Here is a 72089-nt window from a genome sequence, read left to right as displayed (position 1 = left end):
GAGTTGTAACATCCCAAATTTCAGAAATATGATATAAAGACTTAAAGTGTACATTGAGGAAGCTACTCGACGAGTAGGTGCGAGTACTCGTCGAGTCGGAGCGGCATTTGGTCGCGAATTAAGTGACCAACTCGCCGAGTCGTAAGCTGGACTCGACGAGTTGGTGCTGGGAAGAGAAAACCCTAATCTTAGGGCTTACACCCTATTTAAAGGACTTTATGTCCTCCTCTCAGCCTCCTTATTGCCCTTGAGAACCAGAAAACCCTAAGCTCGTGTGTGTGAGACCTTTGGAGGGAGATTGAAGCTTTGGAAGTTGTTGCTAGTGGAAGAAGCTTGAAGATCAAAAGGGCTTGCATCAAGAGAGTGGTGTAGATCCAGAATCTACTGCAGTTTGGGCACATCTTGGAGGTAATAAGCTGTTACCTTGCCTTGTTACTTCTAGATCTATTCTTGAATGAGATTTGGGGGCATTTTTGGTATGATTGAGATCTATTTCGGGTTTGAAGTTTAGATCTGAGGTTGCTACTTCAGATCTAGACTTGTGTTGGTCCAGAAAGTCATAAAGCATCAGTCATTGAGTTGTTGGTGAAGCCCCCTTTGTCTTAAACCTTAGCCCTAGAGTGATTTGGGCTTATAACACCTTGTATTCATGTAAAGTTTGCAACTTTATGTGAGAGTCATGCCCTAGAAGAGTGGATCTACAGTTTGGAGCCCCTATATGACTCGAAAAGTCTCTGCATGAATAAAGGACTGAAGAGACTCAGCGAGTCTGTTCTTGGACTTGGCGAGTCTGTTGAAGATAGGCATGAACTCGACGAGTTGGAGGAACAACTCGGCGAGTCTGTTGAAGATTGTCGTGGACTCGGCGAGTCTGTTCTTGGACTCGGCGAGTCAGAACGCAAAACCCCAACCTCTTCTGGTTAAGACTCAGATCAGTGAGTTGAGTGGTGACTCAGTGAGTTGGACATGATAGGACTCAGAGATCGTTAAACTCGGCGAGTCATGGAGTGACTCGGCGAGTCGAGTTGTGATATAAGAGTTTTCTGAAGTTGGGAACTCGGCGAGTCGACGGTTTGACTCGGCGAATAGAGTCAATCAGGAAGGTTGACGTTGGCTAGGACTTTGACTTTGACATGTTTTACCTTCAGGGGTGTTATGATATTCTGGATATTTATGTCATGGTTCATTGATGGCATCAGGTGTTGGAGTTTGGAGCAGTGCTTCGGGCCAGTGTTTTCGTGTTTCGGTTCGACAGTTGCGAGGTGAGTTATCCTCACTATATCAACAGGGTCTACGGCACCAAGGCCGACCCTTTATCGGATTTGTATTCGGGTATTCGCATGATATACTTATTGGTTTGTTAGATCTGTATCCTGGTAGTTAGGACGGTGTTATGTTAGTGACCTGGTTAGGTCGGTATCCTGGTTATAGGATGTTGCTATGATTGATGATCTGTTAGATCGGTATGACTGTTATATATATGCCAGTATATGTTATTTATGTGCACATGGTTATTGTTGATGGGTGGGTTGAGGCGGGGTCCTGCTTCGTGCGGTTGAGGCCAACATACCCGACGAGCGATCCGGATAGATTGTGAACCTGCATGACTGTCCAGTCATACCAAAGGCTCGAGATAGATCCATGTAGACTGTAGGCCTTGCAAGGCGGTCCAGTCAAGCTGAGGGTTCAGTATGCATGTTGTTCTGTATTCGTTGATATGATATGATTATGGTTATATGAGGTTGGTATTTTGGGGGCAACTCACTAAGCTTTCGGGCTTACAGTTTCAGTTTATTGTTTCAGGTTCAGCTGATGGCCACGGGGAGGCGAAGGTGTGACCGTACACTTCCTCGATTGATGATTATGATTTCTGGGAACTCTGATGTATAAACTATTTTGAAAACAAATTGTAATAATTGAATAGTTTCAAATGATTTAAAAAGTATTTAAATTGGCTCGAATTTTATGGGTGTGACAAGTTGGTATCAGAGCCTTGGTTTGAGTGAATTGGAGGAACACTCGTGTGAATTCAGTCTCAAATCAAGGAAATGATTTTTAAATGATTTTTAAAATGGTTTTCAAAATAAGTAAAGGAGGATGTAAAGTGTTCGATCAGCCGGAGCCAGTAAGTAGACCCCAAAATACTATACAGTTATTGGATATTGTGATATGTTAGAACAGCATGCTAGTACTAGGCAAGGGATCTTTAGGAATTGCATGATAGAATTGCCTGATTACATGATCCCTGCTAGCCTAGGGTTTCCCTTATGTGAAATTGACATCATTACTATAGTTGTCTTGTGTATGCATCACAACTGTATATAATTAAGATCTTATAGCCTGAGAATGTTTGATCTGGCCTTATGTTCTGTTCTTATTGATTAGGGTATAGGGTAGGATTGGATATTCGAAAGTCTATAGGGTCCAGCGTTATGTATGGCTAGCATACACTAGTGCTGCAGGGGTTGGTGGAAGTTTCATGGATGGATGGGTTGTGTGAGGCCAGGAGGCCAGTTATGAGATATTTAGCATTCCTTTAGGGGTAAGGATTGAGTGCTCGCTATCTGTATTAGTAGGGTGTTGTGGTGATACTTGAGACAAATATGGGTAGGTGTGGAAGGTAGTATGGGCCCGTACTACTGAAAGCACATGACCCATACGCGTAGCAAGGAAGTCACAACCCCTAGGGTTGGGTAAGGAGTTGGTCCCCTGTTATATTATACATTATCAGAGATCTTTCTGGTGTCTTACCAGAATGGTGGTTACTAGACGTCTTGAGACCGGATCCAGGTTAGGGTCGGGAGTTGGCAGCTAGGATAGGCCTGCATTGTTAGAGGATCGTGTCCGTGAGATCATCCGGGAGGAGGTGATTGAGATTGTTCGGGGACAGTTGGCGGAGATGTTTGGGTCTATCAAGACCGTTATGGTCGAGTATTTCGACGAGCGCTATGCAGCTAGAGCCGAGACGATTGTTGTGGCAGCTTTAGCAGCTGTAACAACGGCAGGGGGAGGAGCCAGTTAGGCTTTCTAGTATCGGGACTTCGATGATGCGAAGCCCCGACCTTTGATAGGGTTCGGGACCCAGTCATAGCCATGAGGTACCATATGACGTGAAGGGATGTTGCTTCACATATTCATGTTCTACTGACCAGAAGGTCAGGCTCGCTCGGAACCTGCTAGGGTCCGGGGCGAAGAATTGGTGGGGACTTGTTATTGGGACGTATTCTGAGGAGCAGAGAGCTGCAGCTACTTGGGATCAGTGAGGTGTTCTGTACTTGTTACAGTCTGCGGGTTAAGCGGGAGAGTCTAGAACATGCGATTCTAGATTGAGGCTTTGAGGGTTTTGTTCGAGGCCGGAATGTGAGTCGCGGGGACTCCGAAAAGGAGTAATGATTATGTTCAGCTGGAGTTATGCAACTGGAATTAAAATGGTTTATTTTCTAGGGCAAAGATTGTGCCCTTTCAGTTTACGAGCTCGAAGAATTAAGCAGGCTTGTGACCCCAAGATCATGTTGTATTCTAACTCGGGGTTAGTTGGTCGCCGGGATTGGCGACAATGGTTTAGCGCTGGTAAGCGCAGGTGGGTCGATGTAGCATAAGTATTTTTGGAGGTCCATTTCGCCTTGGATCTCTTGTATCAGACGCTAAGGATTTTTGGTGCAATCTATAGCACTTTCGGGATTGTAGACTACGTCTTGGAAGTGATTGTAGCCTGGTTTAGGGCAAAGGTTGTTTCAGCTACTGCAGTTCAGCGGTGGATGATTGAGATGGTGAGTGAGTCAGGGTGCGAGGCCCTGAATGATGAGTTCAAGAGTCGAAAGCGGGAGGATTGTTGGAATGCTTTGGGAAGAAGGGTATTATGTGGGAGGTCTGTGGACAGGGTCCCACAAGATGGTTATTCATCATTGTCAGGATTCAGTGGTTTTAGTAAGCATTATTGATTGGCGGAGGAAAGCGACAAGGGAAGTGGTTCGTGGCTGGGGTATTATTTGCAGAATTTATCTTTTGGTCTCCAGGACATGAGGGTGGGGCCATCCAAGCATTAGTGACTGTCGGTTGCACTGGGATGTAGTAAGTGTCCATCTGGTTATTAGAAGTGTGTGATAAATTGGGAAAGAGTTGGTCGTCATCGGATCAATTATGGGAAAGTGAGAAGGGTTGGGATTTTCCTCAATGTCCATGTATTGTGAAGACTTAGTCGAATCTAAGTGGGGGGGGGAATCGTCCCGGGATACAGAAGCAAGAGCGGTGTTGAAAATGGGATAAGTCTCGCATCGTTGGCAGGTAGGAAGACAAACCAAGTGGTTGTTTGGTTGGAGGATTGTGTGAGTTGGGAGTCTGGTAAAACTCCCCAGCATGTGTATCACGTCTTCTCGGTGATAGATAACAGAATTCGTGGAAATCAGGTTGGAGTTTTGATCATGGTTTGAGTTCAGTTCGAGTATACGGTCGAGGGTGTACTCGACTCTGAGGGTTTTTGGATTGATAGATTGAGGGTTTTGTTAGCTGCCAGGGGTCGACAATACACTCAACACAGGAGTGCGAGTTATTTAGCGTGTGTAGTAGACACGCGGGTCAGGGAACAGACCACGGATTTCCGAGAGGGTGGACAATCGACATGAGGCCTAGGGTTGGGCTGGGGATATAGTCCACAGAGTAGATCAGAAGTTCGAAGCCCCAAGTGGGTGAGAACAGGATGCATGAGAGAGAGCATCAAGAGGGGTGGTCCAGGGAGATGCTCAATAGTTTAGAGCGGTCCAAATAGGCTGAAGGCCAGTGGAGCGTACCAGTCAGACCGAAGGCTCGGAGAACGGTCCAGACATGCTGAAGGCCTAGAGAGGCGGTCCAGACATGCTGAAGGTTCTGAGAGTGGTCCAGATAGACTGAAGGCCTGGTAGGGTGGTCCAGTCATGCTGAAGACTCTGTATATGTTAGTAGATCTATGTTCGGGTATTGAGTAGGCTGCTATGCTATAGCAATCAATGGGTTTGTTCCAATTTTGAACCTGCGGTTGGAGTAGGCTGAGGACTCCGGTGTATTTTGGTTGATCGAAAGTGTTATTAGTGAGCAGACGGAGTTTAAAGGATCTTGGTGATCTCATCAGTTCGGAGTGTCTCCGAGGTTTCATCATCTTGGATCGGGTGATACTCCAGTTGGAGACAGAGAGTAGATCTGAATGGGTATTCGTCAGTTTTGGGAAGGTTTGGGATTAGAATATCCTGTCATTCCGGTTCTGGGAACCGGGTTAGATCTTTCTCATGATCGTCTATGGCATTTGGATAGGGTTGAGGCGGTCCTGCTCTACGCAGTAGGCCAAGATACCCGGTGCGGGCCGACTGTAAGTCGTAGGCACGGAGGCTCGAAGGGAGCAGTAGGGTTGAGGCGGTAGGCCAGCAAACCCTGAGAGTTTTCGACTCGATAGTTGGATTGATTAGGCATGTTGGTATGCTAACCCGAAGGAAGCGGTATGGGTTAGGTATGAGGGTCGTGCTGGTTGGCCGGTAGTGGTAGGTATGTTGTTGTTGATTTGAGCCATTGTGATTCGTGTGTGGTAGTAATTTTCGCATCGTATGTTGTGCGTTGATGAGAGGAGCGTCGTTTAGGCCCTTCGAGTGGCGTAGGAAAGTGGATATCTGTAGGGTCGAAGTGTTGGGAAACGAAAGTGACGACAGTAGTGTCGATCGGTCATCGGGAGCATTCCAGTCATGAGCTGAGGACCGGGTAGGGCATACCAGACTCATGATGTGGGATCAGAAGCAATCCAGACTTATGTTGAGAACCGCGTAAGGGTATTCCAGTCATAGGTCGTGGGCATAGAGATCGTAATAGTTATATTCCCTGCTGTAGCGGGTTTGAGGTAAGCGTATTGTTGAGATTTGGGTAAGTTGTACTCGGTTGTGTCGAGTCAGAGTAGTTAGAGGGAGCTGCAAGGTTGGATCCTTGGGCTTCAAGTATGGTTGTAGGCATGGGTTATGTGAGTAGTGGTGTTCCAATCTAGGGTATTCCATCATGAGGATGACCGGACCCTATGATTGATTGGACCCGGTGCGTTTGGTATTCCAACCCGAGGGTTGATTGGACCAAACATGTGTGGGAATGAATGGGTATCCCACCCTAGGGATGACTGGACCCGTTATAGGTGTGCCTGGTATTCCAGCCCGAGGCTGATTGGGTCAGGTGCGAGTGGTTGAGAGATATAGCTGGTTAATTCATGGGAATTTCTAGAAGCTGAAGGATGCAGTATCCTATCAGCACGAGAGAGAATGGATCCAAGAAGAGGATGGTTTGGGTCCCAACATTGCGAGTTACTCGGACTATCTGTAGTTTGGAAAGGGGAGGGTAGTTTGACAATGTGGGAGGACCCAGTGGGTCATGGTGGTACCTAGTAGTTGCAAGTCATGAAAGTGTGTTCCTGACAGGAAGGAATAGTATCATCGGGTGGTACTTGGCTATTATGTGTTGTCCGCAAGAAGAAAAGGCCGATGGTCGGCTTGGAGTGTTGGCAAGGGTGCCTCGCGAGTAGGAGATATGTTAAAGGGGGTGTAGTGGTCGGGTCTGGGAGGACCTGAGATAATTGGGAAATCGGAGTCTGCAGTGCGAGTAAGTTGTTCGGAAGCGTATACTGCAGTAGGCTTCGAGGACAAAGCCTAATTTAAGTGGGGGAGAGTTGTAACATCCCAAATTTCAGAAATATGATATAAAGACTTAAAGTGTACATTGAGGAAGCTACTCGACGAGTAGGTGCGAGTACTCGTCGAGTCGGAGCGGGATTTGGTCGCGAATTAAGTGACCAACTCGCCGAGTCGTAAGTTGGACTCGACGAGTTGGTGCTGGGAAGAGAAAACCCTAATATTAGGGCTTCCACCCTATTTAAAGGACTTTATGTCCTCCTCTCAGCCTCCTTATTGCCCTTGAGAACCAGAAAACCCTAAGCTCGTGTGTGTGAGACCTTTGGAGGGAGATTGAAGCTTTGGAAGTTGTTGCTAGTGGAAGAAGCTTGAAGATCAAAAGGGCTTGCATCAAGAGAGTGGTGTAGATCCAGAATCTACTGCAGTTTGGGCACATCTTGGAGGTAATAAGCTGTTACCTTGCCTTGTTACTTCTAGATCTATTCTTGAATGAGATTTGGGGGCATTTTTGGTATGATTGAGATCTATTTCGGGTTTGAAGTTTAGATCTGAGGTTGCTACTTCAGATCTAGACTTGTGTTGGTCCAGAAAGTCATAAAGCATCAGTCATTGAGTTGTTGGTGAAGCCCCCTTTGTCTTAAACCTTAGCCCTAGAGTGATTTGGGCTTATAACACCTTGTATTCACGTAAAGTTTGCAACTTTATGTGAGAGTCATGCCCTAGAAGAGTGGATCTACAGTTTGGAGCCCCTGCATGACTCGAAAAGTCTCTGCATGAATAAAGGACTGAAGAGACTCGGCGAGTCTGTTCTTGGACTTGGCGAGTCTGTTGAAGATAGGCATGAACTCGACGAGTTGGAGGAACAACTCGGCGAGTCTGTTGAAGATTGTCGTGGACTCGGTGAGTCTGTTCTTGGACTCGGCGAGTCAGAACGCAAAACCCCAACCTCTTCTGGTTAAGACTCAGATCAGTGAGTTGAGTGGTGACTCAGTGAGTTGGACATGATAGGACTCAGAGATCGTTAAACTCGACGAGTCATGGAGTGACTCGGCGAGTCGAGTTGTGATATAAGAGTTTTCTGAAGTTGGGAACTCGGCGAGTCGACGGGTTGACTCGGCGAGTAGAGTCAATCAGGAAGGTTGACTTTGGCTAGGACTTTGACTTTGACCTGTTTGACCTTCAGGGGTGTTATGGTATTGTGGATATTTATGTCATGGTTCATTGATGGCATCAGGTGTTGGAGTTTGGAGCAGTGCTTAGGGCCAGTGTTTTCGTGTTTCGGTTCGGCAGTTGCAAGGTGAGTTATCCTCACTATATCAACAGGGTCTACGGCACCAAGGCCGACCCTTTATCGGATTTGTATTCGGGTATTCGCATGATATACTTATTGGTTTGTTAGATCTGTGTCCTGGTAGTTAGGACGGTGTTATGTTAGTGACCTGGTTAGGTCGGTATCCTGGTTATAGGATGTTGCTATGATTGATGATTTGTTAGATTGGTATGACTGTTATATATATGCCAGTATATGTTATTTATGTGCACATGGTTATTGTTGATGGGTGGGTTGAGGCGGGGTCCTGCTTCGTGCGGTTGAGGCCAACATACCCGACGAGCGGTCAGGATAGATTGTGAACCTGCATGACGGTCCAGTCATACCAAAGGCTCGAGATAGATCCAGGTAGACTGTAGGCCTTGCAAGGCGGTCCAGTCAAGCTGAGGGTTCAGTATGCATGTTGTTCTGTATTCGTTGATATGATATGATTATGGTTATATGAGGTTGGTATTTTGGGGGCAACTCACTAAGCTTTCGGGCTTACAGTTTCAGTTTATTGTTTCAGGTTCAGCGGATGGCCGCGGGGAGGCGAAGGCGTGACCTTACACTTCCTCGATTGATGATTATGATTTCTGGGAACTCTGATGTATAAACTATTTTGAAAACAAATTGTAATAATTGAATGGTTTCAAATGATTTAAAAAGTATTTAAATTGGCTCGAATTTTATGGGTGTGACAGATCTATACACAAACTCACGCTCTTCCTCTAGGAGACTCTGGTTATAAAACATGACATAGCAAGAATATTGTTATGCCATGAAGTAGTATCTCACATTTTTGTTATCTTGCTCTTGTTATAGCATGTATGTTCCTTCTTGTTCTTGTGATAGTATGTATGTATTATATAGCAATAGTATGTATGAACTGACTCATGTATGTTTCACTGTTCTAGAAATAGTAAGTAGTGATCCTCTAAACTATACCTATTATAGTTTACTAGTATGTCTGTTTGAACTGTTACTGATTTGTAGAAAAGACTCAATTACTCACCATAAGCAACTAAGTTAAGTATGTTCCTTGAAAATGGGTTTAATATTCATATATGTAATTAATAAGTATAACTATGATTTAGCCGACAGTCGGACTAGTGATCCTACCCTAAGCCCACAACCAAACAAGGAACAGGATTCAAGGTATCTAGCAATAGTCCTAAGTCCGTTAAAGCATACTTATATGTAAATAAATAGACGAATATGATTTGATATAAAAGAAGTTTAAAATAGTTTAAAAGAGTTTTAACAAGTTTTTGAGTATAAGAAATCCTTTTGTTTGTTATTTTCACATGTAAATGGTTAAGACATTTTTATTGTGTTCTACTTATATTCTCCTCCTAAAAGCATTTAGAAGCATTTAAAAGTGTAATTGTAGGGGTATGAACTCAGCTGGTGTAAGTGAATTGGATGAAAGGTCGATATAGGATGCTTGGCATCACTAGTGAAGTCCCGAGCACAAACGGATCCTATTTAGCACATATTAACATATATAGGTATACAATTAGTGTTTATAACAACTAAAGTGTAAAGGAAACAGCCTTAGGAAGTAGGGAACACTTACAATGAAGTGTTAGAACTGAAAATGGGAGGCTGAAAGATGATCACGGCCAAGAGTGAAGGGTTCACGACCCTTGAATTGATCACGGCCTAAGAGCACTTGATGTGTTCACGGCTAGAAGATGAAGAAATGTTGAGAAAATGAGCCAAACTCTTATATATAGCATGGAGTTCACGGCCAAAGATGGGTTCATGGCCGTGAACCTAGTTTGCGATCGTGAACCACTCTTGAAGGGGTTCCTGGCTTGGATGTAGTCCACTGATCTCAAGCTATTACTTCCTAACACCCAACCCTTAAGTGTACAAGGCTTAGAAACTCATAAAATAAACCTTAACACAATAAAATGTAACAGTAACAAGCCTGACTTTTGATTGATTTGATTGACTTTTCAAGATAGGAATTTCGGGTTGTCACATCATCCCCCTGTTAAAGGGAATTTCGTCCTGAAATTAAGACTTAAGAAATACACATAGACTAAAGGAAAAGATGAGGATACTTAAGTTTCATTTGATCCTCTCGCTCCCAAGTGAATTCAGGTCCCCGCTTTGCATTCTAGCGAACCTTCACTATAGGAATATGGCTCTGTTTCGTTTGCTTGACTTCCCTATCCATAACTTCTACGGGTTCTTCCACGAAGTGCAGGTTCTCATTTAGTTCGATCTCGTCGAGAGGTATAACAAGTGTCTCATCGGACAGACACTTCTTTAGGTTCGATACATGGAAAGTAGGGTGTACGTTACTAAGTTCTTGAGGTAGTTTGAGTTTGTAAACTACAGTGCCGATTCTAGTGAGAATCTCAAAAGGCCCAATGTACCTTGGATTTAGCTTACCATGCTTTCTGAAGCGTATCAAGCCCTTCCAGGGTGAGACCTTCAATAGAACAAGGTCACCAACCTGAAATTCCAAAGGTTTCCGTCTCTTGTCAGCGTAGCTTTTCTGTTAGTCTCTATAGGCTTTCAATCATTCACGAATATGAACAATCTTCTCTGTCGTTTCCCGAATGATTTCTGGACCCGTGAGAGTGTTGTCAGGAACTCGTCCTTTAGCTAGTTGCATGTCACCCACCTCAGCCTAGCACAGAGGGGATCTACACTTCCGGCCATAAAGGGCTTCAAATGGAGCAACCTTGATACTAGTATGGTAGTTATTGTTGTATGAAAACTCGACTAACGGTAAATGGGTATCCCATGCTTTACCGATGATCACACAAGCTCGCAGCATGTCTTCCAACATTTGTATGGTCCTCTCACTCTGTCCATCAGTTTGTGGGTGGTAGGCTGTACTCATGTCCAGCCTAGTTCCCAAGGACTTTTGTACCGACTGCCAGAATCTTGAAGTGAATCTACTGTCTCTATCAGTTTCTCCATCTTGTCGGTCTCTTTGATCGACAGGAAGTGTTCGGACTTAGTTAACTTGTCTACGATCACCCAAATGGTATCGAGACCACCCATTGTCTTGGGCAACTTGGTTATGAAGTCCATTGTAATCCGCTCCCACTTCCACTCAGGTATCTCCGCTTGTTGTAGTAAACATGAGGATTTTTGGTATTCGACCTTAACTTTGGCGCAAGTAAGACACTTGCTCACGAAGGTAGCAATCTCTGCTTTCATGTTAGGCCACCAATATAACTTTTTTAGATCCAGATACATCTTATCTGAAACTGGATGAATGGAATATCGAGTATTGTGCGCTTCATTCATGACAACGTCTGTGAAACCACCTAGTTTCGGTGTCCAGATCCGATCCATGAGGTATAAGGTTCTATCACCCTTGGCTTCTAAGTTCTTATCCATCCCTCTAAGGGATTCACCTGCCACATTTTCAGGTTTCAAGGCTTCCAGCTGAGCCTCCTTAATTTTTACGTACAGATGTGAATGGATTGTCATAGTCAATGCCTTGACCCTACGACCTGAGTATTCTTTCCGAATTAGGGCGTCAGTTACTACGTCGGCTTTATCGGGATGATAACGAATTTCGCATTCGTAGTTATTGAGTAGCTCGAACCACCGTCGTTGTCTCATGTTGAGCACCTTCTGGTCGAATATATGTTGAAGGCTTTTGTGGTCTGTAAAGATAGTGCTTTTCGTACCGTACATGTAGTGTCTCCAGATCTTCAGAGCAAATATCACTGCTCCTAACTTAATATCGTGTGTAGTGTAGTTTACTTCGTGCGTCTTAAGCTGTCTTGAGGCATAGGAGATGACCTTTCCTCATTGCATAAGAACACAGCCAAGCCCTTGGTTGGATGCATCGCAGTATACTAAGAAATCTTCTGTCCCTTCTGGGAGGGTCAGCGTCGGTGCGCTGCATAAGGCTTGCTTCAACATTTGGAACGCCTTCTCTTGTTTCTCTTCCCAGTCAAAGGTCGCACCTTTCTGGGTCAATGTGGTAAGTGGTTTCGCAATCTTTGAAAAGTTCTGAATAAACCTGCGATGGTAGCTAGCGAGACCTAGAAATTAACGAAATTTTGTAGGCGTCTTTGGTGCTGACCAGTTCTCAATAGCCTTAATTTTGGAAGGATCCACGTGAATTCCCTCTTCGCTAACCACGTGACCCAAGAATTCGACTCTTCGAATCCAAAATTCGCATTTAGAGAACTTCGCATAGAGCTTCTCTGCTCGTAGTGTTTCTAAGATCTGTCGTTGATGTTAACTATGCTCCTCCTTACTACGAGAGTAGATAAGTATGTCATCGATGAACACAATAACGAACTGATCTAAGTAAGGACGGCACACCCGGTTCATTAAGTCCATGAAAACTGCGGGCGTATTGGTTAATCTGAAAGGCATCACTACAAACTCGTAGTGTCCATAACCAGTTCGGAAGGCTGTTTTGCGAACATCTTCTTCTAAGACTCGTAAGTGGTGATACCCGGATCTCAGGTCAATCTTTGAAAAGTAGCTTGCCCCTTGTAGTTGGTCGAACAATTCGTCAATACGTGGTAGAGGGTATCGGTTCTTAACGGTCAGTTTGTTTAGTTCTCGGTAGTCGATGCACATACGGAACGATCCGTCTTTCTTCTTTATGAACAAGACCGGTGCTCCCCAGGGTGAGAAGCTTGGTCTGATAAATCCTTTGCTAAGCAGTTCGTTCAGTTGACCGGATAGCTCCTGCATCTCAGCTGGTGCTAGTCGATAAGGCGATTTGGCTACTGGGGTAGCTCCTGGAACTAAGTCGATTCCGAACTCGACTTGACGTTGTGGTGGTAATCCTGGTAGTTCTAAGGGAAAGATGTCGGGAAAGTCACGTACTCCTTGGATGTTCTTTATGTCTTTCACCTCTTGACTCATATCAACCACATGAGCAAGGAATGCATGATATTCCTTTCGTAAGTACTTCTGGGCTTGTATACTTGAGATGATCCGAAGGTTCGTGCCTGGTTTGTCGCCATAGATAACTAGGGTTTCGCTATTTGGTAGATTGATACGGACGACTTTCTCAAAACACATGATATCAGCACGATGAAGACTCAACCAATCCACACCGATAATGACATCGAAACTTTTAATTGAGACATGAATGAGGTCGATTGGAAATGAATGGCTATCTAGAGATATGGTACATCCTATGTATAAATTGCTAGTGCTCTCAGTCTTTCTGTTAGCCATTTCTACGGTGAACGGTTCTTTTAGTGCTCGTGGTTGTTGTTTAAGTAAGTGTGCAAATTTTTGGTTCACGAAACTCCTCTCCGCTCCACTATCAAATAGTATGCATGCATAAGAGTTATCGAGGAGAAACGTACCAGTGACCACTGTAGGGTCTGCCACAGCTTCCCCATGGCCTATCGCCAAAACCCTTCCCACTCCGCCAGCGTTCCCTGCTTTTAGGCAGTTCCTCTTGTAGTGACCAACCTCACCACACCCGTAGCATGCCTGGCCCACTCCAAATCCAGGGACCTGGGTAATTGGTCTAGCCGGAGCTTTGCAGAAACGAGCGGTATGCCCTTTCCTGTTGCAGTTTACACACTGCATTTCCCAGCAGGGTCCATTGTGGTGGAAGTTGCACTTGTTGCACTTTGGCAAACTCCCAGCGTACTGTTTCGCCGTCACAGTGGCAGTAGGTGTTGTGGCGGCATGAACAGCCATGATCTGCTGCTTCTTTGCAGAGTTCTGCACCGTATTGTTCTTCTTCTTATCCCAAAACTTCCGCTTGTTGTCGGCTGTTTTGGCTGGTTCTGGGACAGCAGGCGTTGTTGTTGGTGTGCGGACTCCATGATCAATGAGTCGTTGTGACAGTCGTTTGGCCATGTCGAAGGTAGTGGGGTTAGAAGCCAATACATTCCCCTGAAATGGAGGTACCAGCCCCTAAATGTACCTCTCGATCTTCTTCCCCTCCGTGGGGACCATCCCCGGACGTAGAGCCACCAGATCACTGAACCTGGCAGTGTAGGCTACTATGTCGGAGCCCTTCATGGTTAGGCTCCAATGTTCCTGTTCAAGTTTCTGAACTTCGCCCCTCAGGCAGTACTCCTCTATCATGAGGTCCTTCAATGCTTCCCAGCCCATCACATTAGCCACTACGAGTGTAAGTGACTTGACATGGCTGTTCCACCATGTGAGGGCTCTGTCTGAGAAAGTGTAGGCAGCAAATTTTACTTTGCTTCCTTCCAGGCAGGATCAGATCTCAAAGATCGACTCAGTCTTCTCGAACCATTGCGATAGAGCAATGATTCCTCCGCTGCCATTAAAGGCTCTGGGTTTGCAGTTGGTGAAGTCTTTGTACGAACACTCCATATGGTGTCCATGACTGTCACCTTCGGTCCAGTTAACACCCATCCCACCTCTGCTAGTACCGCTAGTGTTTATTTGAGTTAGGGCTGTCGTTACAGCCGCAGTCACCGCAGCTTGGAAGACTGAAGGATCATATTGAGGAGGATGTGGTGGCTGAGTTGGAGTTATCGGAGGATTGCGTCTTGTTGATCTACGTGGAGGCATCTTTCAACTATAAGTTTACAAAGATGTAAATAATAGTAAGAGTTCAAATAGTGAGAATAATGAGAGTGATCCATGAACTAAATCGCCATTGTTCAACAAATAAATGAGAATGTGCTTGCAGTAGAGATCTAACAATAGAAAGATGAAAGCATTTGGACAAAGATTTCCCCAGGGGATTAGATGTCTGTCAATATCATTGGTATTATAGATGTATAAAGTTCGGGAAAAATTGACCTTGGAGTAGGTCTTACATCATACCAGAAATGAGAAAATTTTGACAGTACAAAGACCTAACAGAATGAAAGTTCAAGGTCTTAACCTAAGCAGGAAATTAATACTAGAGTCTATACATAGACCTAATCTATATCCAAAAGAGAGAGTGGAGCAGGCTCTACTCGCGAGGAGGGTTGTTCTGGTTGGTACTTGATTCAGCCCTGGATTCAGCCAACTGTTGTTCTGTTTCCCACACACGCCTTTGCAGTGCCACCTGGTTCTGATGAAGATCCTTAACTTCGGATTGGCAGGCATTCAGTTCTACCTGTAGGGCATCAGTGTGAGTCCTTTCTAAGTCCTGGTAATCGGTCAGATGATGGAGACGAACTGTGTTGACTCCTGAGTTTGCACGGATTTCCATGACTTGGTCGAAGTTTGCTCTTCCCTGCTCAACATTGCGAGCAACACGACGAACCACGATAGGAAGGACTCTATCTGTTGAGCCTCCCTCATTCAGGTTGTAGAAGCTTTGGTCCCCATTGTAAGGAGGTGGTTGTCCTTGTTCGTGGCTCCACCTTCCCAATTTCACTGCCCATAGAGGCGTCGGGCCTTGGAAATCAGGACGAGGGTTAGGACTTTGAGCAACTTGGGGGTGGGTTATAGACCTCGGGTTCTGAGTCAAAGTCTTCTTAGATTTCCTCCTCGTTCTCTTCATCAGAACTCTCCTCGGGGTCTTCTTCTGATGGTACCACCGGGTTCTCATCCTCGGGTTCAGCTCCAAGCCATCCACCGATCCCTTGATCGGGAAAGTAGATGGAATCCAGCCATGTTATCTGAGCGAGAAAAGGGGTGTAAGAAACATATAATAGACGTACTACTAAAGATAAGTATAAGATGATCCTCACCAGTTACTTCTATACTTACGCAGTGCATACCAGCTATACACAACTTAATATAGAATAGACCTTTGAATAAGTGACCCAACTCTAAGTCCACAACCAAACAAGGAACAGGAAGTAAAGTGAAGATCACAGATTTTAAGTCTATAACATCTTAGTCATATATAACCTAAGCGTATCCACTCAGTAACTATAGACCTACTAGTAAAGACCTTTTTAGTTTTCACATAATTAATTATAGTACCACAAAATACTCTTATAGTATTTTAAGTTTATGTTATGTTCTAGAGTTCCATTGTAGTAGAGTTGGTAAGTTTTTAGACTTGTTGCAACACCACAACCATTCCTAGGCACATGCTAATCACTTCTCGGGTAGATATAGTTGATCAGGCTATATCCATCCCAGAACTGATTATATGTCCCCAAGCCTACTAATGTTGTTCAACAACCGCAATACTTTTGTTCTGTTCTAGTATGACACTGATCTTAGTATGAATGCATGTATGTATACTTTTAGTAAAATATTTTATTATTTTAAAAGTATAAACTCTTGGTCAGAGTGTTTTAATCCTGATGTGTTTATAGTTGTATATCTTTTATGGGTTGATATACTCAGTTCACTATAAACAATGCTCTGATACCAGTCTGTCACACCCCCAAACTAGAACGGCGGAAACGTTCGGGGGCGGAGGACGTCATGTACAGTATCATAACAATGCACAATAGTAAAACAAGCAACAACATCCATTGCATTAATAATATAGTTTATACATGTGTATTTTGTGTATAGTTTGTAAGACACCAAAAGTATAACAAAATAAAAGACTAGTCTTGAATAAGCTCCGTCTTCTCAAAACCTGGTCCAGTGTACCTGTCTACTGGTGACCTGAGAATACAAGTTATTTTGAAAGAGAGTATCAACATTTAAGTTGGTGAGTTCATAAGTATTTTAGTGTCAAAAGTTTGCATCTATTTCATGAAAATGTTTGTAAGTGTTTTGATGTAAATGTTTGTATACTTCATAAAAAAATCCTATATTTTCTACTAAAATGAAAAGTAGTCTTCTACCAAGACTCAACTGTTTTGTAAGTTCTGTTCTCTTGAACAAAGTGAAAAATGTGTGTTTGTACTTGAAATAGTATATAAATGTAATGTTTTCCATATTTGTAAAACTATATGTATTCTAAAAATAGTATGCAGTTCTCGTGTGAGAATATCATTGTATGAATGTAATGGAAAATGAAGATTTGCAGTAGTAGTGCATAAAACACACTACTGAATGTATTAACTACCTTATAAACCGAACTGGTTAAATTAGGTTAAAATGTGATAAGGTTATAACCATACTTGACAGACTAGTATAAAACACGACGTTCTTCAGGCGTCGAAAATGGTATGACATTTGTCACCCGTAGACCTGCAGGTCCCACTGTAGCTAGAAGCACGGTGTAGGATGGTCAATCCCATATAGATCTATACACAAACTCACGCTTTTCCTCCAGGAGACTCTGGTTATAAAACATGACATAGCAAGAATATTGCTATGCCATGAAGTAGTATCTCACATTTTTGTTATCTTGTTCTTGTTATAGTATGTACGTATCTTCTTGTTCTTGTGATAGTATGTATGTATTGTATAGCAATAGTATGTATGAACTGACTCATGTATGTTTCACTGTTCTAGAAATAGTAAGTAGTGATCCTCTAAACTATACCTATTATAGTTTACTAGTATGTTTGTTTGAATTGTTACTGATTTGTAGAAAATACTCAATTACTCACCATAAGCAACTAAGTTAAGTATGTTCCTTAAAAATGGGTTTAATATTCATATATGTATTTAATAAGTATAACTATGATTTAGCCGACAGTCGGACTAGTGATCCTACCCTAAGCCCACAACCAAACAAGGAATAGGAGTCAAGGTATCTAGCAATAGTCCTAAGTCCGTTAAAGCATACTTATACGTAAATAAATAGACGAATATGATTTGATATAAAATAAGTTTAAAATAGTTTAAAAGAGTTTTAACAAGTTTTTGAGTATAAGAAATCCTTTTGTTTGCTGTTTTCACATGTAAATAGATAACACATTTGTATTGTGTTCTACTTGTATTCCCCCCCTAAAAGCGTTTAGAAGCATTTAAAAGTGTAATTGTAGGGGTATGAACTCACCTGATGTGAGTGAATTGGATGAAAGGTCGATATAGGATGTTTGGTATCACTAGTGAAGTCCCGAGCACAAACGGATCCTATTTAGCACATATTAACATATAAAGGTATACAATTAGTGTTTATAACAACTAAAGTGTAAAGGAAACAGCCTTCGGAAGTAGGGAACACTTACAATGAAGTGATAGAACCGAAAATGGGAGGCTGAAAGATGATCACGACCAAGAGTGAAGGGTTCGCGGCCCTTGAGTTGATCACGGCCTAAGAACACTTGATGTGTTCACGGCTAGAAGATGAAGAAATGATGAGAAAATGAGCCAAACTCTTATATATAGCATGGAGTTCACAGCCAAGGATGGGTTCACGGCCGTGAACCTAGTTTGCGGTCGTGAACCACTCCTGAAGGGGTTCCTGGCTCGGATGTAGTCCACTGATCTCAAGTTATTACTTCCTAACACCCAACCCTTAAGTGTACAAGGCTTAGAAACTCATAAAATAACCCTTAACACGGTAAAAGGTAACAGAAACAAGCCTGAATTTTGATTGATTTGATTGACTTTTCAAGATAGGAATTTCGGGTTGTAATAGTGCAGGGCGTTCTAGCTGACGGCATAGGAGGCACGAGTAGCTCCTAACGTGGTGACAGGTATGTATCTTCTCCTTATCTCTTTATTTATATTGAATTGTTGCTTATGTTTATGTGTTTTATTTTAGGATCGTTTCTCATGAACGGTATCTATGCCTTGGTATTATTCGATTTAGGGGCTACCTGATCTTTTATATCTCTTGCGCATAGCAAGAGATTTGCTGGAGTTTCAGGGGAGCTAGATAGTCCTCTTGATGTGGAGATTACTGATGATAGGTCTATTCAGGATGCGAGGGTTCATCGAGGGTGTACCCTTCAGTTATTCAGCGAGTAGTATCCAATGGATTTGGTTCCCATTCCATTACGTGAGAACAAGGTTATCGTGGGCATGGATTGGCTGAGCCCTAATGGGGCAGTGATCGACTGTGAGACTGCAACGTAGGCCGGTTATGTGTTCTGTAGCGAGGGCCAGACGCTACCTTCATCATGGTTATTCAAGTTTCGTCGCTTATGTCATGGATACCCGGGATAGGGGTAAGGCGACCGTGGACAATGTACCGATTGTGCGTGAGTATCCGGATGTATTCCCGGAGGATTTTCCTGGGGTACCTTCGGAAAGGCAAGTGGAGTTCAGGATCGATTTGATTTCAGGTGCGACTCCAATAGCCAAAGCACCGTATCGGTTGGATCCTCCTGAAATGCAGGAGTTTCTACACAGCTGTAGGAGCTTTTAGACAAGGGATTCATTAGACCGATTAGTTCGCCTTGGGGGTCCCCAATTCTGTTTGTAAAGAAGAAGGAAGGATCCCATTGGATGTGTATCGACTACCGGGAGTTGAACAAGGTAATGGTGAAGAACCGTTATCCCCTCACGGGGATTGATGATCTTTTCGACCAGCTTCAGGGTGCATCTTGGTTCTCCAAGATTGATATGTGATCGGGTTATCATCAGATACGGGTCTGCGATGAGAATGTGCAGAATACGGCTTTTCGGACTTGCTATGGCGATTATGAGTTCGTGGTGATGTTATTTGGCCTCACCAATGCTCCTACTGCGTTCATAGATCTTATGAACCGTGTGTACAGACCAATGTTGGATCGGTCCGTGATAGTCTTCATTGATGATATATTGGTCTATTCCAAGATGCAGGAGCAGCATGAGGAGCACTTGAGGTAGCTGATTGAGACGTTGAGGAGGGAGATAATTTTTGCAAAGTTCTCGAAATGCGAGTTCTAGTTGCGTAAGGTGCAGTTCCTGGGGGATCTTGTCAATCAGAAGGGTATTCTGGTCGATCCGGACAAGGTCGAGGCCATGATGCAGTGGGAGGTTCTGAGGTCTCCATCTGAGATTCAGAGTTTTCTTGGCCTGGCTGGTTATTATCGGAGATTCATTTAGGATTTCTCCAAGATTGATGTTCCGTTGACCCGACTGACCAAGAAGTCGGTGACATTTTGCTGGGGTCCTGAGCAGCAGGCAGCTTTCAAGACTCTTAGACAGCGGCTGTGTGAGGCTCCGATTCTGACCTTGCCAGAGGGTGTCGATGGTTGTGTGGTCTATTGTGACGCATCGATCACAGGTTTGGGTGCAGTTTTGATGAAGCAGGGTCGCGTGATCTCTTTCGCTTCGAGGCATCTGAAGCCTCGTGAGGCAAATTATCCGACGCATGATTTGGAGCTGGGGGCTGTGGTTTTCACCCTCAAGATTTGGCGGTATTACCTCTATGGAGTTCGTTGTACTATTTACACGAACCGCAAAAGCCTGAGGTATTTGATGGATTAGCCGAACCTAATATGAGGCAGCGTCGTTGGTTGGATGTGGTGAAGGATTATGATTGTGAGATCCTGTACCACCCGGGGAAGGCCAATGTAGTGGCCGATGCTCTCAGCCGCAAGGCGTCTGCGGGTCCGATTCGTGATATATGCTTAAGGATGACAGTGATTACTCCGTTGTTGGAACGGATTTGGGAGGCGTAGGTTAAGGCTATGAAGGAAGAGCGCCGAAAGTGTGAGCGGATAGTAGGGCAGGTGGCATCCTTCGATTATCATAGTCGGGGATTGTTGACCCTGCATTGGAGGATATGGGTTCCTTATTGGGGCGGTGTGCGCCAAGTCCTGATGGAGGAGGCTCACAAGTCGAGATTCTCCATTCATCCTGGGGAGACGAAGATGTAGAGGGATCTTTGCCCTGATTACTAGTAGCCATGCATGAAGCGGGATATAGCATGGTTTGTGAAGCGGTGCTTGACTAGCAGGAAAGTCAAGGCCGAGCATCAGTGACCTCACGACAAGATGCAGTTGTTGGAGATTCCCGTGTGGAAATGGGAAGACATCGCGATGGATTTTATCACAAAGCTTCCCAGGACTGCGGTCAGAGCAGATTCTATTTGGTTTATCATGGATCGATTGACCAAGAGCACACATTTCATTCTGATCCAGGACAGTATTTGCAGAGAAGCTAGCCGAGATTTATGTTCGGGAGGTGGTGGCACGTCATGGGGTACCGGTATCAGTAGTTTCAGACTGGGATGTTCGCTTTACTTCCAGATTTTGGAAGCGGTTTCATGACAAGATGGGTACTCATCTCCATTTCAGTACGGCCTTTCATCCGAAGACCGATGGACAGTGTGAGCGGATGATTCAGACTCTTGAGGATATGTTGCGTGCGTACGTATTGGATTTTGGTAGGAGTTGGGATACGTATCTTCCATTAGCGGAATTTTTTTATAACAACAGTTATCACGCTAGAATTGATCGACCTCCTTTTGAGATGCTTTACAGGAGGAAATGTAAGACCCCGATTTGTTGGGGCGAGGTCGGTCAGCGAGTCATGGGGAGTACCAAGGTGGTACTCAAGACTACTGAGATGATTCAGCAGGTTCGGAGCAGGCTTCAGACAGCTCAGATTCGGCAGAAGAGCTATGCTGACAAGCGTCCGTCAGATCTGGAGTTCTAGGTGGGAGATATGGTTCTCCTGAAGGTGTCACCTTGGAAATGTATTATCCGGTTCAGAAAGCGGGGTAAGCTAGGCCCCAGGTATATTGGTCCCTTCAGGGTTTTGGATCGGGTGGGTCGGGTTGCGTATAGTCTAGATCTTCCATCTGAACTCAGTCAGATTCATAGCATATTTCATGTCTCGTAGTTGCGCAAGTGTTTGGTGTATTATTTTGTAGTTGTACCCTTGGAGGATATTCAGGTGGATGGCCGTCTGAATTATGTTGAGAGACCAGTGGCGATATTAGATCGGAAGACGAAAACCTTGAGGAACAAGGTGGTGGAGATTATGAAGCTGCAGTGGCTACACTGCAAGGGGTCGGAATGGACTTGGGAGCCCGAGGATGAAATGAGGGAGCATTATCCAGGATTGTTCGAGACGGCGGACTTCGAGGACGAAATCTGATTCAAGGGGGGAGAATTGTAACGCCTAGTTCCTGGTATGAATTTATTGTTATACTTTCCTTGGAGATCTTGACGAGTTGGAAGCATCCACTCGTAGAGTAGAAGTTTTCTTGACCGCGAGGTTTTATGAGGCAACTCGGCGAGTTGGCTGCTCGGGAGGAAACCCCAATTTTAGGGTTTTGCACCCTATTTAAACACCTTAAGTCGCAGGTGTTGGCCTCATTCCCAACCTCCATAGTCCCAAACCCTAATCTCGAAACCCTAAAGCCCTTTTTGAGTGTTGTGAGCTCTTTGTGAGTGTGTTTTGGTGTGTTTGAATCCCTTGGAAGAAAAAGAAGCTTGGTGCAAGGTGGTGATTCAAGTAAGAGCCTTCGAGATCTTGATTCTTTGCACCATTTCCAGCACATTTTGGGTATAAAGTTCTAACCTTGCTCTATTTGATTAGATCTCTTTTTGGGTTAGTTTTGATGCTTTTAGCCATGTTTGGGTGGTTGGTGGGGTTGAAGGTGTTGGGTTTTGAGCACTATAACACTCCTATGGTGCACATGCAACCTTAAATGCTTTGGATCTATGTTTTCTCTAATTATACATGCATTTGGTTTTCCAAAGCATTCTCCCTATCTAGCATACAATTGAAGCTATATAATACAAAACTTTAGTTTGGATGCTTACCTCTTGAGTAGGGTAGAGTTCTTGACCTTTGAAAGCTTTAGCACCTCAATTGTGATGCCTCTATTGGTTCACAAACACCAAAATACAAAAGGAGGCTTGAGAGAATAAGTTGGTTATCTCCAAGATATGTTGTAGCCGATTTTGGCTCTAGGGGGTTCTATTTATAGTGTTGCACATGCTAGGGTTACACTTTGCAAACCCTAATAACCCATGACTTTCAACATTCTCATGCTTCATGGGTTTAACCTCCATGGACTATCCATGGATTAGTTTAGCCCACCAACATGATCAGGGATCATTGGCCCACACTACAAGAATGATTGATTTACATAATCAATCCCCTTATATTTAATTAGTCTCTTTTGATCACAAAATTAATTCCAAATTAATTCTTGATCAATACTAATTAAATAATAATATGGTTTCATATTAATATATTATTCTTGTAATATATTAATAAACCATATACAACCTTATTCTCAAAATCCATCCTATCAAATTGCACTGGTGAAGGCAACCCAAAAATGACCATGCTACAATCAGGTCAAGTACATCCCAGTTATAGTTATGGGCTTAAACACCAAATCCAACAAAAGGGCGTCCCAAGTGCTATTCTTCCAGATCTATGGTCCTCTTGAGTTCTTTTGGCATAAAGGTGCCAACTTTATGGTCTTAAGGACTCCATGCACTCATTGAGTCCATCTTATAGCTTCTTTTAAGCATTTGAGCTTCTTCTATGTATATTTGAAGGTAATGTTGGAAATTTTATGTGGTATTTTAGCTCTTAGGACAAGATCTACAGTTTGAGATTATGCCTTTGGTGATTTAGTGCTTATTGATTAAGTCCTTACCCTTTTAAGCCTAGGGTTTGGGTCTTGAACCTATTTTGATGGTTCTTAGGGGTAAAGTTGGAAACTTTACCCTTCTTGAGGCTATTTTAGTTAAGATCTAAGTCATGAAGCTCTTAGTTTCGTTAAGGAAGGCTTAATGGATTAAGAGGTTGAATTTCTGGTGAACTCGACGAGTTTATGGAGGAACTCGATGAGTTGGATCGATTTCTCCCGACTTTGCAGTCTGATAGATAAACTCGACGAGTTCATGGATGAACTCGGCGAGTTGAGTCAACTCGGATTGTTGACTTTGACTTCGACTTTAGTCTTTGACCAAGTTTGACCTATAAGGGGACTTCTGGGCATTTTGTGCTAATCTTGAGGAAATCTTTTATGTTTAGAGGTTGAGTTTAGTCGATATTCAAAACTGGGATCCGTTCGGCCACCTTTCTGTATTCGAAGTGAGTTTCCTTACCGGGTTTAGCGGGTCGAAGGCACAAATGCCAGCCCATGTTAATGTAACATTGTTAGTATGCTAGCTTTCTTTGCGACTCTTGCATGTGCATGTGTTTATCTGTTTTCAAGGCTAAGGCCCGATGCAGGGCAGGGCCTGATGGATATTTGTATGATATGTGATTATTGCATGTATATGTGGTTATCTGATATATGCTATTGTATGTGGGCAGGGCCCATTTACCGAGCTCAACATGAAGCCGGGCGGGGCCCAATGACAGGGAGGGGCCCACTATGGGTTTACTGTATGTTTATTGTATGGTTGTTATGTGGTATTTTGGGAGACTCACTAAGCTTTGTGCTTACCGTTTTTAATTCATGTTTCAGGTACTTCCGGTTGTAAACGGAAGAGCTCGGGATGACTGCATCGCACACACCATTGAGATTCCGCTTATGATGTTTACTTTGATTTGATGACAATTTGATACATTGGGTTTTATTTAAATGTTTGGATGTTATTGGAAAATACCATTTTATCTATTATTAAAATGAAATTTTTGGGACCATATTTTAGGATGTTTCACACAACATCCTCCCCACATGATTTCCACACTTGATGTATTTGTACTCTGATGTTTTGGAATACTGTAATGAATGATTGCTTTTGATACAATCAATGAATGAAAATTAATAATTTTTTTTAAATGAAAACTTTTAGTATTGTTTTTGGGTCGTTACATTTCAATTATAACTATATATGAAGACTGATCACACTAGCGCCATGATCGTCTCCCCGCAACTGATTCCGTAAAGGATATCCTCAGTTATCCCTACCTTTAACATATTTCAATCTACCGAAGAGGGTATCCATGGAAAATATTAAACATAAACAAGAAAAGCTAACATAATAAAATATTTAGTGTAACTCACTTGAGCATTTACCTGAACAAATAATTGCAGCTCAACCGATGAGTAGGCACGTTAAGCACATATTAAGCTATACTACTATTTCTGATTTATAATTATGGAGTCTAGTAACTAATAACTATATCATTCATTAATCCCATTTATGCTTTCATAACAGAGACAATGGGTATACTCTATATTCGGTTTTACTTAGGCGAAAGTATAACCTACTCGATTGCCAAATGACTTAGAAAATGACGAGCATAACTTTAGCGCTTAATCCTTTTCTTTTTGGTTCCTGCCAACGTTTCATTGCTTCATTATTGATACTCGAGAATGATAAATCAAATCATGAGAGATTGAGATCTCGCAGGAGAGAGAGATTTTTCAAAGCAAGACGTTTGAGGATTAAATGATTTGAGGTTGCTATTTATAAGGACCAAACTGCCAGATACGCCGCGCCCAAGCATGGGACGCTCCACATCTCATGGAGAATTCGATGATGCATATCAATCACTTAATGACACATATCCTTGAGTATGACACACCCTCAAATCTATAGCAGAGTGACGCACCACATCCACGTGAAAATTTTTGATATTATTTTCATTTGGCCGTAACTTTGTCATACGAACTCCATTTTGACATTCTTTATATCCACAAAATTGTCATGAGTGAAATGTAAGATCAAGCCTTATAGTCTGATGAGTCAATCCTTCCTTCACGCTGGTTTCTCAAGTATGCTTAAATGTCAGCTATTAACCATCATTTTTGTTAATATTATGAAAGTATAACTTGTGCACTATGGTTCTTAGATCCACAATATTGGTGATTAGGATCTTATTTATGTATAGTTTGTTTTGAGTCCCTAATACATTGAGATTTCCATATATATTTTTTTCTTCTTAATATATAAAGTTGTTTTACGGTTCATTGTAAAAACGGCGACATTGTGCCTCTCTCTCTCTCTCTCTCTCTCTCTCTCTCTCTCTCTCTCTCTCTCTCTCTCTCTCTCTCTCTCTCTCTCTCTCTCTCTCTCTCTCTCTCTCTCTCTCTCTGAGAGAAAAAGTTCTTAGTGGAAACCTTAACTGAAATCTGTTTTCAATTAGGAATTTGTGAATTCTTTTGTTCTCCATTACCATATTGCTTGTTGTTAATGCTAATGATCCAACAACTAGTATCAAAGTGGGTTCTCTGATTACTTCAAGCAATGTGTATCTCCACTAGTTCTTCAAAACCAATCTCTTGATCTACATCCTTAAACAAGACCCCACTTTTCGATAAGAAAACTTTCTAATGTGGAAGAGGAAGGTTATGGTTGTCCTCGAAACCATGGATTACCATATTTTGGATATCACTGAAAATGGTCCTTATGTTCTAACCTTTGTCGAGGTTAAATACAGAGTTTCTGGTGAACCAAAAAGAACTCCCACACATACACATTTATCAACAAAAGAGATGGTGGATACGTTGTCTGTTGCTTATGAAGGCACTGCTGAGGTCAGGGCCACTCGGGAAAAGAACCACGATAAAATTTATGAACATTTCTTTACATAAAGGAATGAAGCTCTTACTTAAACATTTAATCTCTTTAATTGTATTATTAATGATATTCGAAGATTTAACATCTTAAAGCGTGAAACCTTTTTTGTGCTAAATTTTTTGGATTCCTTAGATGAAAAGTGGGAACATAAGAACAGTGAAAAATCAAGACTACGGACTTACAGAGCCTTTTTGGAAATCTACGTAATCATAAAGAAACCAAGATTTTGTGCAAGGGGATCATGAAGGACAACTTCAAGGATAAATCCTCCACCCTAATCTCAAAGAATTCAATCGATGCTCCTAACACTGATAGTGACAACTCTAGTCATGTTAATTATGAGGATAAATATTATGTTGAACTCGCTTCAAGTGCTGCTATAATTGTGAAGCATTTTTGAAAGTTTGAATAAGGAAGGAAGTTTAATGGATCAATAAAATCTAAATTGGTTCATCAGTGTCAAAAAAGTTTGACGTTGGTAGTTTGAGGAAGGTTGTCACTAAGAAGAAAGAAGACGAAAATGTTTCTATTGTGGAGGTGTTGATCATTTTGAAAGAGATTTTGAATAGGAGTTTACGGTACATAGTTTATTGATTTATTTATCGAAACAGAAACTTCATACAATAAGCAGATTTTTTTTCATCACACGTTTTGTAGTACGATATTGTTTACTACATATACCAAAATTAATTTTTATGTTGACAAGATGGTTGGGTGGATAACAATGATATGTTTGCTCTGTCAAATGAATGATGGACTGAATCTGATAGAAACTCCATTTACCAAGTTTACTCCTTAATTCGTAGGTCCTTCTGCTTTGTACATTCTTTTGGTTCTTCATGTGAAATTAAAATTCTACAAAAAGAAAACGGGATCAGTTACTCTTTTGTCATCATCAAATTAAAGTCATTATGAGCTAGCTAATTCTTAAAGTCAAATCTCAAACATATAAATGAAGAATAACACATAGTACTATTAAAATTTTAGAAAAATCAATAGAGAAGTTAGTCAATGCAAGTAACTCAAGTATTCAATCACTTCCTTCGGATCATACTGCCCATGTATCAGTGATTCTATTTTAAACATATTTTCCCATCACTATGAACCGCACCTAAAAAAGAAATAATTATAACGGCTAGCAAGCATTTTGAATTTCGTTGATATGGTAATTTGGTATGATATGTAGCTTTTTGAAAGTAAAACGCCTTAATATGAAAAGAAAAAGGTAAGGCGTATGTGTAATGTTGGAGTAGAAAGAAATAAAAGTAGAATGTTATAATACATACAAAAATGTGGAAGTTTATTCCTATTTCTTGCATTTATCCCATTAATTCACTATGTTAGACGTTTAAAGAAGCCACAAAACCATACCTACGACTCTGTTAGATTCCAATTCTTTAGTTCTAACATTCAAATAGGAGTTACCAAAACACCCTTCAAAGATTTGTAATTTATCTGCACCACCATAAGTGAAAATATGTGACATCAATTGAGCATTTGGAAAAAAAAAAAAAAAAAAAGAGAAGTAATTTAATAAAAAAGGCTACCACTATCGTTTTTTATAATGTTTTTATGGCCTATGAAAACATCATTTCAATCCACCATGGAAATCCAAGATAGCCCGCATCATCATTGAGGTCTTCTCTTTTTTTAACAAATAAAAAAAGAAAGAATGTGTGATTTAGTTACCATCTCGCTTATTATGTCTCATGCGTGTATGGTGTACCTGATGAGGTTCAATTTTAGCCACCGTGTCTTGTTGTTGACTTTGTTTACCAGAAAAGGTTGCCATATGAACCTGGTTGTTTGTTGTCACCTCAACCAAGCCAATCCCCCGAAGTTGTTATGCTAATGAATCTTGATTAATAGAGCTCGGAATAACCCATTTCATCCACTCATTTCACCTCCTCATCTTGTCACCCTGCACATTTGTATATAATTGTGGAAAATTATAAACTTAAACTTTTATAAACAAACTGAAAAAATTAAAACATTATTAGAATAAGTTTTATAAAGAATGATAGATAGCCCTAACATTTTACAACTTACCACTTGTTTATTTTTCCCTCAATTTCTCCAACTATGAAATCTTTTCATTTCAAAAAATTTCTAAACACATTATTCAATTTATTCTATCATAGGATTGCTAGTAGCGGAATTTGCCTTTCAAATACTTAATAAGGAAAAAATTATTGGGAAAGCTTAAAAAAATCATGGATATAGGAAGAGCTTCATCAAGAACGGAACTAAATCATAATAACATATAAGGTTTGTAGGCGTTTGAGTATGTGATTTTTCTTGGTATTGCTATAAGTGGTATGGAACAGTAATTTTTTTTTCTTTTTATTTTTTTTCTATACACATGAAATATATGATGAAATTCGAATCTGACTTCCTTATATTCACATTTACTACTATTTACTAAGGGGAGAGCGATGTTTACCTTGAAGCATGGAAAACCAAATCATGTAGAAACACATGTACTGCTAGGTGACCTTCGTTCTTTCAGCTGTTTATTTTCACACCTAATTATAAAAAGTTTTAAACAAAAACATAATTGGGAAACATGAAAGTAAATTAAGATGGTAAAAAAAAGAGCACTCTGTGCCTAAACAAAAAATAACCAAACCGCCCCTACAAAAAAATGACCCTTCTGTCATTGGACTGTTAACGTATAGTTATTGTTCTAACTATCTTCCATTTATTTTCAGGAATGTTCATTCAAAGTACAATGGTTGAATAAGAAAAAAAAAATTCGGTTTTTCTGAAAGTTCAATGTTATTTTCTGCATATGAACAAAGTTTGTTATCCATTTTCTGGCTTTCTAAAAATAATTTGGAGCACAACACAATGGAAATGTACATTAAGCATATTTTTTCTATTGAGAAATAAAAGATAGACAGATTGTATTTAACAAAACACATGAAATGATTAATCTAAGTAAAAAAGAAAACTCACCGGTGACAGATTAGGCCACCAGATTGTCGCAGCTTCAAAAGAGTACATATAGATTAGTCTGATTTTCATCTTCATAGTCTACTGCCTGAAGAAAAATGTAAACCCACAAAAGTAAATCAGTCAAGTATATCAAATAAAGAACCATCGGATACAATTATACAGAAAAAACTTACAATAAAACTCAGTAAAATGATGTTGAACATGTAATTAAGCAAATGGATTAAGCCAAGTTATGTGTTTTTTTTATTACAGAACATAAGCATCCTAGTGTTGTCGTTTCGGTACATGAGTGACCTCCTTTCCAATCTTTCTTTGGTATGGAGCCTACTAATTAATACACATATAGTAAAAAAATGATGAAGACCAAAAACTATAAAAAGTGTTGATTATAACTTACCCCAACTATAACTTGTGTGGTTTCTTTGATGATATTTGTGGTTACGGAACTGAAGAAAAATATAATGTGGTAGAAATAGAACTTCTTGTATCTTCAACTGCTTTACATGGGATTTTTCTTGCAGATTCATCAAGATGGATATCCTTCTCTGCTAATTTACTTGGCCTAGATGGCTTCTCTGTACAACAATCGATCGAGCAGCTCACGCTGAACAATAAAAAAAAAAAAAAATAATGTTTTTATGATTCTATAAGCTTTAGATACTTATGAAAATACTAAGTAATGGTTTACCTAAATATAGTAATTTGTCCCTCCTCCAACAATGACTGGCAAGTGATTCCTGGATGCTATGTCATTGATAAGCTAAAAGTAGCAAATTTCTTATGATCAAAAAGACATTAAAATGGAAAATATGGAACCAAAAGCAGCAAAACAACCATAAAACATGAATGAATGAGATGGCTTAATAAGATCCATTCCCCCTATACTACAAAACATATAATTGAAGATTACACAATTCTATTCGACCAATTTCAAACTGGAACAAACCTTTTTGCATAAAGTTGTTGTAATTTCATGTTCCACAAAGTACAATGGGATTTTAAAGCAAGACACAAAACCAGAAAAGGAAATTGAAGCAGATAGAGTCTCATTCATGTTATATTTATAATGTATGGAATCAGAAACTGAATAAAAAAAGTAGAAAAGAAAATCGGCGTTTCTCACATTCTCGAAATCCAATTAGATCCTCCAAATTCCATCCCTTTCTAATGAAAACAATGAAAAACGGAAAAACATATGAATTGTATGGATTAAACGTCGAGGAAAGTGTACCTGGTAGACCTCGGATGTCGGTGTTATCAACAATCTGATCCACAACCAAACGAAAACGGAGAAACGAAGAGTTTTTTATTTTTGCTTCTACGATTCCACATAGCATCGCTGCATTCAGTTTTGTGGAATTCATAACTCCACCTGAAATCAAAATTCAGCGATCAACAGACACACATTCCACTCCTTCAATACTTCAATTCCACAAAAATAGCAAAATTTCACCTATAATTGTATCTTAGAGTAACCATTACACATAGAGAAGAAAGATGAAAACAGAAATTACTTCTTAATAAAAACAAATCCACATAGACCAAGCGTTTACTTGACAAACGAACTTTACTCCCCATCTTCAAGGACCGGCGCAACAGAGAACATCACATAAACCCTAGAAGAAGAATACGTGCAAACTGCAGTGAAGTCTTTCCCTGTTGGCTACCAATTTCTCTGTGCCTCTCTTCCTGGCTCACGGTCGCGCACACACACAATGGGTTGTATGTGTGTTTCCCCTTGGTGCTGAATCCCTAGGCTGGATACAAAACCTTTTTTTCTTTTAATCGTTCATCTGGGTAGAAGTTGAAAGATTGAGAACGGGATTGACAATGAAGAGGGTCTGATTTGTTGTCGGCGACGGAATATCGAGTCTTTTTAGAACACACATATTAGAAAACTTAGAAGGTGGAGATGGAGCGAAAGCTACAAACGAATCCGGAGAATGCCCTCCATCATACGGAGCGGTGAGAATAAGAAAGAGATGTGGTGGTTTTTGGTGAATCAAGAATGCGTCGAATAGAAGATAGGGAAGGAATAAAGTTGGATTTGAAGTGTTGTAAGGTAATTAGATGGGGGGATGCGATGAAAAGATGAGGATGCATAGAAGAGGAACACGTATCTTGCATCCTGATGAGTCGCGTTCCTTTAACAGTTGACTTTTGACCAGAGATATTGACCACACTTTTATCAGATGATTAAAAGTGATAAAATTCACAAACATAATCCAGGGGAGAAAACAAAAAACAATACCAAAATGGTCAATAGAGAAAATAAATCCAGGGGAGAAAACAAAAAACAATACCAAAATGGTCAATAGAGAAAATAAGTGGACCAATTTTGCCAAATTGTTAGGAACTTCACTGTTGCTAAGATAGGACTTCTTTAATAATAAAATATATATATATATATATATATATATATATATATATATATATATATTAATTAATAATAATAAATTATGAATATATCGTCCAGGGACTATATTGTAATTTTCATAAAATCAATTTTGATAAAGGAAACTGTCTTTTGGGTTAAAACCGGCATCATGTCAAACTTAAGGGACCAAGAGTGACAATTTTCGGAAGTTTTGTGTTTTCTTCCCCTGCATCTCGTCGCAACAGCGGGAGAGAGTTTTCCATTTCTAGACCTGCTTATTTCGAGAATCGAGAATCATACAAAGCTAATGTCCCCCAACCTCTTATACATAAATTTCGGACCTCATGAGGCCTTCTCCATTTCTTTTTAGCCTCGAACCCGAGAGAAAGATACAGAGTGTGTGTGTTTCACTGTGAACCATGGTGTCTCCGGTGATGCTCCAACTGTTGTTTGAAGACGATTTTTGATGAGCACGACATAGATGAAGCTTGTGTGAATTTAGAGAGAGGACCGATAACTCATTTGTTTTCTAATCAGTGACGAGGAGGGAAAGATAAAAGGATCCGGTGAGCCTTACACCTCCGGAGTTGGTTTCGAGTTCCAGGTGTGAGATCGATCGATGGTGAGATGGGTTTTAAAGGATCATCGAGAGGGTGTTCCAGATTTGGTCCCGGCGAGCATAGGAGATCCCAAATCAGATTAGAAGTTACATTCGTTGAGGTGTTGTATAAGATGCCGCAGCCGTACCAAAAAGGAAGTGGTGAATGGTGTAGCATGATGTGCGATTTTCTTTTCCGGTGAATGAATACTGAGAACAGGTGGGATTTCTAACGTTGATTGTTTCAACAAAACATTGAGGCTTTCAAGAGGATCACGTGTTGTGATGGGGCTTTTTGGAGGTATATGGTTTTGATCATTTTGCTTGTTAATACATTTAATTTATACACTAGTATCCATTTCAATATGGGCTGTTGAGTTTTAAGATGATTGGATGCTGATGGGCTTACATATATATTGATAAATTTAATATTGGGGTTTTTGAACTTAAATGGATATTGTGAGCTAATATTACGCGATCAAATAAAAATAGATGTTGGGCTAGTAAAAATGTTAAATTGGCTTCATATTATGAGTTATTAACTAAACAAAATAAAATAAAAAGTATATTATGATGTGTTAATAAGTATTTCTTGAATTAAGAGCTAAGTACGGATTATTATTATGCTTATAGGTGTTCATAGATCTGAAAACCCCTCTTAGCCACTTTAGTGGTTTTATTCTGTGATTGTTGTTTCAGGTGAGTTTTCTCACTATATTTTATACTACAGTATATGTCATTGTGTGTAGGATGTTGTTATGTTGTAATGATATATTAGACCGGTAGATCTGCTATGATTACATGTGCTTGCTTGTTATTGTTCTGTGCATATGTTGACATAGTGTGGTTGAGTTGAGATGGTACTACTTTGTGTAGGCCAACATACCCGGGAGTGGTCCAACTATATATTGCATGCTCGGCGTGGTCCACCTTTATGTTGTAGGCTTAGGATAGTATGGTTGAGTTGAGGCGATATTGCTTTGTGCTATAGGCTAACATACCCGAGAGTGGTTCAACTATAGAATCTTAGTTATGTACAACTATGATGCACACACCAAACAACTATAGTAATGATGTCAATTTATCTAATATATCAGAAGTCCTCCTAGGCTATCAGTCATCATACATCAGACAATTCTAGCATGTAATTCTTGAATATCCCTAGCCTATCACTAGCATACAGTTCTATCATAATCATCAATAACAAATAACAGTGTAGTAACTTGGGGTATACTTTCTTGCTCCGGATGATCGTACACATATCGTCCTTGCTTATTTTTGAAGACAATTTTGAAAAACATTTTGAAAACTTTTCCAAATCCTTAGTTTGAGTCTAGATTCACATGAATGTTCATCCAGTTCTCTCAAAGCAGGGCTTTGATACCAACTTGTTACATCCCAAAAATCTAGGTAAAATTTTTTTCATTTTTAAATCAAGTTAAATCATTGTTTTCAAACAAAATCCCAAATCAAGCCAATCGTTTACAAAACATTGTTCTCAAACATAGAAATAAAATATCAGAGTGTCCCAAATCAATATCATCAAAACCAATAGGATGTGCTTGATCACGCATTCGCTTTCCCACGATCATCTGAAGTAACTGAAGCATAAAAATAAAACTGTAAGACAAAGCTTAGTGAGTTCCCCTAAAGTACCACTACACAACATATAACAACATGCATATTAGGTCCACAACTAACAGACTGGATTACCCCTGAGTGCATAACATGAGTCTGGCTTGCCTTCCAGCCTACAACTCATGTCTAGCTTACTCCCGAGCCTATAACATAAGTCTGGCTTGTCCCTTGGGCCCACAACTTATGTATGGCTTGCTCCCAGGTTTGTTGGCTTCCTCACAAAGCAGTAACGCCTCAACCCAACCATACTATGTCTACATATATATAACAAAGAACATATAACAGTAACAAATAATCATATAACTAGTCAACAGACTAATAGGCAGATCTACAAATCACTATCGAATAACAACATCCTATATACCAGGACTCGGTACTAACAAATCAATACAACATAGGACCATCCTCTAAACCAGGATACATAACCTAGTGGACCAACATTGGTGCCTTCGACCCACAAGTACAGTTAGGAAAACTCAGCTCTCAGTCTGAAAAGATTGTCGAACAGGACACTTCTCCGAATATCAGCTCAACCGGTCACCTATTCAGTGGAACATGACCAAACTTAGCTTATATTAAAAATACCCAAAATACCCCTAGGTCGAACTTGGTCAAAATAGGTGAATGCCAAAAAGTCAATCCGAGTTAACTCAGCTGAGTACGCCCATCGTACTCAGCTGGTACGCTTGGTGTACTCGAGCTTGACCAGAAATGGGGTCTTTGACCTCATACGCGTAGCGTACTCGGCTACTTCCTTTCCTTATATTAAGAGCTTAATTCTTGCATAAAGTTTCCAACTTTATGGTCTTGCATGGCTATTAAGTGCTCAATACCGAAAACCCTAACTTCTTAACTCATTAAGACATCCTTGTTCATGCATGGAAGGAAAATAATGACCAAGTACATTTTTATGCTTCTAAACACTCCAAAATGTCTGAAAGGACAACTCATACGAATTAGAGTAACCCATACTCATAATACCAAGCTTATGGGACCAAAAAACACAAATCCATGGATAAACAAGATCTAATCAATACTTCATCATGTTCAGAGCTTTTTACCTTCAAATGGTGTCAAATGATGATGTGATTCTGGATCCAAAGTGTTCCACTCTTCTAAGATGGACTCGTCTTCTTCCTTCGTTCTTCAAGATCACCAAAACACACATAAATGGATCAAAGATGCTCTCTAATGGATTAGGGTTTTCAAAGGAGTCAAAATGGGGCTGGAGGCTGATTAAAGAAAGAAGCCTTGAGAGTTAAGGATTTTTAAATATGGTCCAAACCCTAAAAAATAGGGTTTACGATTCTGCCACGTACGCCCAACGTACGGAATGTATGCCCAACGTACGCATGCTTCGCCCAAAGTTTACGAAAATGACATTATGGGCCAATTTGCAAACAATTCTCACATAAGGGTTCGAAATGTAATTTACCTGAATTTTGAATGTTACGATGGTCGACTTTCGCTAGGAATAAGGCGACAATGCAATGGGTGGTTCTGGGGTCTCTACATGAGATTTAGAGTTTCCTCGAGTTTGGTTAATTATTATCCAAGTGTCTAACGTATTCTGTGTTACGTACAATGCAAATCAAGGTTTTTATGTATCTTGTTGAGTTGCTATGAGGATTTGTCGTTTGCAGATGTCAGTTGGAGGTAGTTTGAACCGTAAGTGTGGGAGAACTGGGTACTTTGCTTGGAGGATTATCGACCTATATGCTTTTTGTAGGTTTAGTGTAATGAGTAAAGGGGATTTATGGTTCAAGTGTGCGAGGTTTTTGGTTCAGGGTTATTGTTCTATAGGAGAAGGATGGTAGGCTACCATCGAAGTGCTCGTAATTAGGAAGTCTTCTCATTGCAATTCTCAAGGATCCGTTGGAATACTTTCTGGTCGGGAAGAATTCAAGGATTGGTCAGATCAAGTGTAATGTCGTGATTTTCACCATAATATTTTTTTATTTTAAAACACTTTTTAACAAAATTCGTTAGCGGAAGACTTAGTTATTTCAAAACAATTTCAAATCACCAAGTTACCTCAAAATCCGTTCATAATATCAGACCATTTAAAACATAACAAAAGTAAATGTTTAGTTTGATAAAACATCCAACGTTTCCAAAATGGTATCATCTAAATAAGCATAACTGCCCAACAACTAACCCCTCTCACCAAGGCCAAACTCCTAAGTTGCATGCACCAATCATAAGGCACGAAAGAGAAAAGACACAAGTGTCAGCCCCTACTAAGTGAGCTCATAAAGGTTGCATAAAAACATACAAAACCCAAATCATTCATTTTACAATGAAGAAAAAATATGAGAAACAAATACTAGTTAGAAAACAACCGCATATCATAATCATTCAATCACATTTCATATAAATAACATTTCATTATTTATTCAACCTTTATTTAAATAACCAACATTTTGTTATACATCCAACCTTTTATTTTACATCCAACATTTTGACAAACCTTTTCATTATATATTCAACCTTTTATTATATAACCAACCAAATAGAAAACAACATTCATCCATATATATCATAATTCATTTCAACCATTTACAATACAACATTTTGTTGGGTTTTCTATGCAACAAATACACTCTAAAACTAGGCAGCGAAAAAATCGAAACAACGATATACCTAAGTGTACATACATCCTATGGATCTATGGCTTCATGCTAATTACATCAACCCTAGAAAACTAAAACATAAGTAAGAAAACATACCTCTTATGTAGCCCTTGATCTCCATGCTTGAGATCTTGAACCTCCATGAAGTTGCTTGGATGAAAGGACCCAAACCAGAATTCCTCTAATGGTATCACACCCAATGACACCAAAGAGTGGAATAAAAATAACTAGGAGAAGGATCAATTTCACAAACCCAAAGGGGTTAGAAATCGTCCCTATGAGGGGGAGGAAGAAGGGTTGGCGAATACTTCAGGCCAAGGTGCAAGGAGGAATGAAATCTCTAAGGCCCTATTTATAGCTTTGGATCCCTCCTAGGGCTTTGTACTCCTTCCCATGTGGGATGGAGGCATAACCACGAAATTTCACTCCTTTCCCATGTGGAATGGAGTGATTTTCATCCAACCCTAATCCCATAAGGGTTCTGGAACAATCCTGATAACCAACTACCGATTAATGAACATTCAACCCTTTAATTAATTAAACTGTTAATTAATTCCCATAATATATTTCCAAAATATATTTCCAATTAGTTTCTAATTAATTATTAATCATAATAATTAATAAACCAATTTCTCCTTTATTTATTCTACTTAATTTGGGTCTTGAGGGCAACCCAAAAGGACCCTGCTATTATTAGAAATATGACCAATAGTTAATGACCTTGGACACTATTCCAACACATTTTACCATATAATTTTAATTTCAATTCAACCAAATATAGTTATCAACTTAATTCAATCAGATATTACATATAATTCAATTCACCATTTATTATACATAATTCATTTCAACCGATTATCATATACAGGTTCAATTCAACTGGTTATTGTATATAATCACCTTTCAAGCAATTATCTACTTTGGGGTTTCTTAGTGATAACATACCCAACAACTTAACCCCATTCACTACTCGTGTGCTCAACCAGTTTAGTGATCTAAGTGGCTCATGACTTCCACCCGAGTTCACCAACCCCCAAGACTTCCAATTTCTCTACTCTGACATGCAAAGTACAAGTACTTCACGGTGTCGTTCAGGATTGGTAAAAATGATGCCAATTCTACCAATACACCTCTTGATTCCCACGTGATGCTTGATCAGACCACATCATAAAGCGATCACCACTCCAGTTCTCGTACATTGAGGTGCACTCAAACCACACGTGTCACACGACCATCTAGAAATACCATGCGACTCACAACCAATATGACTTAAGCTCTTTTAACCGATTAAACTTGCTAGGTTCTACCCATACCACCACTATACCCTGCAAAAACAACCATACATCAAAATAGACATGTTACTCATACAACCTTAACGAACAATAAAACATGTAATAAAATTCATCATATTATCAACAAATTATAACATATGACTACCAATTCTTTAAACATAAATGTTGGTTCTGATTCTACTAGTGGGGTTGGTTCTCTAGCAACCCTACCTCTGGTTCATGGTCTGGTCCTCGTTTGTGGTGTAGTCGCTGGTTTGGTTCCTGAATTTGCTGATGTGACTATAGATCTACGAGGCATGATTGAATCCTAATATAGCTGATTAGGGAGAGTATAAGTCGTATGAATCATTGAATGAGTCATTATATTTTAAGTACTGATGGCGAAGCTATTATAGCAGATCTTGTGAACTTCTCTGAAGTTTTTTAAAAGAAAATTCCTTAATTTTATAATGAGAGAGATTACTATAATATTTTCAAATACTTAGAGTTGTTTTTCATTTATCATCTCCTAATCCTAGTATAATTGCCCTGAGTAATATGTCCTACTTAATAAAATCAAGTATAATGCCCTGAGTAATTTTCCATACTCAATAAAACCAAGTATAATGCCCTGAGTAATTTGCCCTACTCAATAAAATCTCGAAATGAAACAATTTACAAGTGTGTAAATTTCAAATAGAAATGATTTTTTAAAAACATTATATATATATATATATATATATATATATATATATATATATATTTCATTCATTTAGAATTACATTTCAAACTGCCGGAACCAAAATACTTCGCAAATATATGTAGGGGGTTCAAGGATGAAAAACTTGATAATTTCAAATTTACAATTGACTATGCCCAAAAGAAGTCGACAAGGATCTATACACTTGCCTACTTTTCCAAAAATCCCTAACCCGTCACCCATGGGCAACCCTATTCCTGACTAATATACCATATACGGACACTAGTGCCCAGTAGATCAACAATGTCATCAACCTAAGACTGTAGGTCGAGACTCCTCAGTGCTGCTGTATTGCCCTTGCCCTCAGCATGATCAACCTTAGATCCACATCCTGCCTCCACTGCTACATTTCTCTCATCTGAACTCCATGAATTAATCATTATCGACGAGTAGCGCTGGTATGAAGATAGGCAATCTATAGAGTAGACTGATATACCGAATGTTCCTGCTCTAGATTAGCAAGTCTCTTAGTTAGAGTCACTATGTTCTCTACCACACCGCCTATCTCTTCTTTAGAAACATAAACCTGATTTCCCTAGCGTGTAACTCATGCACTAAGTATCGGTATCACATTGTGAACTGGTGAAATGAAGTAAGGTAATACTTGCGTAGATGGTCCTCCTACCATATAGTGTGCAGTCTCTTGATCCTCTTCAAAACCTCATGTCCCGAGTTGACCAATCAATGGTCGTGGTAATGAATCCTCCTCCAGTAAGTTCCTGACTCATTCCTATAGATCCTGATAGGAGGGATACATGGAATAAGTTCCTCCTCAGTAGCCTCACTATCCTCCTTAGTAGGCTCCTCATCCTATACTTCCATTGGCTCTTCATCTAAATTTCACAGTTTGTCAGTACTGGGATTTATAGGAAGTAAGGATCCTCTGGTTCAGCAGTGCGTGGAACCGTCTGATGCTCCTCTGGTGTAGGTACATCCATCCAAAATCCATAATTCGCCATTCTAGAGTTAAGATCCTACATAAAACATCTAACAAGAAGATGTTTATGAGTGTCAGTGTTTTATTTAGAATCTTTTAAATTAATACAATGTAGGCATTGAAATCAGTTTATCAAATCCCCCTATGATCTAAAAGTATATATTTTTTTTATAAAAACATCATTTTTTGATGAACTCTCAAGTGTTTAGATTAGAAAAATACAATATTCAAAGTTCCGTTGTTCATTAGTCTGACCATAATAAAACTTAGGCTCACAACTAGGTTTAATGTGGATCGACTTATGTATCAAACCAACTTTAGATAATGTATTAGACCTAAAATCTTGATTTGTATTCTCATCGAGGTACTGAGTGTTCATATAACTCTATATCTGAAGTTTGTGTAGTTTAATTATTCATTTTCGTACTTCAAGGCTAATTTGGTCTTAGCCTAATGTGTACTATCATTAATATTTATACTTTTTGACTTCGGGTTTTTAAGGGTAAAACCTTAATCAAGTCAGTTAGGTTAAACTCAGGATTAAGAATAAACCCTTCTAGAGTTTAAGAATTGAGACTTAGGTTTAATAATAAACCCTTATTGAGTCATAGAGTTGAGAGTCGGGTTTAACAATAAACCCTTCTTAATTCAGAGAGCCCTAAGCTACAGTTGTATTCTTCCGAGAAGATACTAGTTCGCTATAGCTACTAGCTCTGATACCAATCTGACACACCCCCACCCGACGTCGGAAACATGGGGCGGTGAGACGACATCATGGATCATAGTAATAAGCATACATTGAACATACAACAATACGGTAGTAGAATAAATACTTTTATTCATTGAAAGTATAGATTACAGTATTCCCTAGTCTTGGTTAAAGGAAATCAAAAGGTACAAAACAAGCGTTAACAGATAGGAAACAAAGGAAATACTTAAATATAAAAGAAGACCGCGATCCCATGATCCTTCTTGAGACATATCTTCCAATAGCTTAACCTCCTGAGAATACATGTGTTTTGAAAAACTATCAACTAAAAAGTTTGTGAGTTCATAGGTTTGTAATAGCTAAATCAAAACATACTTTCTCCCAAAAGTATAGCTATATAAGAGTTGGTATATACTTTTCGAGACCGAAAAGCATTATTTGAATATATAGATAGTTTACTATCATATATATAATGTATATTTATTATCTTAACTTTTCATAACTAAGTGCTTGATAAAAATATATTCGTTATAGGTTTTTCAAGTTTCCTATATTCCTTTATATGTGATAGGTATTTTAACTTTCTTATCCATATTCCATTCACTATGAGTGTCATAACCGAGCTAGTTCAGACTGATATGCCTCTCCCAATGCTTCATCAATGCGCCAAAGAAGAAAATTATCACCCATTGTGACTCGACTGTCAAGGTTGTAGCTAGAACCGTAGGTGAGGGTGTCAACCCGTATAGATCTATACAAAATTTTCCGTCCCCTTATGAATTGACGGTTATATGCTAGGGGTCTTTCTACGCATAGTGATACTTAGGTTGATAAATAGAAGGCTCACATGAATTTAAAGTTTATTAATAACCCTAATTTTAATAACAAGTTTTTTGTTATTATTTCCATAGTAATCTACTCTACTGCAAATATACCCTGATTCAAAGTTCCACAGTAAGACTACTATATTGGGTATTGAAATAGATTTATTTATAATACAAACCTACTATATCATTTGTTTAATGGATTCCCGATATAGATTTAATAACATTTCTATAATCCTAACAGAAATAAATAGTTATTGCATGAAATGATAAAAGACTTTAAATGGGACCGTGACACTCACTTGTGAGGTTAGTAGTCGAGAAACCAAAGAGTTTACGGAAATCCGGAAAATAGTAGTTTCGCGACTTGATGAATAGTAATATTGACCGGTGAATAGTGCATTGACCGGTGTGAATAGTATCCCACCGGAATTTATTCAAAAAACTGGCTAAAAAACTGTTCCAACGACGGCTATCGACGACACAAGTATGATAGGTGGCTACTGGTCGACAGCAGGTAACTGGAGGGAAGTTCGTCGGTGGTCAGATAGGAAAAAGGGAAGCGACAGACGACGGTTCCAACATCCTCGGTTTTTTGGAGAGGCAAAGGGTGGCAACTTACGGCGGCCGGTGGCAATTCGCTGGTGATGAGAGAGAGAGAGAGAGAGAGAGGGAAGGAGGGAGGGAGAGAGAGAGAGAGGGATATATATATATATATATATATATATATATATATATATATATATACTACTTTATAATGTATAGATAGTAGTGGGCCCCTTGTATTTTAAGACTAAATTCTTAAAACAAGGAGATGAAATATCATCCATTGGATCAAAATTAAAAGGCCAGATTTAATAGTTGATAATCCATGTTGGTAATCCATGTGAAACAAAATCAACTAATGAAAAATAAGACAACTAAAAAAAATTATGTATATAAATCACAATTGCTTCCAACATCTAAAATCAATAATAACTTTTACCAAAAACTCACCTAAAGCCCCTAATTCCTCCCACCAATATTTGACATCACCAAACACGGCTGTGGCCATTATCTGCCACAAGAACCATCTCTATTCTGGTGATAGAATACACCTCCAGCGCTGTCAGCTAGCCATTGGCATCACCGTGACGCCTCCTTACACCATCTCCCCTCAACACTGTGTTTACTATAGCCACTAATGTTGTTCCCATTATCGACGTATTATGCCGCTTCTTAAAACCACTATGCTCACCGCCGCCCCTTGCCACTGATCACAACCATAATACTCACTGCCATTGTGACCGCTAACGCATTGACGACAACACCGCATATCATCGTTATTACTCTCCTACACTGCATATTGTCATCATTACTCTCCTGCTCGGCCTTTAGCATATTTTTCTGTAGCCAAAATTTTGTATTAGATCTCGCTTTTTTTTAGCCAATTTTTTTTAGAGTGATAATAGGTACTGTATGTTTTATTTCTCGCTATAGATATTTTATTTTCAACGACATGTAACAATATTAAATCAGTTAATGGATATTGGTTTGGCTTTTTGCAACGAGATAGTGAATGATTTTTAATTTATTTTTCCAGATTTTGGTTTTTATTTTAGAAAACATGCTTCTTTGCAAACCTGGAAGACCTAAAGTTTTAATTTATTCATCATATTGTATTTATTTGAGCTTTATCGAGACTTCAAGTTTATATTACTTTTCTCCATGTTTGACTTTGTTTGTTTAGGTTTAAAAATATTTATATTTTTCATGTTTCTGGTTTTGATAAGAAACTATTTTTTTATTTAGGTAATACACAACTTGAGTTGTATTTTGTTGATTTCGAGAAAAGAAACGATGTTGATGTTTGTTGTTTAGGTTTTGTTTGTAAAATTTTGAAATTCATTGCAAGCTTTTAATGATAAATGTTAGTCCTTTTGTAGAACCATTGGCACTGTTAAATGTGTTTATAAATAACGTTTGTATAATTATTTATGAAAAAGAGATTTGAAAGAAGTGTAAGTATTGTAGTAAGAAATATTTATATAAAAATAGAGTTGCTCATGTGTTTATAAATCAGGTCAGAGTAAATTATATACGAATAAGAGTTTTGATAGAAGTGTAAATATTGTAGTAAGAAATCTTTGTATAAAAGTAGAGTTAAAAAAAGTTTTTTTATAGATTAAAGAGATTTAAAAAAATAATCATATAATTGTCAATTTTCATAAAAAAAATGGTTTTACAATGAATTAAACTTGGTCTTTATGATGTTACAAATTTTGTTGAACTATTTTTTGGTTTGTGACGCAACGTTGGTTATGAATCCTAACAATCTTTTAATTTTACTTATTTTCTGTTTAACATAATTTATAAAATTATGTTTGACATCGAAAGTTATTTTATTTTTATAGATTATCACAATAACATAACTAATATCTAGGGGTATATAACGAAATTTAAATCGAGTGTATAAGTAAAATAATTAAAAGAGAATATTTTTGTATATTATTATAACAAAAGTAATATTTTTCATATATGGTTAGAATTCATAAATTTCTAAGCAAATAATCATTATGTTTCTTGGAATATGGGTTTTTGAAAAATGGAAACTGAAAAAAGATCAAGAATAAATATGGTCTTGAGGAAATCAAAGATTACCAACACACAACATAAATATGGTATTATGAGAATGGAAGAGACGATACAATAACCAATATTTTACAACTTTACCAATGCAGCATGCTTTGTAAATGTTTTTTCTAAATGAAATGATATTAATTTGTTTTTTATTTATAATAACAACAATCTAAATTTTGAAAAAAAAAATTCTAATAAAAGTTCATAACTATTTTTTTAGCTTACAAATATTTTTTATGCTTATTATTTTAAAAGAAAAAATAATTTGGAGTACGTGAAGTTTTGGTTAGTTTTTTATGCTTCATTGATTTTGATTTAAAGTGTCATCATTTACCCCTTTTGCTTTTTTTTTTCATTGTCATCAATTTGCTATCTATCTACTGTAATTAGACACCCTAAAAATATGTAGGAACACCTTATTTTGTTTAACTAAAACTAATGTCCCCTTTAAATCTTAAATTTTTGTGTCGAGTAATGAGTTAATAGTTCAAATAATGACAATGTGGAATATCTGATTGAAAATCTTAAAAAAAAAAATACAATGTAGAATATCTGATTGAAAAACTTAAGTCTTAAAGAAAAACTATATATTTAACGTTTTGTTAGGTCAAAAAATCACAATGTAGAATATCTGATTGAAAAACTTAAAAAAAAAATACAATTAAACAGATTACAATTAAGTATTGTATTCAATAGTGGATTCAATTCAACATTTTGAAACTGTGGAGTATTACGTTTTTGTACCTTCATATTTATTGTTTAAACTTCAACGAATTATATGAACTAACCAAGATATAATATCTTTATTGATAAACTTTTAATCTAATTTAATGAAAATCGACGAATATAATTTAGTCAAAGAAATGAAACAAAAACACAAACATAAAATATCCATAAAAGTGAAATTGAAACGAAATTAATGAGACTGAATCGAAAATATTTGAACTCGAACCAAAAAAAGAACGAAAAAGGTCGTGGGACCAAACTGGTCTAGAACGAAATCACACCGGAAAAAAATCATGTAAAAAAAAGAGATCGAAAAAAAAAACAGTATAAAATATTTAAAAGAAAATTTTGGAAAAAATATTATAATTTCAAACAATTGTCACAACAAATAAAATTATTTGTGTTTTCAAACCTTACACCCTAAACTTCATAAATCCTAATTTCTCATTAGGAAAAAAAATACAATAAATTTTTTTATGCTTAACAATTTTGAATGTATTCCACTGTATTTTTATTATAAATCAAAACCAAAACATATTTTTATTTTGAACCAAAAACTTATTTTTACCAAAAAACAACATAATTTTATTTTAAATCAAAATAATAACATAGTTTTATTTTTATCACAAAAAATTGCAAACTTTTATTATTCACAAAAAAATTATATACTTTTATTTTTAAACCAAACAATGAACGCAATTTTTTTAACACAAAATAATCGGACAAAAGGAAGTATCTGACACCGCATCTACGTATCAAACTAGAAACTATTCGTCGAAATGAACTATCCGATACAAAAACAATTCGTCAAAAGGCTAGAATGAATTATGACATGAAAATCAAATTGATCGCCACATGAAAACTATCTGCCGAAAGAAATTATCTGGGCCGCTGCATCGTGCGGGTTTCCTACTAGTATATATATATATATATATATATATATATATATATATATATATATATATATATATATATATATATAGAGAGAGAGAGAGAGAGAGGAGTAAATTAGTGAGAAAATGATGGATCCCCTCACTCCTATTTATACCAAAAGCGGTCCGGATCCAATGGCTTGAAACGAATCTAATTCGACGACCCGAATCAATCCTAGCTTTGTAAGCTTATTCGATCTAGGCGACAGACTTTCTGGAAATTTCGATAAATGACATTTTCAATAATTAAATCAAATACTAGACGTTTTTCTAAAAAAATGGTTCGATTTCTAGTTGCAAAGAAATAGCGTAGCTATCCTTACTAAGGGTTTGACAGTGTTTTTCGGACATTCTCCGTTTACAGTCACGAACTTTCACTTCGTAAAAGGTTCGATATGATGCATGACGAAAAAGTTAGCTTTTGAATGAAATACTACATCAAACCTGATTCGTAATGTATAACTAACTTTTCCATACGAAACCCATAAATGATTATACAAGTCGTATGAAGATTGCTTAGGGAAGAATGCGAATCGTAGCCGTTCAACCTTAACCAATACAGTGACATTAGTGACTGAGAATTCCGAGCAATCAACACATTCATCTTCCTCGATTTCATTGATACTGTCAAAATTATCTTCGATATCAACAAAATTTTGTTGAGTACTTCGTGTTGATTTCTCGGTTTTGTTCAAAATTTTGATTTTTTTATTTTTGGTCAAGGTCTCATTCATGATTTTAACAAGCTTATAAACATTTAAGCAATCATTTATGTTAACTACACCATAAGCATATGAATCATTAGGAATGGTGGCATAATCAACTACTTCACTCTCACAGTCGAAGATAGTCTCATCAACTAACTCTCGTTTAAAAGTAATAAATGGAAGCAACTTTCTATGTTGTTCAACACAAATGTCAGTAGAATGATAAAGATCAGTCAATTTACCATACAAGTATTTTGTTGATTGCAGTAATATTACGTTGTTTGACTAACATTTTATTATCTTTCCTAAAACCATCCCTATTACACATGATATTCGTTAGATAAAGCCTCAAGCTCTTTATCTTATTTTTATTCTCTTCCAAAGCATTTTTTACTTCATAAAGGGACGCCTTAGATTTCTTAGCTTCACTACTCATTGAAATAAGCATGTCATTCAAGTAAGAGCAAATTTCGTCAAATTCACATAAAACAACATGATAAGAATTTAAAGGAGTATTAAGGGAAACGAGAAGATCATCCACCTTAGCAGTCATTGGAGATTTTGGATTTGTCGAAACAAAGCATCTCCCAATGGTCTCCACATCCTCTTCGTCACTTCCCTCAACTTTCGCATACTCATCTAATTCCTCATTACTGTCTCCTATATCTTTCCCAAAGAAGCTATTTTCACCAGATCCACCTTCCTCATATTTTGTGAATAACACACCATGAGTAGGATGATGCATTTCATCATCATCATATCCGAAAGACCAAATTTGATAAGTACCTTCACTCTTATCACCTCCTTTAGAAATTAGTGAAAGTTTCTTGGCCTGAGCACGAACTTCCTCATGCCTTTTTGCATAGTAGGCTTCATCTTTCACCTTCTATTTCTTCTCTTCCTTCACTCTTAACATGCAATCCTTAGCCAAGTGATTGTCACCGTTACAGTAATTACAATTTTAGCCAGGATCGCCTTTCAGTTTCACTTCAGTCTTCTTCTCTGCCTCTTTTTTCTCAACTTTCGCCAACACTTTCTGATGTCGACCAGCATTCAACAATGATTTCCTCTCTTGTCTGTTTTTAAAACTTCCACTCATAGATTTCTTGTAAAGCTTTTTCACCCTATTGTTTGAGTAATAGGAACAGCTTCATCGCCAGAATTTAGAAAAAATCCTTCTTCATCTTCTTTCGTATCACCTTTAGACTTATCTTCCTTTGCATTCGTTTTCGACACCAACACCATTGGACCACCATAGTTCAATTTGTTCTCTTCAGCAATTCCCATTACTTATAATTCATGTGTTTTTAGTATATTGCACAAATTCGATAGCGAATATGCATCAAAATTCCCCCGTGTCTTGATCATCAAACAAATGCTAGACCATTCTTTTCTGAGTCCATACACGATACTGAGGTTGAATTCTAGATTTGTACGAATTACTCCACACCGATTGCACTTGAAAAGCAAATCATTCATTGTTTCGTAGTATGCTTCAATGATTTCATTCTCCTTCTGCTTGAAATTAGATAGTTCAGACAAACATTTAGTCACTGAACTTTTCTTTGTCTTCTCATTGCCTTGATGCTTTTCTTTCAACGTATCCCAAATTTCCTTAGCAATTTCGCATCCACGAACATAGTTGTAGATGACGGGAGGAAGACCACCTCTCAATTCACGGAGAGCCTTCTTATCATTAGTTGTTTTCTTGGTGATATGCGGTATCATGTCTTCTGCTGCTCCGACATTACCAACGGCTTGAACCAAATATGCTCGATAAGGTCCCTACTTGATCCATCGCACAGATCCTCATCGATGTCGTTAAGTTAACCCTCTATCCGATCAACCCATTGAACATAATACTCAGGAATCAACATCGGAATCTTAGTTACAAATCCAAGAAGATTTGCATAGTTCATCATCATGTTTACACTAAGATTAGCTATTTGATTTGATGAAAAGAGGAATTTCTAGAAGAGTATTGAGATGATTATAAGATCGATCGACAAAAATAATAGCAGAGATTAATCACACTTGATTAAAAGAAGAATTACGTTTCAATTTTGCGGAAAAATGGATCGGAATGAACGGCTCAAAAAGATGAAAAATGTGATACAAATTCTTCAACCAAAGTAGTGATTCCTACTCTGGTACCAATTGAATAGTTATAGAAACAAGTTTTAATCAATCGATTAAAGAAAGCAATAAAGAACATAACGATCTAAATAACATCTTTTTAGCTCAGTTTATGTATGGAATAGTACAAAGGATTTCGAGTACAAGAGTCATTCTGAGAGTGTTCGTTACTCTATTATGCCTTGTAAATAGATACAATAATGAAAGTCCTTATATTTTCGATATTTACAGAAGCAAATACAAAGACACTACTTTTGACTCTCACAACTACTTTCGACTCTACAATGGAACTTAAAGTTCCAGATTTTTCTAAATTCGTTTTTTTATTTTCGTTGCTCGTCTTTTTCGATTTTAAACACATACAAATTAGCCTTTATAAAAAAAATATAAAGCCAAATTGATTTAATTATAAGATTAATTAAAAGACAAAAGATTAGGACTCTCCTAAATAATTTAATTGTTGGCTTTTAGTCGATAGAATTAAAAGACATATAAACCCAAATGTCTGTCTGTGTGTGTATATCTTTATATCTTAATAAGCATTTAGCCTCAAATGCTGAATTTTAAGAGGTACAAGATATAATGCATTATTTACAATGAATTTATACATTGCAGAATAGTATATCATATATTCGGTCAACATTGTCACATAACATACTACAAGCCACTGTTATATCTCACTCCTATCCCTTATAACTAAACAAACTCATCCACTACTACACCTCTTCCAATTACAAGCAAATAATCATCCAGTCTCTCAGTTCTTTCACAATTGCTTAGCGATGTAAGTTTTTTCTTCACAATTTCATTGTTTTTCTTTATGATTTCAGGTAGATTATAGAGTTTTCTTTAACGATTTAAGGTTGTGTGACATTATTTAAGGCTTCATCCACCACCACACCTCTTCGCAAATAATGATCAAAGACCTGCAATTCATTTATATATGTTTCACTCCTTTCTCTTCCAACTTCGTCTCCTTTCGCCTCATCTTACCAAAGACGTGTAATTTCTATACTTTATAATTTTGGTCTCTGTGTGTGTTAGGGCTCAACAGAAAACGGGAAAAGGAGAGTAATATCAAGAAGAAAGAGATAGAGGAGAGGATATATCAAGGCTAGGGGAGGAGGGAACGGAGTCGTGGTGGTATCTATATGAAGCTCAAGCATCTTTAGTTCTTTGATCAATATTTTTTCCAAATTTTCTTTGAAATTGTAGTTTTAGCTTTTTTTGTTGGTCCATTATTGCTATTATGAGCTTTTTCTGATGCTATATATTCTAATTGGGGTTTGCACGTTGCTTATTTGGTTCTTAATGTAGTGTGGTTGTTTATGATTTTGGTTTTCAGAATATTACATTTTGTAGGTGATGATGTGAATGAAAAGAAGTCACGCCCTTTAATGTCAAGGTGTTTATTATGCTTCATAACTTTGAAGGTCATCTTTGTTTTTCATAGCATTTGTTATATGGCTAAATAGATTGGCCTATCATCTTGCTTTATAGATGATATCTGGTGGTTGTCGATGTTCTAGCTTCATTAAGGGTTAACTTTGTGATGGCTCAAATAAGAACCGGCGAATATTTGATGAAAGTCCATTTATAAATTTCATCATTTGCATCATATCAGTTGTTGTTCATTGAAAATATTTTAACCTTGCTGTTTTTTATAATTCAGGGGAAACAAATGCTATTTTGGCTAGAGGTCAACCAAGAAAAAAAATTGGTTTGGACACAAGATAAACATGGTGCAATCAGTTCTGAATGTATGCAAGTATAATTGAATTAACGAATGGTATTACAACCTATTCCTGATATTTCTTTATCTAATTTTAAAGGGTACAAAAACCATGAATGTGTCCGATCTTTGATTTGTGTGGATACATGATAGATATGGTGATATTTGTAATGTTATAAATAATGATGAAATAATTCCTACAGGTGAGAAATAATTCCTACAGGTGAGAAAACTGGTCAAGGAAAGGTCCATGGCTCTAATTTTCATATGGAGACATAAAATCTACGTGTTTTATCTTGCTCTGTGCCATGATCATATAGGTTCTGGGCTACCAAGCTTCATATTTGTTATATACTCTTCGAACTGATCAAAATTTCTTGCAACAAAGAAGTTTGATAGGATATATCTTGTGTTGTTAATGAAGAAAGAACCAACCAATTTCCGATGCATTACAGACAGTTAAATTGGTAGAGCTATTAGAAAGCAATAAAGCGGTAACATAATGTGGACATTGTATTTCTTGGCATTTTTTTTTGGGGGAAACTGCAATAAATAGAAACATCTTTTCACATAATATTTAATCTGGTCAGTTAACCCTAAAATTACTCTACATTTTGTGTAATCTCAAACAAGAAACCTGACAAATGGATTCTTTAAAGTTCGGTGGTTTTAGTAATAGTTTTTGAAATGCAGGGACAAAATTGGAGAAACCTTTACTGAAGTGCACCGTCAAGAAAAGGAATTTGAAATAAAAAAATAGTTTCTACCTAACAAGTTATGGAAAAGCTTTGTGTTTTTGCTCTTGTGTAGTTCCATGTGTGAAATTCTCCTATCGACCAAGCATTTGGGTCTGATGATCTTGAGCTGCATTTTTTGAGGTTCTGTTGATCTATAGTTTGATTTCCATTTGTTATTTGAAATGCTAATGTTTGAATTGAATTTAGGTTTCTCATCTCCTAAGCATTATACTAAATACCCAACGTTATCTTTGAGTTTGGCATTTGGTTTTAGTCTTGGTGTTCTTGGTGATATTCTCTTTCACACTGGTAATTGGATTTTGTTCTCAGTGTTGTTCTCCGCATGGAGTAAGTTTGTTTCTATTTTACGATTGGACCTCAAAGTTCGTTGGTAATAAATTTACACCTTTGGAAAATTTTCATTGCTCCTGGTACTATGTTCTCTCCTTGGAATAAGTTGGTTATGGTCAAGGGGTTTGGTTGTTAAACTTCATTGCTATTAAGTGGTGTTTCTAGTTGCTGCTCCGTTGAGGCTCCCTATACTATTTTGTGGTGTATCTAACTGGTCAATTGCTACTATCTAGATGATCCATCAAACTCCTCATTCTTTCTTGGATAATTCTTACAGTTAATATGTTTGTATTGTTTTTATGTTGTATCATTATTTTCATCTTCTGTTGTGTTGGCTTCTTTTTCTAATTTATCATAGTTGTTCTAAAAAGAGTCGGCATAAAAAAGTCAACACCTATGAGCAACATACATGCATGGTCTAATATATTTAAGACTATGGAAAGAAAACATTTTCTAGATTCGTTAATTATATGCTTAACCTGTCAAAGTATTGGGTTGGCAGCAAGAACTAAAAACAAAAGGGTGTTGCTAAAGCAATTAAAAGAAATTGAAAAATTAAATTATTTTAAAAGTAGACATTACTGCATTTTTTAAAATACATTATTCTAAAATGAACGGAAAGAAATTTAAAAATCTTTTGGTTTTATTAATTATAAATTGGTTAGTTATTGTAAACATGATTGAAAGAAAGTAATTCACAATGAATTTTTCATATGAATTTATTTCTTGAATGACTATGGGTTAGGAATTATATGTGTATATGGGAAAAGGTTAATTTGACCATATATGACCAATGAAACTTGTAGAATTAGTAAATTTAGCATCTACTGATAAGTTAATGTAAAATCAACTGTCATTTACATGAAAATAAACAATAGAATATGTATGTTTTTCTGAATTACCAAGATTTTGGCCATTTTCCCTAAAGTTAACTAATTTTCATCTATATATGCAATGTTACCTAAAGTTAACGAATATAGTTAGTCGCCGAAAGGAAATCGTCCAACGGAAAGTAGCTAAAGATGATAACTGAAAACCATCTAAATTGCGGAACAACATACGATTACCAACTTAAAATACCCTTCTTATTAAAAATAAATATTATTAATTTTTTTGTTGATCACAAAAAATAACTTATGTATTGTGTTTTTTACGTGATTAAACTCAACTTTTTATTTTTTTTTTCAGAAAAAACCCTTATAATTTTTGTTGCTTTCCTGCTTTAGCTCTCCAACCGCTGTGTTGCCGAAATTAATTAATCATCGTCCGAAAATTGCATTTCTATGTATTTAAATTTTTTTGCCACTTAATCTTTTGGCAACTAATGGCCAACTAATTTAACTTTGTTATATAGCAACCATATCTTCCGACGAGGAAGAAAGCAATTACAGATTTTGTTTACGTAACTTAAATGAAACAATTTGCGATATATATATATATATATATATATATATATATATATATATATATATATATATATATATATATATATATATAGAGGGTTAGGTTCATGTGAGACGACCTAATTTTGTGAGACCGTGAGACGCAATCCTAACCACTCATTTAGTAGATAAAAATAAACATTTTTAAAATGCAAATAATTGAAAATTTTCGAATTTTTTTTTCAAATATTATTTTCGGAATTTATATTTTCCAAAAAATAAAAAATACAAAAAATACCAAAAAAAGAAATAAAAAAAATACATTTTTTTACATATTCTAGTAGAATATATACATATCTAACAAATCTAGTAGAATATTCTAACATTCTAAAAATCACATTAAAATATTTACAGTGTAATATTCTATTAGAATATTGCACGTATTTAAAAAAAAAAAAACGGTAATTTTTTTTTATTTTTTTAGGTAACTAGAGTTCCGAAAATAATAATTAAAAAAAGAATTTTTGGATTTTTCCTTTTATTTTGCATTTTAAAATTATTTTTAAATTTGGTCTCACGGTCTCACGAAATTAGCATGGTCTCAAATGAATATATATATATATATATATATATATATATATATATATATATATATATATATATATATATATATATATGTATTATTTTAATAGCCATCTACAAACTTAGTTTTAGTTCAATGACCTTCATTGTTATGCTACTTTTAAGATAAAAACACGAGGGCTTACAAAATTAAAAAGATGTCCATCAGTCAATAAGTGTTTTAAATTTCATTTTATCCAAACAATTAAAAATGTTTATTAATAGTATCAAATCGCAGCATATTTCTTAGTTTATATATTTATAGTTTGTGTCTAATGTACCAATGTAGTAATAACTAAATATGTTATTAAAAACCGAATTGATTATAAAAATATAATAAGAGTAGAAAGTAGAATCTTATTAATTAAATATACTAGAAATCATAAATATAAAATCAACTTTTACTAAAGTAAGACTTTTCTTCCCGCCAATTTGTAACGGAGCCCCATTGATATGTAAAAGTTTTCAGCACAATGTCATTTATGTGACATTATTCAAAGGGATATCACGTGTCAATATAAAAGTATTAGTAAGCCTGACAAACAATTCAACAGCAGTGAAATCTATATATCAAATTGTTGTATAAAGAAGCGATGCATGATTAATAATGTACAACCAATCATGTATTCGTACACGTTTGTAAAATATTCATATTTAAGTCATACTGATTTCTTTTCTGCTAGCATGACTGTTATTGATAATTGTTTATATATAGTACACTATTTGCACAAAAATACTAATCGTCTCTACAAACTAATTACTGAATAAAATATCCGCACCCGACGCTTGGCGCGAGTAAACGGCTAGTGTGTGTGTGTGTGTATATATATATACATATATATATATATATATATATATATATATATATAGTAAAATTGTATTTATATCTTTCACATCAACTACAAACATTGCGTCCTCGTGTGTTTCCTAAAATGTGCATTATTAGTCTTACCTCGACTAGGCTCATCCACTTTATTGCTATAAGAGAGGTTTAAGGTAGGTCTATTTCATTCCTAATGAGGTCGGATTTTAAGTGGAATTCATTTATCGCCACACTCACTGCCTTCTTGTGTTTGAAGTGGAGTTATCGAAAGGGTTTTATAGGACAACTATACAAAGTTAAAAGTATTAATTTAATAAGTAATAAATCAAATTTCCATTTTATATAATAATGTGAATCTTATGCTTCCCATGGAATTTACGCCTTGTGGTATATTTTTTTAAATGTAAGCATGTGTAGTTTACCTGCTTGTCAAGGGAAGAATATAATCAAAGAAATGTATATGTTGATCGCGATTCTCAAGTGTTACTTTAGGCGGATCTCATTGTAACTTCACATGGCCGATTCACCATTTGGATTCATGATCCTCGGCTAATCCAATGATGATTGATAAATAAACATTAGAAGAGATTAACTTGATATTGATATAAGTCAATAAATATCATTTTTAGGAATCTCATATAGATTGAGATTGAAAATAGTTTGTCCACCTAAATAACTTCATTTTGTAATTTCCGGCTAATCCACTTTACATTGTTAAGCAAAATATGGATCCTATCATTTTTTTGATAATTTGATATTGGGTAACTATGTTAAAAGGATTTTTTGATCAAACTAAATGTGTTTCTATGTTTCTTAAATATATGTCTTCTGGTTCGAGTGCTACTCCTCCTCCTACACCAACCAATTCATGAAACTTCTCACTACTCTCACTCCTCTCACGATATAAGCTCACTGGTCCTAACTACCTTTATTGGATTCATAACATAAGGATCACTTTGAGGTACAAAAAGGAGTATATGTTGGACGAATATCTTGAAGAGGAGCTTCCTGATGACGCTACTAAAGAAGAAGCAACCAAACATGAAAAACATCGCTATCAATTTGTTGAGGTATTGTGTCTGATGTCGGCGACCATGTATTTCGAACTCCAAAAGGGTTGTTAAAACCTTGGGGCGTACCAAATAAATGAGCAGCTAAAGGACATGTTCCTAGAGCAAGCTTGAACCGGGAGATTCAAGGTGATGCAGTGAAATCTTGGATGCAAGCAACATGAGGGTGGTTATGTGAGTACCCATGTTCTAAGCTGAAATGGTACTTTGACAAAATTGAACGCCTTGGCTTCCCATTCACACATGAGTTGGCTATTGATTTCATTCTTAACTCTTTGACTAGCGCATAAAAGCAGTTCGCTATGAACTACTATATAAATAGTTTGGAAAAGAATATCATGGAGCTACATTGAATGCTCAAGACTGATGATGAAAGCATTGTACTACCTAGGAATACAAGTTCAACCACTCTTGTGCTTGCTATTAAGGAAGGTGTTGTTAAGAGAAAGAGGCCCCCTCTTCTTAATTTCAGGTGAAATGGGAAAGGGAAAGTAGGTGCTCCTAATTCCAACCCTAATAAGGACATTTCCGACATACCACTAGCAAATGACCCTAAATAAGCCATTTGCTACTACTGCCAAGAAAAGTCCCACTGGAAACGTAGCCGCCCTAAGTATCTGGAGGATATTAAGAAGAACAAGGCCAAAGGTATTGTTAAACGAAGTAAGAAGCTAAGGCATGTAGTGTCACACCCCCGGCTGCCGGCGGAAACGCTGAGGCGTGCGACGTAAATCTGTAATCACAGTTATTGATCATACATTAAACGGTACAAATATAATCTTCTATTATTACCGAAATAGAAATTACATTGATAATGGCTATTGCTAAATCGTGACACACGCCTAATAATTAGTCGTTTACAAAGGTGTAGTAAAACAATCGAAAGTTTTTTTATGCAAATCCTTCCAACCTGCTAATAAACCTGAGAATACATGCATTAAGATACGTCAGCAAAATTGTTGGTGAGTTCTACAGGTTTTGACACAAAGTACTTTTATAACCAAAAGTGTTTTATAAAATTTATCTGGTGACCCAAATTTTATAAGTACATACTTTTCTATCAAAAGTATGAAGATAAATGAGTTATAAAAGTGTATTTGGACTCATTTATAAATACCATTTGTTCAAATAAAAAAAAATACAAAATTTAGCAAAATACACGTAAGTAAAACAGACTTATATAAAAAATGCATCTTTATATAAAGATTTTGAATCTCAAATTATATAAAAATAAGATATGTTACCCTTTGTGAGAACGTAAAATAACCAACTTTACTCCTGAAGTTTCATACAAGAAATGGTATAGTTTATATGTAGAACCCATAAGTTTCGAATTTATAAACTTTGTAAAATCCTATAATGAAATATATTTTTATGTAAAGAGTTAAGTATAAAAAATGAGAAATTTTATCCTTTTGAAGACATAAAAATGACCATTTTCCACCTTAATAGTTTCATTCATCGACTGCATAAATCATATGAAAACTATTAATCGATGAGTTTATGAGTGCCAAATTGTTGTATCTTAATCATTATAATTGATTGTTATATTAGTTAGTTTGAGAACCAACGGAAGACCAGTAAGGTAAATCCTTCTTACTATCCTTAATTCTTATCCAATTCGTGGAGTAATTGATCCATGTATGGATACTATTTCGATTCTATACAATGTTGGGAATATTTCGGGATTTTATAATGAACTTATAACCGAACTCGTGACACTACACTTTTTGTACCGACTTCCTAGTAGGGCATGATTAAGTCATTCACCCCGTTATACACGTGGTAATGTTCAATGGTACTAACATCAACGCCTAAATTCGTCTCATCAGACGTTAGTTGTAGCTAGCAACTCTAGGAGGACGGTCAAACCGTATAAGATCAATAGCATGACACTTGTACATGTCATTAGTCGTTCCTTGCGGATTAACGATTATAAAATATAGAGGGTTTTCACCAAGACACACAATCTTACTATAGCCAACAATATAGCTCAAATGGCTTAGGAAACGAACCTAACTCATAAGGTTTTAGAAGCAACGTGAAACCAATAGGGAGACCCGGGAGTGTTGGATTCTAACAATGTGTCTAGGCATCCTAGTCCTAAACTTCCTGTTATAAGATTGTTGAATATTTATGATTTTATTATTTAAGAATAATATTTGATTGAAGTCTTTTTGTATTTGAGATACGCAAGACTTAATGAATTTCCAAATTTCTAATGTCTGTTATGACGAAACTTGGGCAGCGTAACGGCTGCTTTTATAACATTTTCCAGGTTTCAACCAACGTGAAACCAACAATTTCCATGATATTTATAATTCACGTGATTAATATAATATATAATTTTGCAAATAACGAGTCTTAAGTCTTGAAGTCGATCATGTTATTTATTGCAATAACAATCCATATCTTAGTAAAAATGAGTTATATTTTATAATTAATATAAAATATATTAATAAATTTTACATTCATTTTTATATAACTTATATATATATATATATATATATATATATATATATATATATATATATATATATATATATATATTAAAAGTTAATTTTCGATTATTTTAACTATTAATTATATATTTTCATAATCTTGGTTTTTCCATCAATTATGACAACGTACTTTCGTTATATACGTGAATAATATTTTTGGTCATTTTATATCTTTCCATGCTTCCATGAGATACTTTAACCTCTACATATAAAATCATCATTTTTGTGACTTATAATATCAACATGTGTTATTATAGCAATCTACTTATAATCTTGCGACTTTTCTTAATAATTATATTCATATTTCACGTAAGGTATAAATATATCATCTTTTAACAATCTACTTTAACTTAATAGATTTACTAGTGACTTATTACATTTTTAGTTTGTTATTTCATAAACTTTTGACCAATAATAAAGTATGATGCTATTTTATATATAAAACTTAAAAATCATCAAACTTTAATAGACATACATATATTCTCCCCAAATATTAAAACCATAAAAGAGGGGCCGTAGAAACTCACATTCAATGCGTGATCTCGATCTAGGCTCGGTTTGTTGAAACTTCACGGGAGAAACCACACCTTAACATCTTTTTGAGTTACAACAAAGCCTAGGACCAATTTTATAATATTTTAAATCAAATGGACTTGGTTTGAAATATTTTATATTTAAAAAGGGCTGTTTTGTAATTTATTTAACACTAGGCCTGTTTTGTGATTAATTATATCCAAAAGGGACCATTTTTGTAATGCCTAAATCAAATGGGACCTGGTTTGTAAAGATTTCTATCAAGGGCTCATTTTAATTTAAAACTACATTTGAAGGGACTGTTTTTGCCAAAAAAAAAATGTTACAGTAGAAACAGGGGGTATCGTCGTCTTCAACATATCAAGTGAGAAGGAATAATTGCTGAATGGGAAACAGTTGACGGGACTCCGGTGGCGGTTGGGAAATCATGAGAGGGGCTGAGAAAGGGGCTTCGGTCCTTATCTTTGTCTTCATCAAATCGGAAAGGGGAGAGACAATCGATCGAAGGCAGTCAATTGGTGGTTCGATGGTTTTGCGACTAAGAAAGGAATGGGGGAAATCGAAGGCAGAAATAGAGAGGCACCGACGGTGGTTAAGAAAATCGCGAATGAGGGGAGGAATTTATCTCTGGTTCCTATTTGATCAAAGAGGAAAGAAACTCGAATGAAAGCAGAAAACGAACGAAGGCAGTGAAAAGAGGTGTTTGGATTGTTGTTCCGGTTGACAAGAAAAGAAAGGAAGAACAAAAAGGATGGGTTTTCTGGCGAGCTCCTTCTCTCATTTCTCCAGTCTTCAACGATACAGCTGTTGTCAGAATGAAGAAAGCGGGAAGCAGCAGATCGAGCGGGTGCTTGGGGGTTCTACCTAAGACCTTCCGGTATGTATACCACGAAGGGTCCCGTGGTCTAGGTGGCCATGAAGGTGGCTTGTGCACACTAGCCCGGACCTTCATGGTCCCTCGTGCTTGTGGTCTTTTGTGGTGTACGTCACGAATTGAAACGGAAGCCTCTCATTCGTTGTGGGATAATGACCAATGGGGGAAAAGAAAACAATTAGCCGTTGAATGTCTAATTTAAAAAAAAAAAATTTAAACAATTTTTTTTAAACAACTTCTATTTTTACATATAAATACCACATTTTACACTCAATATTTACACCATTCTTTTCTTTCTCTATACACAATACACACACAACAATTTCATATCAATTAAAAATGGATCCCAACCAATACACCCACCCAAACTGTAGAAATCGCAAATCCGATAACGCATTTGCGTTAGACACAACCCCTCGCCAATTCCCGACCATGAAATCACCTCAAGGTGGTTTTGTCAATTTGCTTCAAACCGGTTCCGCTATCCAACAAACAACACTTTTCCAACAACAATATCAACATTTCTTGGCCTTCCAACAACAACAACTTCAACAATATCAAGCTTTCCAACAATTCCAACAACTCCAACAACAACAATTCCAACCAACACCATCACAACCCCCTCATTCACCGGATTTTGTTTCGGAAACTCAACCTTCACTGCCACCTCAACCTAAAAAAAAAAGGAAAAAAATCGGCCCAACCCAACACCACCCAAGAAAGGGTCCCATGAACAAAAGACGAAGAGGAAAAGCTCGTCGAGGCATGGATTTCGGCTTCCCAAGACCCGATTGAAGGCGATAGTCAAACGTTCAGTTGTTTTTGGGATAAAGTCCGCGCAGTGTTTTATGAGTGAACGGGAAGTGAAAGTCGAAATCCCGATAAATTAGCTCCAAGTGGCGCGATATTCCACTCAAATGCACTGAGTTTGGAGGAATTTACAACAACCTCCTAAACATACGAAAAAGCGGGTCAAATGATTTTGATGTTTTTAAGGCGGCTTTGGACCAATTTGAAAAAACAACGGCAACCTGCAAAGCTTTTTCGTATGTGAAACCTTGGTTAAAGTTGAAAGATGGTCCGAAATGGAAAGAGCAAGCGGAAGGAAGTTCACAATCTTCCGGTTCAAAGCGTTCAGGAAACCCTGCGGAACGTCTCAACAATCGGACTGTGACATCCCCATTTTCACGGCCAGAAAAGACCGATTTTGTTTATGCTTTATAGAAATCAGAGTACTTCTTTTAATAAAAATGTTGCGGAATTTGTTCCCAGAAAAACATGATAAATACGTTATCAAAGCATTTCCTAAGAAATGTATTTTATTCATTTTAAAACATTTGGGATGTCATCGTCAATACAGAAACATAAGCATAAACAGAACTTACATTTATTTACACTAGTGATCTACATCCCTTTAATCTCTCAGTGTAAAGTAGCTTCATATCGACACCTGTGATACAAATAAGCTTGAGTGGGTCAGGTTGGGAAACCTGGTGAGTACATAGGGTTTTCAACCCACAATAATATAGTTAATTTGTTTCTTCACATAATACATGTCAAACCATTAACCCGATTGCCCATCCCCATTTTCTTCATTTAATATTCCCTAAAGAATTATCTTAAGGGTCATCTCCTATATCGTATTTACCTCTCATCTCTTTACATCACATTTCCTTATATGTTCATTCCTAAGGACTTTTCCTGAGGATCATTGCCTACATCACATAATCAGTAATGATTCGGGGATTACCCCCTCAATACGCGCCTAGTAAGGGTTGGAGTATTATCACATGAATACGTAGTTACAACATCGCCTGATCTCGTAATTCATCACCTACAGGTTATGAGCCTGCTGGTGTTTCCACGGGCTTGTCTAGAATAGTCTGTGGTCGCCATCTATACTCTGGTAGATGACTACATCTCCACATTGCCGGACAAGGTTATGGTATCTTTCATCCTACATCCCCAATTCATCATCACCTATCTATCCTCACCTAATTATCATCACCTTCCTATCATCACCTATCTCTCATCATTTTATTTCATTACACACCACCTATTTCATCTACCCATGTCATACCCAACATATTTGTAGATATAAAATACATATAAAGTTTAAATCATTTTAAAACATGTATAAAATCATTAATCCAGCATAGACAGCAAGTATTCAGATAGTATGCACACATAGCACGTAATTTATATAAAATACTTCATATATATGTGTAAGATGAAAGTAACTATGCACTCACCTGATAAGGTGGTGACTCGGTACTCGGACAGCGCTTCATTTACTTTAAAATAATTTCCTTCGACGAAACCTAGTATTATTACCACTAGATTTTAGTCTAATATTTACCATGACTAATTATTAGTCTTATTATTATTATTATAAAAGCGTTTAAACAATACTTTCCAACCACTATGTACAGACAGGGGCCAGACATAAAACACCGGAGGGCAGGACCATTTTGGCATATAGCACTTCTGAAACCCAACAAACCTATGCGGCCCTTTAAACCAGATTCCCCGTACCGCGGGTAGTTAAAAAAGATATTATAACGACACTTATATAAGTCATAATAATAGCTCAAATATTTATTATAAGTTCATAATAACAATACTAATTTTAAATATAAGTTATATTAAAATAGGTAAGCATAACTTACTTACAAGGGGGTTTTAGCTAGGAGTCGGGCTCTGCAAGGGCAGAACTTGGTCGCTGAATCTTTCTAAGAAAGATTCGTGCAGCGCTCACCTTACTATACTAAAACTACAGAAAGAGAAGTCGAATCACGAGGGACCGAAATGCTCGGGGGATAAGAAGAGAAAGACTCTTGAATCAAGAGAATGGTGCAAGAAATATGAGAGCACAAGCCTCTTATTTATAGTAATTGAATTTACAAAAACTACCCTTTATAATTACTTAATGACCTTGTAGTTATATAAACGACTAAACACCCCTTCATAATACTATTTTAAGTAGATTTAACGATATTTGTACTAAACTAATGTCGAAAGTACTCAACACTAGTCTTATAATAACCGCATCGTCGATACCTTTCTAATGATATATACATTTGTATATATATGTGTACGTATATATGATTTATACTTTATTTTAATACGTAAATATGCTATTATAATTTGTAACTCGTTCATACGAACTCCATTTTTGACGTTATTTATATCCACGCGTTGGTATTTACGAGTAATACAACTTTCATTTAGACGCCGTCAGCTAATTCTCATTCTATCTCAGATTTACAAAACTGTATCGAATTTATCGCGCTCGAAGAGTAGGGACCAAGTTTCGTCCATATCTTTAATATACGAGCTCTACTCTCGACATTCTTTATATCCACGCGTAGGTAAAAACAAGATCTAAAACTTTCATTTAGACTCCGTCGGCTAATTCTCGACCGATCTTAAATTTAACAGTAGAAGGAGATTATACTGTTAAATGTCCGCGTAAAATTCATAACTTCTACATACGAACTCTGTTTTCGTCTGTCTTTTTACCGTTGAGTTCCTATTAATGGGATCTTCAAATCTCATTTAGGTCGCGTAGGCCAAAAACCGCTCGAACTAAAATTCGAGTTTCGGGCCGTGCACTGCTATGCCAAATCTTAGAAAATTCATAACTTCCTCATACGAAGTCAGATTTGGGCGTTCTTTATTTGTATGTTCTTGGTTTAACTTATACTACAACTTTTGTTTAGATCACTAAGGCTAAAAAGTCTTCTACCGTAAATTCACTATTTACGTCTCCCGGTGCCGTGTCGGTTTTGCCGTAAAACATCGAGGGGCCATAACTTCTTCGTTATAACTCGGATTTCGGCGTTCTTTATATGTACGGAACCCTTGTAACATATACTAAAAATTGGTTAAGATTAATCCTTCTAAATAATCTTCCATCAAAAACTCATTTTTGATGCTCACCGTCTCTAAATTGACTAGCCCGGATCTGCGGGCGTTACACGGACGATCGAACACATTTTGACATCAATGACGAACCGCTCGATCTTGAAGACGAGCAACCTCTTCGTCAGCCCGTTGGAAGAAATAAAGCAAAAAAAAAACGGCTTCAACGGCTACTGGATCTAGTGCTATGGATCAATTTGGATAGAAATTTGATTGTTATGTGCACGTTCAAGAAACGAAGGCGAAGATGTTGAGTCAGTTAGAACAAAAAATGATAGAAACACAATCGGTGATTCAAACAAAAAACCGATATGGAAATCTTGAAAATGAAAGCGGACGACCTCGAAGGCGAAGGTTTGGAGCTATTTCTTCCGATGAAGGAGTCCGTTCGAGTCCGACGTAGGAATAGGGGATCATTTTTTAGTTAAGCTTGTTAATGTTAGTTTTTTTTATTTATTTCTAATGTTTTTTTTTATTTTTATTTTTATTTTAATTAATGTAATTTTTATTTCTAATGTAATTTTTATTTTTTTATTTAAATTAATGTAATTTTTATTTCTAATGTTATTTTTATTTTTATTTTATTTTAGTTAATGAAATTTGGTATTTTAAATTTATGAAAACTAGTATTTAAAAAAATTATATGATTTTTATATATTTTTGAATTAAATTTAAATAAAAAATGAGGTGGAGTGGTGTGTTTAGTGGTAGGTATCCTATGGTTAGTGGTAGAGAGTGTGGTGATGATGTGCCACCCACCACTATAGTGGATAGTGGTGGGTATAACGGATGACCTAAAAGCAAAAGGGGAAGAATATGAAGGGGTTGCGACCGCCGGTTTCTTCCCTTCGTTGGTTGTGTAAAGAACGAGATAGGGAGAGTATTAGTGAGAGATATGGAATGAATGATCAGTTAGGAAAAAATGGGCAGCTTCGATTTGAAGATTTGGTTGTACCCTAAAAGTCTTCATTGACTTTCACATATATTTTGGCTTGTACACATGTATAATATATATTTGTGGTATACATTCCAATTTTTGATTCTCGTATTGTCATACTGTCTCATGAATTTTTTTCTGAAAGTGCCTGTTCATTTTCCCGGTAGTGGAGATTCAAGATTTGCAGACTAAATTCAATTCAAATATACCAAACTCCGTAAATTAGCATTTAAAGTTTCGCGATTAATTGGTTCGGATTCGATAGATTTTACGAATCTGATTTTGGTGGAGATTAAAAATATTATCAAAATAAAAAAAAATAATAGACCATATTCTGAGTTCAAAAACTTTCTCAAAATTGATTTACGAGGCTCATAGCTATTCCAAACGAAGCAGTGTACAGTTTGTTTCAGAAAAATCAGATAAATACTTATTTTTATAACTTGAAAGATGTGTAAGTTCTGCATACGATCTCTGTTTTGCACGTTCTTTATATCCACGAAATTAGGAGAACATAATTTATTCAAATTTCTTATCCATAACTCTCAAATATACTTAGTGAAAAAGTATATTTTTAACGTCACAAATAAATTTATTTTTTGGCGATTTTCGATTCAATTTTCAACGATAAATGTTTTGAGCATTTTGAGATGTTCTAAAAGTAATTATGAATATAATATCTTTAATATACATTATAAACATAAAATTATACACAATTGGTCCTTAATGCATAACGGTTAGCGGCAGTTTGGCTGCCGAACACTGACCAATTTTTACCAATTGTTACATGTAGAAATTGATTAGATCATGGGGAACAAGAGTATAGTAGTTGTTACCAAGATTGGAGATTACGAGCGCTCATTACCTTCTAGTTTTTTAGTTGTTTTAAACTATTGTTGCTACTCTCCTTATATGGCAAGAAACATTATCTCATTTCATGCATTTTGGCGTGATGGTTTTACTTTTGGATTTGATAAGAATAATGCTAGTATATTGGTTTACAATGGTAATACTCTTTATTTTAAAGAAACTACTTGCAATGGTATTTTAAAGAAACTCCTTGCAATGGCATATATGCTTCTGTGATTGGCGTAAGTAGAAACGATAACTTAATCTTAAATGTTGGTTCGTCTGCTTTTGATAAATCACGTCTATGGCATTGCCGTCTTGACCATATAAACAAGATTTGAATCGCCAAGCTTCGATTAGGCAGAATCTTGGATCCATTTTACTTAAAGTTTAATGGGGATTGCGAATATTTTTTACTTGGGAAGATGAATAAGGCTCCTTTCATAGGAAACTTTAAGAGAGGGACATATCTGTTGGACATCACCATTCGGATGTATGTGGATTGTTCACACACATCACTAGAGATGGTGAAAGATACTTTGTCACATTTGCTGATGATTTCAATAGATATGGATATGTTTATCTCATTAAACATAATTCTGAGACATTTGAGATATGCAGGAAGTTCCAGAGCGAAGTAAAGAATTATTTATGCAAGAAAATCAAGATACTTCGTTTAGATAGGGGCACAGAGTATCTCAACGATGAATTATACGATCATCTTAGAAATTGTGGAATAGTCTCACAGTTAGCTCCATAAAGAACACCATAACACAACAGTGTGTCTGAGAGGAGAAATTGAACCTTGCAAGACATGGTTCATTCCATGATGACTCGTGCTACACTTCCAATAAGTTTCTAGAGTTATGATATAGAAATTGCCACTTACATTCTAAACATTGTACCACTAAGAATCTTGAAACACATATTTCGAAATATAGAAAGGGACTCGTCCCCCTTTTATACAAATTAAGGTTTTGGGTTTGTGAGGCTTTCGTTCATCGAGAAGCACTTGAAAAGCTTGAACCCAACTCAGAAAAGGTTGTACTTCATTGTTTATCCCAAAGATTCTTTTCGATACTTGTTCTACAAGCCTACAAAGAACAAGATATTTGTTGCTAGTAAGGTAGCCTTTCGTGAGAGAGAGCTAATGTCTCAAGAAACTAGTGGGATCCCAATTGATCCTAATGAGATTGAAGAGCCAACCAATGAAGAACCTGATGTTGAGATTAGACCTCAACAAGAGGTTGATCGACTTGTTGAGGAATGTAATGTACTTCCCACCTACACGTCGTAGATGTTATAGGGAACGTCGTCCACCAGAGTGATATGGATTCCATATTGCTCAAGAAGATGACAACCTGCTTGGTGATGATGAGCAATGCAACTATCAGGAAGTCATGACAAGCCTAGAGGCTACAAAATGGAAATAGGTGATGGACAATGAGATTCAGTCCATGTACAATAACCAAGTATGGAACCTGGTTGATCCTACACCTGTTCTTAAAACCATTAGGTGTAGATGGGTCTTTAAGAATAAAACTAGCATGGATGGGAACATACATACTATAAAGCTCGACTGGTCGCGAAAGGTTATACTCAGACTCAAGGAGTTAGTTATGAGGAAACTTTCTCATTAGTAGCTATGATTAATTCTATTAGGGTACTACTTTGCGTAGCTGCATTTCATGACAATGAAATATGGCTAATGGATGTAAAAACTGCTTTCCATAATGAGAAACTAACTGGTGATGTTTACATGGCTCAACTAGAAGGTTTTGTACAATCCAAGTTTCCTAATATGGTATGCATGTTTAAAAAGTCAATTTATGGACTCAAACAAGCACCTAACAGGTTAAACATTTGTTTCAATGAGAAGATCAAGGAGGTTGGTTTTTTAAGGAATAAAGATGAACAATGTCTGTATATTAGATCTAGTGGGTAGGTAGTTGTCTTCCTGGTCTTATATGTCAATGACATTCTTCTAATAGGAAACGACATCGCAACATTGAATAGTGTAAAAGCATGACTTGGGAAGAGTTATGCTACAAAGGATTTGGGAGAAGCTGCTTAAATTCCAGGTATTAAGATCTATAAGGGTAGACCTAGGTGACTAATAGGAGTTTGCAAAAATACATACTTAGATAAAATCTTGAAGAAATTCAATATGGAAGAATCTAAGAACGGATATGTACATATGCAACGTGGCATTATTTTGAGTAAAACCTAATGTCCGAGTACTAGTGAAGAACTAGAAAGAATGAGTCGAGTCTTATATGCCTTAACTATAGGATCGATCATATACGCCATGACATGTATGAGGCCAGACGTCTCACACAACATTAGTATGCCGATTCATTATCAAGCCAATACTAATGAAAGTCACTAGAGCACAGTCAAGAACATTCTGAAGTATCTTAGGAGGACTAAAGATTCGTTCTTGGTGTATGGTGGTAAGGAAGAGTTAAGCGTCAAAGGATACGTGGATGCAAGTTTCCAAACTGATAAGGATAATTTCATATCATAGTCTGGTTTTTATATTCATGTTCAATGGAGAAGCAGTGACTTGTAAACGTTCCAAGCAGAGACTATACAAGACTCAACTATAGAGTCAGAATATATTGCGGCCAATGAAGCGTCTAAGGAAGCAGTGTGTCTGAAGAAGCTCATCAATGATTTGGGTGTTATTCCTAGGATAGCCAAACCGATTGAGATCTTCTGTGATAATGAGGATGTAGTTGCCTTAGCTAAAGAACTTCAAGATCACAAGAGCACATGAGATATACAGAGAAAGCTCCACTATATAAGGAAACTAGTTAAATATGGAGATATCATTGTGAGTAGAGTAGCATAAGAAGGTTCGGATCGAAGATCTTCGTGAGACAGCCCCCGGGCACCATAGCATGTCGGGAATAAGGGGGGACTTACTAAGATAATCCAACTTTTCTGCTCACTAAACCATTGTCACAGATCAAGCATGATGCTCGCAGTAGTTTTATTAGCATTAGATTTACTAATGATTTGGTTTGATTACATAATTTGTAGTTTCATCGTTTGGAACTTTTTAGATATTATGATTATTAATAATAAGTTATAATGTTTGTTCATATTATCTGTGTTCCTCCTTTTGCATGTTTAGAACCACTTCCATAATAATATTCTATTCAAACTTCCACAATCAGTCATACTATTGGAAGATAGTAGTAAATTAAGATTGTCATAAATCTGGTGGATTGTTCATAGGGATGGAAATAGAAAATCCTTGCGACCAATACTAATAAGTAGTTTAAAATGAAGATTTTAAGTATCGAGGTAACCGCACATAAAGATTACTCCATGGATCATGTCATGAGTAAATTAAGACGATTATGTTTCATATTCTTCAAATGGAGATGCCTGAGGTTATGTTCTACAATCTGTTGTGTATTGCTTTTACCCCAACGTTGTCTGTAACTAGCAATTATACAAGGTCTGAATAGATATTACATGAGGAATAGTACTGACCTATGTAGTGAAAGTTTATTTGATCCTTCCTCTAAAAATGGATAAGTAGATATCTTTGGGGGGCCCTCATTGATGTTGACAACAAATGTTTGGCCAAGCTGAGACTGAGTAGATTAGGTTCAACAGTTAGTCTGAAATTCAACATTAGTCGATATCGGGAAACATAATCTTGAACCATGAGATTGACCGTAGATCCATGTCATAATTTCGTAATAAAATATCATGAAGGTTAAAGGAATTTGAAGTTATTAGTCTTACGGTTGTTTATAGCAAAGTTGTTATAAGTATAGTAGTGACATCGGACTAACACTCATTGTTGTCTGTAGTTAGTATTAGACTAGTCAATTGTTGATGCCTAAGTGCAAGTGGGAGTTGATGAAGAGTATGTTGGAATAGTGTCCAAGGTCATTAACTATTGGTCATATTTCTAATAATAGCAGGGTCCTTTTGGGTTGCCCTCAAGACCCAAATTGAGTAGAATAAATAAAGGAGAAATTGGTTTATTAATTATTATGATTAATAATTAATTAGAAACTAATTGGAAATATATTTTGGAAATATATTATGGGAATTAATTAACAGTTTAATTAATTAAAGGGTTGAATGTTCATTAATCCATAGTTGGTTAATCAGGAATGTTTCAGAACCTTTATGGAATTAGGGTTGGATGAAAATCACTCCATCCGACATGGGAAAGGAGTGAAATTACGTGGTTATGCTCCCATCCCACATGGGAAGGAGTACTAAACCCTAGGAGGCATCCAAGGCTATAAATAGTGCCTTAGGGATTCCATTCCTCCTTGCACCTTGGCTTGAAGTATTCGCCAACCCTTCTTCCTCCCCCTCTTAGGGACGATTTCTAACCCTTTTGGGTTTGTGAAATTGACGCTTCTCCTAGTTATTTTATTCTACTCTTTGGTGTCATTGGGTGTGATACTATTAGAGGGATTCTGGTTTGGATCCTTTCATCCAAGAAACTTCATGGAGGTTCAAGATCTCAAGCATGGAGATCAAGAGCTACATAAGAGGTATGTTTTGTTACTTATGTTTTAGTTTTCTAGGGTTGATGTAATTAGCATGAAGCCATAGATCCATAGGATGCATGTACACTTAGGTATATCGTTGTTTCGATTTTTCCGATGCCTAGTTTTAGAGTTTATTTTTTGCGTAGAAAACCCAACAGTGGTATCAGAGCCATTGGTTCGTGGTTACTTTCACCCTAGGTCCATATTTTCTGTAAAAACTTGTTTGAAACTGAATGGAAGAAGATTAGATGAAAAATTCGTAATTCATAAAAACCCTAGTCGTAGCTCACGACGTGAACAAGGAGGTCACGACGTGAGCTTGGCAGAAATTAGGGTTTCAGATTTTTGCCATTTTTCGAATATGAAGCTTTATAAAATGTGGATAAATACCTAATTTAAATTGTTTTTGAATCTGGAAAGTTGATAAATATTATTTAAATGTGTTTATTTGAATTTGAATATTTATTTGATAATTGATAAATATTATTTAAATATGTTTATTTAAATTTGAATATTTATTTGATAATTGATAAATATTATATGTTTCTTTGAATTTGGATATTTATCTATTATTTAAATAGTGAATTTTAAATATTTTAATTATTATTTGTAATAGAGATTTATAAATTTGAATATTACCCCTCATGATTTATTAATTGTTACATTGCATCATCGCAATTAATTAGAATTAATAATAAACAACTAAATTTAAAGAGTTTTAAATTTACCCCTTGTATTTATATATATTAGAATTGTGTTTATTATATGTATAAGAAAGTTACATCATGCACCCTCGCGTGTTTAAATATTGACATTTTCAGTCTTACCTCGACTAGGCCCATCCGTTCTAATGTAGGGGTTTAAGGAGGTCTCTTTGATTCCTAATGAGGTCGGTTTTTAATATGCTTCGCGCTTACCACCCTCACCGCCCTATTGCATTTTGAGAATGGAGTTACCGAAAGGGTTTGATAGTGATAATGGTCAATCTAAAAGTATTCTAAATACAAGTATGAAACAAAATCCTGTTTTATTAATAGAATGTGAGTTTATATTATCCATGAAAATTGCACATTCTCTTTATATTCTGTTGGTGGAGCTCGTGTGGTTAACCGGCACATCAATCTAGAATATAGTTGAGAATGATATGGAACTCACGAATCTCAAGCGTAACTTGAGCCGGGGACTATGCGATTTTGCAAGGTTAATTCTCAATCTATTTAATGTGAATCTTATGTTATCCATAAAAGTTGCACATTCTCTTTATAACTTGTTGATGAAGCTCGCGTGGTTAACCGACATGTCAATTTGAGAGTATAGGTAGAGAATGATGTGGAACTCACGAATCTCAAGCGTAACTTGAGCCGGGGACCATGCGATTTTGTATAGTCGATTTACCATTTGTTCAGTGATCCGCGGCGACCCCGTCATTGAATTTGAGATGAACATAATCCGAGATTAATATGCCATTGATAGTCAATGAATCTCAAAGATCTGGGAATTTCGTAGTGATCGAAATTGGCAAAGGGTTTTGCCTACCTAAATAACTTTATGGTGTGTTTACGGCATCCCTTTACACATCATGGAGCCAAATATGGATCCTAGCCTTCTAAAATAATTTTATTTAGGGTGATTATTTTCTAAGGATAAGTAAAACAAACTATAATGAAATTTGTTATTGAATGATGTCTATAACCTTATCCACTAAAATCTACTGCTATTAAACCTTTGAAAGGATTAGCTATGAGGATGATCAATCTTGTCAAAATTCGTAGTTTGGGAATAGTTCTCATAAACGAAAGGAAAGATCATGCCTTTGTTAAAGCTCTTCCTAGGTTACTTCAAACATTGCATTCTAAATTGTTAGAAAAAGCAATTTTCAAATGTACGTTGTAAATTGACATATTGAAGTAAAATGGAATTTCCTTGAGTTAGAAGTTGACTAGGGTTAGTCAACTAGCTGACATGTAAATATAATCAATTCATTTTGATTTTGATATAAACAACTTGGAATGACCATGTGGGAGTTGTGTAGCATGTTGAGGTTTCCTTTTGGAAATAACATGGCAATCGTAGAAAATCATACTTCAAAACACTCCCATAATTTACTATCATGAATAGAAGTGTCAAGAAGAAGAAAGTCAATTGCCCAGGGTTTAAAAGGCGATTAGTATAACTAATCTAGGCCCTAATACCTAGGACAAAAGAAGGCTTATTGTAAGACATGTTCTGATAGCTGCTCGTTTCCATAACAAGAAAAGGACCAAGAAAGCAAAATTGCCCAAATGTATATTTGAGGTAAAAGGACTGAAACTTGAAGAAGGTAAATTTGATCATGGATCACGAGCCCGTGCTACTTTCCATAGGATCAAAAGATAACTAGTTCTACCATGTTTGGTATTCAATCAAATATATGGATTTATAATGTCGTCATAACATTACTTCTAAACCTTGAGTATTTTACTAAGGATTAGTACTGACATTTGCAAGAATGTGCAGTTACTAAAATGAAGTAAGAAGACTAAAACATGGAGAAGATAATTTGATCATGAATGCCAAACCCTTGCTACATTCATAGGATCAAAAGACAACTCTTTTCAAAAAGTGTAGTCTATGGTGTTATAATTTGAAATTGTTTATACTATGAAACTAGTATAGTAACAATAGTTCAAAGTTGATTCAAATATTTGAATAAGGTGTATTATTGTGAATGGATCGTTCAAGATTAATCACAATATGTACTTATTCAAATACATCTAGAGGTTTGGGTGAAATGTATTTGTGAAATCATAGTCTTGGGTACATAAATGAGAAATGCATTACCAAATATCCAGTTGGATCGGATTTTGGTTATCATTTGGCCTCGAGTCTTATGATAAATGAAAATCTTGTTTATCAAGATAGATGATGAATGCATCACTGGGTGATGTGAGTATCTATTGGAATTAGTTCACACTAATAGACCGTTCAGATTAACCACGATACATGGTGAGACCAACTTCGTATGAATGTGAGTCTGGAACCTTTCTGGTGTTCAGAGCTCTCATAAAGCGAAGTTAAGAATCAATTGGGCAATAGGATGAGACACTCATAGTGAGCATCTCAGTCCAAACTTTATCGATCATCTAAGGAATTGTGAAGGAGTTTCACGATCTATCTCCACCCATAACACTACCGCTAGGAAGTGTTAGTTGGATAGAGAAACAAATCATTAATTGATTTTGTACTAGATGAGTCGCATTATGCACACTAATAATTCGTGGATTGTACCATGAATAGTGTTACA

General features: G+C 37.0%; 1 long non-coding RNA gene across 6 annotated transcripts; it reads right to left on the bottom strand.

Moving 5' to 3' along the window:
* Positions 1-26701: 26701 nt before the first annotated feature.
* Positions 26702-31432, bottom strand: LOC145123633 (uncharacterized). Of its 6 annotated transcripts, none has more exons than XR_013715220.1 (10): positions 30590-31429; positions 30307-30447; positions 29764-29835; positions 29473-29679; positions 29076-29160; positions 28561-28642; positions 27844-28038; positions 27665-27761; positions 27489-27572; positions 26702-26972 (listed from the first exon to the last, which is right to left on the bottom strand). It is a non-coding gene; the product is annotated as an uncharacterized LOC145123633 (long non-coding RNA). The 6 variants fall into 6 exon arrangements; XR_013715219.1 differs by having other exon boundaries at positions 27665-27756; XR_013715222.1 differs by having other exon boundaries at positions 27665-28038; positions 29764-29819; positions 30590-31432.
* Positions 31433-72089: the final 40657 nt, after the last annotated feature.

This window comes from Lactuca virosa, chromosome 7 (assembly GCF_052849685.1).
Source record: "Lactuca virosa cultivar CGN04683 chromosome 7, Lactuca_virosa_CGN04683_v6, whole genome shotgun sequence".
Taxonomy (NCBI): domain Eukaryota; kingdom Viridiplantae; phylum Streptophyta; class Magnoliopsida; order Asterales; family Asteraceae; genus Lactuca; species Lactuca virosa.
The sequence above is the reverse complement of the archived record's forward strand: the minus strand, read 5'-3'. Positions and strand labels throughout refer to the sequence as shown.